Source organism: Brassica napus, chromosome A8 (genome assembly GCF_020379485.1).
Source record: "Brassica napus cultivar Da-Ae chromosome A8, Da-Ae, whole genome shotgun sequence".
Lineage (NCBI taxonomy): Eukaryota > Viridiplantae > Streptophyta > Magnoliopsida > Brassicales > Brassicaceae > Brassica > Brassica napus.
The window spans coordinates 9784057-9854731 of record NC_063441.1 but is presented as its reverse complement, the minus strand read 5'-3'; the positions used below and the strand labels follow the sequence as shown (position 1 = coordinate 9854731).

The following is a 70675-nucleotide window of genomic DNA, read 5'->3' as shown; positions in this document are numbered from 1 at the left end:
TTTTGCTGCAATATCAAGAAACAAAGAACTATTGTCATCCTTGCCACATGTGAAAAAGTCCTGGTGTAATTGATCCCTTCCTCCTTATGATTTCCTAACACCACAAGAAGAGCTTTATAGCCTCAATCGTACCATCAGATCTATATTTTAGCTTAAAAATACACCATCCTTCAGCTCATTACCTGCTCCCTGTTTCGATAAGAACCAGTGGCGGAGGTTATTAGGATAAGTCTTAACTATATTTAGATAATCATGGTTTACTTCTAGTCCTTATCGTTATAGACTGATCCTCTTGTATAAATACTCAGCGTTTGCTATTCTAATAAACGACACAAATGTACTTCTTTAAACGCTTATATGGTATCAGAGCAAAAAGATCCATAAACCCTAATTTTTCTTCTACCCCAAGAAACATGGCGGACACTACGTCTTCTATGTCTTCTACAAATATATCTTCTTCTACTACTACTGGTCCTTCGGGAATATACTACCTACACCCCTCAGACAATCCTGGAGCTTTAATCACATCGGTTTTGCTCAAAGGAGATAATTATACAGAATGGGCTACCGAACTCTCCAACTCGATTCAAGCAAAGCAAAAATTAGGTTCATTCAAGGAATAATTCTGAAACCGTCTGCGGAACCAGATCTCTCTCGTTGGCAAGCTGCAAACTCAATGATAGTTGGACATCCATAGATCCGAAGATTCGTTCTACTGTGACGTTTGTACCAGAAGCTCATAAATTATGGGATAATCTTCAACGTCGTTTTTCCGTTAAGAACGGAGTTCGCATTCATCTACTTCGTGATGAGATCAATACATGCCAACAGGATGGTCAGACGGTGATCGAATATTTTGGCCGTCTCGCAAAACTTTGGGAAGAATTGGACAATCTCAAAACTCCTCGGTTGTGTTCGTGTGAAGTGGCATCAGAAATAGAGAAAGAAAGAGAAGAAATACGCGTTCACAAATTCCTTTTTGGCCTCGACGAATCACGTTTTAGAAACATTCGATCACAGATCATTGACGAGGATCCTCTACCAGATTTAAACAATGTCTACTCCAGAATAGTCCGAGAAGAGCAACACAATAACTCTGCACGGTCTAAGGATCTTGGTTCGAAAAAGCAATCGTTTTTGTCGCCATGGCGCTAAGGCGCCCAAGGCGATGCCCTCAACGCTTAGGGACACCCTTGCCAGGCGAGGTACATAGATCCCTAGCTTTTCTTGCTTTTTCCTCGCTTTTGCAATATCCATAGAGCGCTAAAAGCGGCGTTTAGTTGTGCCTACACAAAAAAAGAAGATTTGCTTAAAAATGTACACTTAACAAAACGGTTTTGTCAGAATATTTAGTATATCTAAAAGTATATACTCTTCCCACGTATTAGGCGTGTAGAGGAGGGTATCCACAACCCCACTAACCTAGGATGCAATCCCACTAACCCTAATGTCTTCTCCTATATAAGAACCATACAAACCTGAAAGTAAAACTCATTAGCTTTTCCTCTCTACAACTTACGGCAGTAGCTTATCATTTACAAGGTTTTATGATCTTTTCTTGTTTATATCATAGTTTCTTGTTTGTTGATCATGTCGACTCTGTTTATATCAGTAGCTTCTTTTAAATGTTAGTTTGTCTCGTGTATTGTTTATAGTCAATAGCTTATTCTCTTTCCATGTTTTTCTATGTTGTAGTTGTGATCATGTCTGACGCTGGAGCTGGATCATCTCATGGAGGGTCTCAAGGAGGAGGAGGGTCTCAGGGAGAAGGACAACAAGTGGATCCGGGAAGGAAGTATGGAACCATTGTTAACAATAACGCCAACCACTGGAAGTGTATCTTCTGCTACAAGGTGTTAACTGCTGGGGTTTCACGATTGAAACAACATCTTGTTGGCGGGTACAAGAATGCAAAGAAGTGTCCAATCTGTCCAGAACATGTTAGGGTTGAGCTGCAGACCTACATGGCCAGAAAAGTTGAAGAAAGAGTAGCTCTATCAATGCAGTACCAACCCGTGGTGAATGAAGATGATGTGGAGGACTTGGATGGTGATGATGAGCCAATGCGAAAGGCTACCAAGAGGAAGCACCGTGGTCCTTTGGACAAGTTTGTGATGTCTACGCCTCCAGACATCTTGAAAGGCAGAAAGGATAGGAAAGGGGTGTTTGGAGCTTGTGACAAGGACTTAAGAGACAAGGTGTGTGGCGCCATAGCAAGGTGGTTCTTCGATGCTGGGCTTCCTTTCAATGCTGTCTCTCATGACAGTTTCAAGGAGATGACAAAGCTTATTGGGGAGTATGGTATGGGGTTAAAGCCTCCTTCTCAGTATGAGCTCCGGTTCCCTTTACTTCAAAGGGAAGTCGCCAATGTTCAAGCACTGCTGGCTCCTAACAGGGAAGAGTGGGCAGTGAAAGGATGCTCAATCATGTCTGATGGGTGGCGTGATTCTGTGGTGCAGAAAGACATCGTCAACTTTCTGGTTAACTCACCAAAAGGTTCTATGTTCATCAGGTCCAAAGAGGTTTCTGAAGTGGTGAAAGATGCTACAGTGCTGTTCAAGCTACTTGATGATATGGTTGAAGAAGTTGGTGAGAAGAACGTGGTTCAGGTTGTAACTGATAACGCCTCAAACTACGTCAAGGCTGGAAAACTTCTTGAAGCAAAACGCCCACATCTCTTTTGGACTCCATGTGCTGCGCATTGTCTTGATTTGATGCTGGAGGAGATTGGAAAGATAGCTGCGGTGAAGACTGCAATGAAGAAGTGCATGTTTATTAATGCGTACATCTACTGCCGTGTTTCTCTTGTGAACATGATGAGGAGGTTCACAGATCAGAGGAACTTGCATCGACCGGCTGTAACGAGATTCGCCACTTCCTTCATCACCATGACCCAGTTTCACCTTCAGCAAGCTAATTTGAAGAAGATGGTGACTTCAGAGGAATGGGAAAAATCAAAATGGCCCAAGGAAGCAGGAGCAAGGAAGCTGAAGCAGTATATCCTTCAAGAAGGGTTCTGGAGAAACATAGCTTATGCTCTGAAGCTAACTTCTCCATTGGTGAAGGTGCTACGGATGGTTGATGGCGAGAAGAAACCACCAATGGGGTACATTTATGCTGCTATGGATAGAGCAAAAGAAACTATTGCTAAGAGTTTCAAGTTGAAGAAGGTGAAGTATGAGAAGGTTTTTGAGATGATTGACAGACGCTGGGACTGTCAGCTACATCAACCACTTCACGCAGCAGGTTATTTCCTCAATCCAGCTGTTCATTATGCTCATCCTGCGGATGTTTGTTGTGAGGAAGTGGAGCGTGGATTGTATAGCTGCATCACAAAGCTGGTCCGAGATCCTATTGTGCAAGACAGGATCATGGTGGAGCTTGAAGTTTTTAAGAATGCAAGTGGGCTCTTTGGTCTTCCCATGGCGATTAGGCAAAGAGAGATTAAGTCACCAGGTAACAACTCTCTGTTTTAAGCTTTGTATCGTTTTATATATGGTTCAAGTGTTTAAGAATGCTAACTTATATTTTTTAATGTTTTAATAGCTGATTGGTGGTCAAGCTACGGAAGCTCAGCTCCTACTCTCAGAGATTTTAATGTCAAGGTCCTTAGCCTAACATGCAGTGCAAGTGGCTGTGAAAGAAACTGGAGTGTGTTTCAACATGTAAGTTTGTTATAATCTCTAAATTTAAATTGAACTTAATGCTATTCATATGTTTGACTAAGTTCTGTTGGAAACAGCTTCATACCAAGAAAAGAAACAGATTATCTCAAAGCCTATTGAATGACATGGTGTTTGTCAAGTACAATCGTGCTTTGCCGCGTAGGATGAAAAGAAATGATGCAAAAGATCCAATTCTTTTGGAGGAAATAGATGATAGCAACGAGTGGTTGATGGCGAAGATGGATGGAAACTCCTCCAATGATGAAGATGATGCTTTCGTCCATGATGATGAGGACCTGACTTGGACTTTGGTGAGTGAAGCAGCCAGAGCTGAAGAACCAAGCTATGGTACTAGAGGAGCGAAGACTCCTCATTCAGCTAAGAACACCAAAGGGAAAGGAATAGCTACTTCTTCAACTCAGAGCAAGCGCTATGGTACATCAGCTCATCATTTGGAATTGGTTGATGAAGATGATGACGTTGAAGAGGAGTTAGGAAAAGAAGATGGTAGCTTCTGGAAGGATTTGGAATTGGAGTATGAGGAGAGTGGTTCTGAATCTGAGTAGAGATTCTACTCGGATTGGTGTTTTTATTTGCTTTTGATTTGGTGTTTTATTTGCTTTTGAAGTTGGTGTTTGCATTTGGTATTTTCAGTGTTTTGCTATTTGAACCTTTCTGTTTTATTATATGAAGTTGGTGTTTTTTATTTCTTACTTGTCTTTCTTAAGTTTTACGTCATATACTAATATATATATATATAAGTGGTTTTGCAGGTTACCTTGTTCTGTTGCAGGTAGACAAAGCGTTTGCTTTGTACCGCCATGGCGCTAGGCGCTAAGCTCCCACCTCCTCGCTTCTTGTCGCCACCCGCAATTTCGAACCAAGCTAAGGATGTAAAAACAGAGGCACTTGGTTTTCATGCTCACACCGATACACCTCCGGTTGACTCTCTTCATTCTGCAACCGTGACAAATCGCTTCCGTGATCCTAACAGAACCTGTACGCATTGTTCCCGGAAAGGACATGACAAATCAGAATGTTTTCTCCTTCATGGGTTCCCGGACTGGTGGTATGAACAGAAAAATACTTCTTCTTCAGGTGGTTCTTCCTCTGGTTCGTCTCAGCGCGGTCGAGGAGGAAGATATTCAAATAACGGCAATTGTGGCCGTGGTCGTTCCAATTCAGCTAGAGTGGTTTCAAACAATACAACTTCCACCAATTCAGCAAATCAACTCAGTGATTCAATCGGCCAGATAACTCAGCTTCTACAACTACTTCACAACTCAAAATCAACTATATCAACAGAGAAACTATCTGGTAAACCAACACTCAAAGATGTCATTATTGACACTGGAGCTTCTCATCATATGACAGGAGATATCTCATTACTTAAGGATGTGGTTGATATTTTGCCTTCCTCGGTCAAGTTTCCAAATGGCCGTGGCTCGCAAGCAAGCAAAAAGGGCACGCTTGTGCTCAGCGAACATTACTTCTTGACTGATGTTTTATATGTTCCTGATTTTAGTTGCACACTCATCTCTGTGTCGCGATTATTGAAGCAAACTGGTTGTATTGGTATCTTTACTGATACTTTATGTGTCTTGCAGGACCGTTTTACGAAGATCCTGATTGGAACGGGTGAAGAACGTGAGGGGGTTTACTACTTTACTGGGGTCACAGCAGCACGAGTTCATCGAACTGAGTTAAAGAATTCTTCAACATCAGAACTATGGCATCGACGGCTAGGACACCCATCTTATAGGGTTTTATCGGCTTTACCTGTTTTAGATAGAATGGTTTTTGATTCAGAACAAGCTGCGTCTTGTGAAATTTGTTTTCGCGCTAAGCAAACACGACAAGTTTTTAATGATAGTTTTAATAAAGCTTATGCGCCTCTTTCTCTAGTACATTGTGATGTTTGGGGACCCTATCGTACTACTTCGTCCTCTGGTGCGAGATATTTTCTTACTATTGTCGATGATTTTTCAAGAGCAGTCTGGACCTATTTGATGCTAGAAAAATCAGAGGTTGCTCAGTTGCTTCGCGAGTTTATTGCCTTGGCCGAACGTCAGTTTGGGAGGCAAGTTAAAACGATCCGATCAGATAATGGATCAGAATTCCTTGTCCTCAAGTCATACTTCAGACAACTTGGTATTGAACATCAGACTTCATGTGTTGATACTCCTCAACAGAACGAACGGGTTGAAAGAATACATCGTCATATTTTAAATGTGGCCAGGGCATGTCTTTTTCAGGAACGCCTACCGGTTTCATTCTGGGGAGAGAGCATCCTTACTGCAGCTCACCTTATCAATCGCACACCTGCTCAAGTCTTGAAAGGGAAAACACCTTACGAAGTTCTATTTGGCAAGAAACCAGATTTTGATAAGCTACGTGTCTTCGGGTGTCTATGCTACTCTCATCGTAAGGCTAGGAATAAGGATAAGTTTGGTGATCGTAGTCGCAAGTGCATATTTGTTGGATATCCTTATGGAAAGAAGGCATGGCGTTTGTATGATCTTACTACTCACGAGTTCTTTGACAGTCAAGACGTTGTTTTTTCTGAACAAAAATTCCCTGGTGTTGAATCTGAGGAATATGTCTCTCCACCACTCAATACGTATGATCTTAGTATTGATGATTGGTTGCTACCACCTATCGACTTAAGGGGGAGCACCACAGCTGTTCCAGTTGAGGAGCTGGCAGCCTCTACTGATCAGTCACCTCTTCTGAATCCATCTTCTACTACACAACCAACGGAGATACTATCTCCAACGACTACAACTCTGCCTGCAGCAGAGCCAGTGTCTCCTTCGAATGCGGTTGCACCATCCTCACCATCTCATGTATCTCCTGTGAACTCGGATATTATACCCTCTGGATCTCCTGGTATTCCAGAAATTATTGGTCGTGGTCAGCGACATCGGACACCTTCTGTTCTGTTGAAAGATTATGTTACTCACTCTGCTTCTTCAACCCCCCCCCCCCCCCCCCCCCCCCCCCACGTTCTGCCATCTTCGAATCAAGGGTCTTCACTAACGGTCTCAGGTATGACTCCATATCCCATTTCAAGTTAAGTATCTGATCATGCTTTCTCAGATAAACATAAAACGCTTATAGAGGTAATGCTTAGGCACCAGCGGTCCTGAGCACAAGCCAAGGAAGCTCAGGCTTCCAGTCTCCAGATTCTGGTATCGTATCACACAGCCAAGTCATCGTTATTGCACCACATACTAGTAGAGATGCTGTCAACATTACATGCTTGACCCTGAATAAGCATGAACTCTCTTAATTATAGAATCTAAAAAGTAACATCTTTTGCTACTCAGAACGTGAATAAACTTACTGAGCTGTGGCTGCAAAAACAGAATATTGAACAAGTAAATATACATCTCCTTTTTATATTAAGATCACCGTGTTAAAGGAGGTGGTTCAGTACTTGTCCCAGTAATCATGTATAGGCAGTGCCGGTCCTAGGGAATCCAAAACCCAGGTTGGGAGAAGAGAATCTTAAAGCCTTCTGATATCGCCACTAGACCAAGAGAAATTATTGTTCAATTGTGGCCGAAATTATCTTTATAATAATGCGGCCGGAAACTACTACTTCCTTGGCTTGATCCATGGGCCGGCTCTGTGTATAGGCTTGTTAGTTTGTAAACAGCATATTAAAATTATGAACTTTTAATTGTCAACAAAATATATTTAACTAGGTACGAACCATATATATAACGTGAGACTGGTACTAGTTGTCCAGATAATTACTTGTATTGCTAGCGATAATCGTCTGAACAAAATCAAAGTCTAGGAAAATATCAATCGATCCAATCTTATTATATAAAGTTTGGTTCTTCAAAGTTGCTAATTAACATGATCGCGACACGTGGCAATTATATATTTTAAGATTGTGACATGTGTTTATTAGAAAGTAACTATAAATATTATTTAACAGTAATTTTCCTTTTTAAAATCCTAATCAAAAGATAATTGCAAATCTTATTATATAAAGTTTTGTTCTTTAAAGTTGCTAATTAACATGATCGCGGCAATTGTCAATTATATATTTTAAGATTGTGACATGTGTTTATTAAAAAGTAACTATAAATATTATTTAAGAGTAATTTTTCTTTTTAAAATCCTAATCAAAAGATAATTCCAAAAACTTATTTGATAATAATTTTACATTTAAAATTGTGACATGTGTTTAATATATAATGATTAAAAAATATATATAACAAGATAATAAAAACGAATTTTGAGAAAAAACTACTTTTAAAAATTATTTAATAGTAAAAGTTTTTTAAAAAATATTCAGTAGTAATGTTTTAGAAATTTTCCTTTTTCAAAATCCTAAAAAAATAGATTTGAAAATAATTTATTTAATATAATTTTCTTTTTCTAAAATTTTAATGGAAATATAATTAACATGATTGTGACACATGTCAGTTATATATTTAAAATTGTGATATGTGTTAAAAAATCTCATAATGAAAAATATATATACTGAAATAATAAAAATGATTTTTCTTAAAAATTAATTATAAATATTATTTAATGGTTTTATTATTATTATCTTATTATATAAAGTTCGGTTCTTCAATGTTGCTAATTAACATGTTTGTGACACATGTCAGTTATATATTTAAAAATGTGATATGTGTTAAACTATCTCATAATCAAAAATATATATACTAAAATAATAAAAACAATTTTTCTTAAAAATAAATTAAAAATATTATTTAATAGTCTTATTATTATTATTAATTTTTATTATAATTTTTAACAAGAAAATTGTAAAAATATTAGTGATATTGAAAAACAAAACGAATTTAGTAACAATTGACTTTCATTTCTTTTTACTTTTCATTCAATTTTTTTTATTTCGGATTGTGTTTAGTTTAAACTTTTAGGTATAGTATTTTTTCAAATCCTAAGTACAAAGTTTATAATAATTCATCTATGCACCATGATTATAAAATACAAACTAGATTTTGATCCGCGCTTAAGAAGCGCGGATATTTTTTTGGTGACCGTAAACTCAAATATTAAATGAATTTATGTTTATTATTAGATATCTAAAATATTTAAAGATATTTTATTATTATTATTTCAGTCGGGTACAATGTTTTCATTGAGTTTTTATATCCGAATCAGACTTGTGGTCGAACCGTAAGATCTAGTAACTCATATATAGTGGAATAGAATATAATAAAATGAGTATAGTAAAAGTATCTGAAAATCAAAAAGACTGTTATTAACCCACTAAGAAAAAATATAATTTGGTTCCTAGGAGTTTCCTCTTTGTTCTATGAAGAAGTGGTTTACTGGTGTTTGGCTGAAGGCATTTTTAGTAAGCTCTCTTATAGAAGTTAGAAAATTATGTGGATGTGAAGTTTATTCTGGTTGTTTAGGATTCAAGCCGTTTTGTCTAGTGTCTTGGGTTTGATTTTCTCTGTATATATTCTTTGTTTCGGGGGACTTTCGTTTTTAAGCATATTTCGTCTTCTGCCGTCTTTGCTAACTAGGAATGTTATAAGTTCCACTTTATCTCTAATATTATCAGATCATAGGAAAAGACATTGGGCAATTAAAATAAAACAAAAACATTTTTCGATAGTTTGGTACTAATTTTGTTTCAAGTAAAATAAAGGGTAATTAGCTAATTTTCTAGAGAGAGAGAGAGAGAGAGAGAGAGAGAGAGAGAGAGAGAGAGAGAGAGAGAGAGAGAGAGAGAGAGAGAGAGAGAGAGAGAGAGAGAGAGAGAGAGAGAGAGAGAGAGAAAGCAATAAAACGGACAGAAAAAAGCATAGTGATCAAATAGCTTTGTTGTCACTATAAATTTCACTCCATTGACAACCTCTCATTTCAAACCAACACACACACCCTCTCTCTCTCTCCCCCTCCACTATCTCGCTTCCTTCACTCTCTGTCTAAAATGGAAAGATCCATGGTTCCAACATGGAGACCCGATCCGATTTACCGGCCACCGGAGACGCCGCTTGAGCCTATGGAGTTCCTCGCTCGCTCCTGGAGCGCCTCAGCTCTCGAAGTATCCAAGGCTTTAACACCTTCTGATCCTCAGAACCTCCTCTCCAAAACCGAAGAAGAACCCATACTCAGAGACGGTGATACGGAGGAGAGCGGACTTGTCTCCGGAAACCCTTTCTCTTTCGCTTCTTCAGAGACTTCTCAAATGGTGATGGATCGTATCTTGTCTCAATCTGTGAGTCTCTTCTCCCTCTTCTTTTATTTTTTATTTTTGTTCTAGATAAGAACAGAGTAATTACGGACAAACCTAAGCAACTTTTACTTTTGCGAGATGTAGACAGAGATAATCTCTTTCAGTTTCTTTTTTGTTCTTGTCCTCAGATTCTTTATTTCTGTCTTTTTATAGAAATATCTCAAATCTAGTTTCAAATTGTTCATGAATTTATCTATTAGTATATTCACGCGCAATAATTATAATAATTAATCAAACAAGAAAAGAGCGGAAAAAAATATGATTAGATATAAACTATCTACACACTCGCTTTCTGGGTCCCTATAAGACATAATCACAAGTTCTTGTATTTTGTCGTCATCTCTTTCTTGATTCTCCTTTTGTCTCATCTTCATCATCTTTTTGCAGCAAGAAGTGTCACCAAGAACATCTGGTCGGCTTTCACATAGTAGTAGTGGTCCTCTCAACGGTTCTTTAACCGACAGTCCTCCTCCAGAATCCGACGACATCAAGGTTTTTATTTTCTCTATAATATACTTACATTTTGGTGAAATGTTGGGTTTATTGTTAAGTAGTAAAGCATTTTCTGAGATTCTGAAACTTTTGTTTTTGTGTTTCTCTCAATGTAAATGTTTCAGTTTTTACTGCCTCACTGACAATTTGGGTACATGAGAGACAGTGAAATAACACACCTTTCTCTTTATCCAACCATACCCAGAGATCATGTTTTTCTCCACTAGGCTTTCCGAGGATTAAAAATATTCAGATACATAGTATATTTGGTAAAAGTACAACAATTTATTGAAATAAACTCCCTAATTAATAATATAAATTGTGTTATAAGTATTTTTTATTTTATAATATAAATTGTTACATATTTTATATGATTTTATAATATTCAAGCATACCCAGAGATCATATTTAACTGGTGGATAATGTATAATAAATTATATTCTGCATTTTAATATTTTAAATAAACCAATTTATTTCATTTTTATTTTATTTTATTTTTTGAAAAAGGAAACCAATTTATTTTGTGAAACAAATATAGGTTGTTAATTTTTATTATTATTTTAGTGACACTTTGGTCGAAAGCAATCTCATTTACTAGATTTGATTTTTGTCTTTTTCTTGTTCATCACGCTTCCATGACAATTCCTTTTTAGTTTTGGCTTCATTGATTTCTTTATCCATTTCCGGCGAATCCCTAATTTGAATTACTATGCAGCAGTTTATTCGAGCAAACAACAGTTCACTGAACAACATAAACTGCCAGTTCCGTTCAACGGCGACTACTCCGGGACCTATAACCGCCACAGCTACACAATCCAAGACTGTAGGACGGTGGCTTAAGGACCGGAGGGAGAAGAAGAAAGAGGAGACTCGAGCACACAACGCTCAGATTCACGCTGCTGTCTCCGTCGCCGGTGTGGCTGCAGCTGTAGCCGCTATCGCAGCAGCCACCGCCGCGTCTTCGAGCGCCGGGAAGGATGAGCAGATGGCTAAAACCGACATGGCTGTTGCTTCAGCCGCGACTCTTGTGGCTGCTCAGTGTGTGGAGGCTGCTGAAGTGATGGGAGCTGAAAGAGAGCATTTGGCCTATGTTGTTAGCTCCGCCGTCAATGTTCGCTCTGCCGGTGATATCATGACACTCACCGCCGGTGCAGCCACAGGTTTAGTAGCTTCAAGAATTTTTATTTTGGGTTTTCGATAAAGTTTTGATTTTGATGAATAAAACATAATAACTGATCTTAGGGTTTAGCTTAAGAGTTAAATTTATGCAGAGATCAAAGTAAATGTTTTGGTAATTTGACTATATTCTGGTGCAGCGTTAAGAGGAGTGGCAACACTAAAGGCAAGGGCCATGAAGGAAGTTTGGAACATTGCATCAGTGATTCCAATGGACAAAGGACTCACAACTTCTGGAGGATGCAGCAACCTTAATAATGGTAGCAATGGAAGCTCAAGTAGTAGTCACAGCGGGGAGCTTATACAAGAAGATAATTTCTTGGGAACTTGTAGCCGAGAATGGCTCGCTAGAGGTTGTGAACTTCTCAAACGTACTCGCAAAGGTAACAAAAATTATCACGTCTTTTTATTTTTGTTTACGTTATAGTTATAGGATCTTTTGTGATCTGATGCTTTTTTGTTACTTTTGCAGGTGATCTCCACTGGAAAATAGTCTCTGTTTACATCAACAAGACGAATCAGGTAAAGGTTTATTCTTATGGTGTCTCGTAACTTGTTCACTTTAGAAATGATCGTTGATCTAATGAAAAGATAAAAAGATTGTCAAATTATTTGTAAATCAGTGGGAATCTTTAGCTTACTTCACATGGATATGAACTTTGTTATATGAAACACACAAAAAGATAATTTCAAATGGCAGGAAAAGAAGAGAAAGCAGAAACAAAACTAAAGCTAATAAAAAAAAGCATTCGTTATGACAATGATGATGATAATGAAGTTATGGGATCCACATTTTGTCTTTTGCTTAAGCATCTTCTTTGAGAATGAATCATCTTATTTAATTCTGATTTTTTTTTCAACAATTCTGATTTTTTTAATTACTAAACTTGTAGGTTATGTTGAAGATGAAGAGCAAGTATGTTGGGAAAACATTTACCAAGAAGAAAAAGAGTAAGAGATATTTACTCTATTACATATAACATCTCTTTTCTTAACACACGATTTTTAAATTGATAGGAGGTTTATCTAACTCCTTCCAAGACATTAAATATGATTCTTCTAATGGGGTTTAAAACAAAGAATGTTTTTTTATTTTTTAGGTTGTACCTTTCATAGTACCAAAGTTGAAAGCTTTAACTTTTTGTCACTATCTACTGGCAATGAGTCAATTTTAATGTGAACCCTGGTAAAAAGAATTCAAAATTTTGATGTGGGTCTGCTTTGGATTTGGGGATTTGAGAAGAAAAAGGAAAAAAAAAAGCAATTGTGTCTAACTAAAGTAACTTATAAGATCAAAGTGGCCCTCAATCTTTGACCTTTTTTTTTGTTCTTTTGAATGTGAACTTGAAGACTCTTTCGATGTAACTATGTTCCAATTTTCTTCAGACATTGTGCTTGAAGTGATCAAGAATGTCCCGGCCTGGCCCGGACGACATTTGCTAGAGGGAGGAGATGATCTGAGATACTTCGGTTTGAAGACGGTTCTGCGAGGTGATGTAGAATTCGAGTGCAAGAGCCAGAGGGAGTATGATATGTGGACACAAGGTGTCTCAAGGCTTCTTGTTATTGCTGCTGAGAGGAGATTTAGGATGTGAATAAAAAAAGGCTGCTCGATATGTGGTGTGAGTGTTTAACTATGGGGTCAACTCAAAACTTTGAGTAACTTTAGGGGTTCCTTTGAGGTAATGTTTTAGGGTAGGTATAAGAATGTAATGGGTTGTTTAAAAAAGAATGTAATGGACCTACAAGTCAAGGATTCAACAAGAGGTGTGGGAGCGCTTGTTTGGATAAACGAAATTTAGGGGTGTATGGTCATTTTGTAGAAGAAAAGTATACATTACAAAGTGTTTTCTTGCACCATGTGCAATAATAAAATGTTTAAATTCAAATTACATTGAAAAATGTTTTTTTTTATTTTTATTTTAAATTTTTTATTTACTTATTAATATTTTAATATAAATTTTGATTTAATTGAACATAAAATTAAAATTAAATTAACAATTTTGTTTATTTTAAATTATATTTAAGAAAAAATATGTATATATTTAAAATTGTATTCTTATTTTTTCCCATTATTGCTGCAAAACAAAAAAGACAAAAATAAATCATAAGAATTAGTTTGGTTGTTTTTTTGACATACAAATTAGTTTGGTTTTGTTTACAACTTATCATGTGTTTTATTAAGCTATCAACAATGGCAATATCTATACTTTTGTTCTTTTTTGGCTAAAAATATTAAATTTATTAATGATGAAGAAAGAGGTTACATAAAGCTCCCTCACAAAAAAAGAAGAAAAAACAGGAGTCATTATACAAGTGTCCTTACTAACAAGGAAACAAAAGCACAAGACTCTACACTCAGTATACAATGCCTCTCCTGACCTAAATCTGGTAAAACTAGGGCTTTACACGCCACTAGGAGCATCAAAATTACGAAAAGAATGTATGTAGTCTAGTAGTTGTGCTGTTCTTCCTTGTGTTTAAAGTACATGGTTCGACTCCGCTGAGGTACAATATTAATTTTTGTTTTAGGCAGCCATTTACACTGGGCCGGGACCGTTAGTATACAATGCAAATGAAATGATTTATTGCCATTTGCTAACGGATCCAAAGCGACATCATTCTTGTGAATCCTTTCATGTGCTTCCACGCTGTGATTAGGGCTGGAAATTTAGTTTAAAAATTTGTGAGTCCCACCCGCTTGACCCGCTGGAGAGTAGGTATGGGTAAAGATTTTTTTTGTATATAGAGTTGATACGGATTAAATGTTTAGGATTAGGAGCGGATGCAGGTCGATTATTTCAGAACTATGGATATCCACGAACCTGGCAAATTTAAATAAAAATATGTTTTTTTGTTAATTTTTCTAATTTTAATTTAAATGTTATATAATAAAAATATTTCTTAATTTATTAATTTAATAATTTAATAATATACAATTCATAATTTAAATATTTTTTAAAGTAGAATATATTAAAATTAATTTTTGTTTAATTATTATTATTCGCAGATAACCATGGATAACCTGCAAACTCAAGCGGAGAAAATACAGATCTACTATATTTTATTCGTGGTTTATGCGAGTCAATCTTTTTTTTTGGAAAACTAAGTGCCAACCTGCTGTGGGATGGTCCAGCGGGTAGATCCGACCCGCTTCCTAGCACAAATAGTGATAGAGTTCAGAATTTGGTTGTTGATATCCTTAGAGAGAAGCAATGGAGTGTTGGCGATGTGATTGTGGATCCGTAGGTTCCTCTGTTTCAAGATACCATATATCATTTCCTGAACAGCGAAAAGTTTTAAAATCTATACGCATATTCTTAAGTCGATAAATTTATTTAGGTTGGATGATCATCGAAATTTACATAGTAAAAAAATTATCAAATGGTGGATGCAAAGACAAATGCATTCAAACTAATATATTTCAAACATCTGGTCAATATATATTTTTTAGTTAAATATATATATCATTTTCAAGAGATTTTTGGAGAAGCAAATAACCCCTTAAAGCAGGGTCAACATAAAATTTTCACATTAATTTTATCTCTGTAAACACGTTATCTTTCTGAATTCTTATATCAGCATTTTATATATTTGTTAAATTATTTATCTAAATACTTTATAAGTGATAAGTATGCATTATTGTAAGCAAAAAAATGCGTTTGTACAATCTTAATTCTATAAATTTTGTTTACTGACAAAAAAATGATAATGGTTTGATGTGATTTGCTATGAAAACATAAATTTGAAATTTTGTTATGATGAAAATCAATCCTTTCCATCATATTATTTTCGTTTATGGCTTAAGAACTTTATTATATTCAGTTAATTGCTAACTTATTTAGATTAATTTTCTTATAGTTTTATTCAATTTATTCTGATTATTTGCAGATTTTTAAAATTAGGTGTCAAAAAGTTTGAACTCGATTTAACTTTATATTTGCTAAGTTTTTTTCTTTTCTTGACCAGGCGTTTTCTCATTCGTTCTAAAAATAACCAAAGTGGAGAAAAAAATCTTTATGTATTGGTTTCAATTTTGCAATTTTGGTGTTGCATTTGATTGTCAATTTAACATTTCTTGGTTTTTGTTTGATTTCTTAAGCTGTATGAAATAAGATTTTAATGACCATAAATTCCTGATAAATTACAAAAAAAAATTCTTTACGAACTTTCAAAATGTTCATCCTAGGATATTAATTATTTATGAAATGTCATTATATATTTTACAAAATCCATGAATATGCCACACACATCTTCACCATATTAATTTAATAACAAAATATAATTATTATAAATATCACCAACTAGCATAACCAAAAACCAAGCTATAAATGCTTTTTAATTTAAAGTTTACATCTTCTCTCATTATTTCACACCAAACTCATTTATCTTAATTTTCTTCTATCATTTCATTAAAAAAATCCCAATTTTTTTGTTTCAAAATAACATTTTCATCGAACTTCCTCAAGTCTGATGATTCTTGTTTATTAACGACTGAGTATCTTTCATTCGTCTTAAATTATAAGTTTTGGGTGCTTAGAGAAGCTAAATACAAACTCTCACTAGATCTACGTAATTATTCAAATGATTTCGAATTTTTTAGATATGTTTCGAGATGAAGGCTTCACATGAAATCTCTTATTCAATGCAAGTGTTAGTTTTGAAATTGACTATTCTGTAGAAATTCCCTTTGAAACAAAAAATTGAGTAAACATAAAGCGAAATTAATTTTGCATTTAACAACTTCATATGAATTTGAATTTTTCATAGCAGACTTCACCTGAAATCTTCTTATTTATCACCGAAGTTCTGAGATTTTACAAGAAGTATGCTTATGTCACTTTCACAATTGACAAATATATAAAAAATTTAACCAGAAATATACTAACAAGCATAATTTCGATGACTTTTACTATTTTCAAAAACCGAGCAGACATAATTCACCCAAAGTTTGCACTTAATTTACCAGAGACTTTAATTATACCCCTAGTTCTGAGAGTAAATTTCAACAAAAGTGTACTTGTATAAAATCAAACATGATCATTTACAAAATTAACCTGATCAGACTTCTGGTCACACTCAGTAGACTTCATGTGACATATATGGAGACTTCATGTGAAGTAATGTTAGCTTTGAAAAAGTCTAATCCTGCATTTTTTTGGTAAATTGCTAAATTAATTTAGTTATAAGAGTAATTCAATTTTATAAAATACAAAATAACTCAATATATTACCAAAACAAATATCAGCTGATGTCTGCTCATTGACAGATTAAAAGTGAAGTTTTCTTTCGTAAATTTGTAATTTCAAAAATAGTGTATATTGTTTTATGCTTTTGATGCACTCATTAGATTTTTTTTTAAAATATATAAATTTATAAAAGATAGATTTATTCATAATATTTATTGTATTATCACCAAAATTATTTTTTTTTTAATTATAATTTATGAAAGATAGATTAATTTATAATATGTATTGTATTTTCACCAAAATTAATTCATATGACACTGCTAGTATAGGGTAATTTTGATACCATCCAATTTTTTCTCGTCTTCATCACTAAAACAAATAAAAAAATATCACACTAGATTTTAACTAGAAACTAGATTTTGACCCAGAATTAGAAACCACTAGTTTATTTTTGAAATTAAATAAATTCTTCTAAATAAATTTTATATAAAATAATGTATAGGTCTGGACACATTTATCCAGGTGAACCAAACCTTACCAAACAATAAAAAATTAAAATTAAACTGAATTTTATAAAAAACCAAGCATATCCTATATATATCTGGAACTGAAGAATATAAACCGAACCGATAACCAAATGAGTACTTGAAAATTTAAAATATAATTATATACCTACCAATATTAACTATATTTAACTTCTAAATAACCAAATATCTTACGATACTATTTATAAACAAAGTTACACACAAAAAAAATTACCCCAATATTTTTATTCAAGTATTAAAAATTGAATTATCCTATATTTTTACCCAAAACACCCAAATTATTCGATATTTAAAGCGCGGGATATTTTAAATTTGTGAAAATTCAATAAAAGCGTATCATTTGCATTGTTAGAATTTGTAAAATAAAGAATCATGCCCTATTTAAACAAGTCAATTTGACTAATTCCGTTTAAATTTCTAACTGGTTTAGACCCATTTGATTTTGTTTTTCTTATAATAAGAGTAATCATTTAATTCATGTTTAAGAATGTAAGATAAAATCTTAATAGTTGATTGCATGTAATTAATTAAATCAATGTTTCATAGTTGAATATTTGACATTAAAGATTTTAACTTCTAATTTACGTAAAAATGTTATACATGTTTAACATGTTAGAGTCATATGTCCTATATTCTTGGGGATTTTGAGTAATTATATAATAGATTATAGAGAGTAATAAATAAGTTCATTTAAATTATGTAAAATATTTATATCGTTAGAGAAAATAAAAATAGAATAAAAATATAATAAATAGTTAATAAGTAGATCCAACAATCTTTTGCAAGTAAAATTTTTAGAATGATTCTCTTTTTATATTATATATAGATAACCCGAAAAGATGCAGCTAGGACTATGATATGCGAGGCCCATAAATTGATGATATATGTCCCTACCAAAGGAGAAACAGCTCCTGGCTCACTGACCCATCTTCTGTACCCAACCCACTCACTCCAACCCCACATCCTGCACAAATCAAACATGTACGTTTCTTCGATCACTGTTTATAATTATACAAATGAACTCTATTATATTGTTTTTTTTTTTTTTTTTTGCTAAAAATGTAAATGTCATTACTAGAATGATGGTTTGGTTACAAATTTTGAACCAGAATCTGCAAATTAAAGCCATTCAGTTCTTAGGAGCTGCAAAAAAAGTAAAAACCCCTAAGAAATTATGATTTAGGTCCATAGCAAACCACTAATGGTGAGCAATGAAGCTAATTTAAAACTAGAACAAGAGACAGCAGAATTGATCCCTTACAAAATGCTTCCTGATCACCTAATACGACCAAGAGAATAGCTACCAGCTGTTCGGACGAACACACACCCGAAGGTGGCTCCAAACGGCTTCAACGGAGGCGCCTGGAAACGGCCCCGGAACACCAGAGGAGGAGGACGCCGAACAAACAGACCCGAAGCTAACGCAGCGAAAAGACAAAGTGTAATCTCGACATTCCAACCAGTGAAGAGTAAGAGCAGAAATCAGGTCAACGCAGGCGGTAATATCACCCTCTCAACCGGCCACGGACCTAGAAGATGTGGTGGAAACATCGAGAGGAAACACAAAGCTTTCGCCGGGGGCAAAAGAAGGGACGTGAGAACGCAGAAGGAGACTGACGAAAGACTCCTCAACAACAGGCAGCATCAATTGTGAGCAGAGCTTCACCTTCAAGCAAAGACACCTTCACAGGGTTGTCCTCAAAACCCTCATTATCAGCATCAACAAACGAGAAGGGAGAGCACAAGAGCTCACAGAAGAACGCCATGGCAGCTGAATCTCGAACTAAGAACAGAGGTCTTCTGTGGCGAGCCTACACACCACTTTTCACTCAGAGACTAAGAGGAGAAGCTCTACACATACCTTGGGCCAGCGGTGGAATAAATCGATTGGAGCAAACCTAGAGCCAGGAGCAGCGACGGTGCGTCACATGAAACTGGTGGTTCACGGGCCTCAGATCTGACCCAGATCTGAGCACAATTGACTCATCCAAGGCTGATTCAAAGCCCCTGAGGTACCCTCGATCGACCTCGCCTCGCCGGAACTCCGGAGAAACCATGAATGCCCATGGTTCCCGATAGATCTAAAGAGAAATCCAGAGCCACCAAGCAAAGAGGAGAGACATGATGAGGAGAGTAACAGGGAGAAGGCTTGGACATGGGAGCAGTGTCAGGGGTGGCGACCGGAGCAGAAGCATCCGGCCACCAAGACGGTTGAGCAGAAGACGCGGCGGCTAGGTTAAGGTTTTGGGGGAGAGACCCTAGAGAGAAATTTTCTCTCTCTCTCTCTCTTGAAGTTTTTTTGTTTTTAACTCTATTATATTGTTCCAACTAGTAGTTTGTCAATATACAGTATTTATTAATTGTGCAATACAGTATTTGATATTTGTAATAAAAATATCGTTGTTGTTTTTGTTAGTTTACGGGTAGACGTTTGGTATTAGATAATTAAATTGGTGGTAAAATTCAAATTTTGTGGTCGTTTTTTGTAGTAATTGCAATGACAGACTTTACACTAACGACAGACCCATTTAATCTATTCATTTAGGGTCCTCCTTTTTATCTATCATATAAAACTTTATATTAGACCATTAATTAGAAACTTAACTAAATATCCTAAATTTGTTCGTATATGGTATTTTCCCAACAGAAACAAATAAAAAATATATATCTAAGCAATGCCATTCCTAAGAAAAGCCAAATATATTTCCATTATACTATTATTTTTTATTTTTTATCATATTTAATCTAGATCAAATTATATATATATATATATATATTTCAGTAATTAATTTTAAAATTAAATAGTATATCCCAATTCTTTTTAAAATTATAAAATTATTATTTTAAAACAAAATAAATAATAATTTAATGTTTGTAACATTTTATGTTTGATTTTTGTAGTAAAAATAAAAACACCAAACTATAATAAAATATATTAATTAAAATATTAATATAATGTTGCATTTTTAAATAAATAAACAAAATAAGTGATTTATATATGAATAGTAAAATTTCATCAAAAACAAATTTTAACAAATATAAAGTTTCCAAAATAATATTATAACTTAAAAATTGATAGTATATATATATATATATATATATATATATCTTAGCTTTTTTATTGTTTAAATATGATTTTAAAATAAACATATATCCGTACGTGCGTGCGGGTTAAAATCTAGTGACAGATTAAATCTTATGTTAGGTGGAAACTTTACCGATAGAACTTCTGATTTTTCAAAGCTTCGGTGAATAAAACAATATTTATACGGATTTAAGGCATGTTATATGGTACCATATTTCTCTATGTGTGGTTATGACACTCCTAATATTTTATAATATTGATTGAATATTATTCTAATTGTTTATTACATAATATTGATATTGTACCTCGGACGGCGAATCTTCGGGCGGATAGAAACAATCGTCATTTGTCGTTCACATGGATGCGGAGTTACCGATTTGGTTTACAGAGTCAACATGAGTCTGTAAATTCTTTGCTGTCAAAAAAGAAAAAAATTACATAATATTGATATTGACTAACCAATTACAGAATCTATTATTTTCTTGTTATTACTCCTAGGTGAATGCTGTGCATGGGTAGAAAATTATAGATGTGTTCATACAAAATATAAAAAAATTAAATAAAAATATATCAGCTAAATTTCATAAACATATAAATACTTTAAAATTTTACTTATTTCGAAAAATAGTCTGTGCTTAATATTTCGCCAGCTAGAATTTTAAGTTGATTTAAGGGCAAGAGGTTTACAAAGGGATACAATCTATGCCATGCAAGAGGTTCAGGTTTGGGTACTCTCCAGAGTTCCATCAATCCCAGACATATTTCCTACATAATCATTGTTCGCAAATAGTGATCATTTATTTTGGAGGGTTTCCGTGGAATTAGAAGATCATCAATTAGCTTGGATTTTATAGTACATATGGAAAGGAAGAAACAACAAAGTGTTTAAAATTTTGGATGTTCATCCTAAAGATACTCTTAAACTGGCGGAAACAGAGTCATTGCTTTGGGCTGAGGCATACACTTCACTTGCACACGGAATCGATCAAAATTGATTACCAGTAGCAACAATAGTACCGTCTAACCAAGGTAGATGGTGTTTTACGGATGGATTATGGAAAAACCATGAAATATTTTTTGGACAAGGGTGGTATAGCTTATTGGAACGTTTTGATGGTTTAATGGGAGCAAGAAATACAAAAGCGAGTCAGTCGCCACTTCATTCGGAGATAGAGACTCTCATTTGGGCAATGGAACCTAAGATAGTTTTCTGTTACTTTTGCAAGAGATTGTTCTCAATCGGTAAAGAATGTTTCAGAACCAGAAGAATGGACAACCTTTGCAAGTTATTTGGAAGACATAAAGAACTTGAAAACAAGTTTCAATAGCTCAGAGATTATTCATATACCACAGTTGCATAATTCAAGGGCGGTCAGCCTTGCATGCAGTGCAAGAAAATAACCTTCGTTTGTCGTCCACATGGATGCGAGCTACCAGTTTGGTTTGCAGAGTCTATATGAGTCTATATATTGCTGACAAAAAAATGAGTTTTAAGTTGATTTTTGTTTGTACGAAGAAAATTAATGAACAAATTTTGAGAATGAGAATCTAGGTGAGAAGGAGGACTTGAAGAAAAAATATGGCATTTGTTTTTTTCTTTTTCATTTTAAACTATAATTATATTAATTTAAACAACCTTATTAGGCAAATCGAACGAGAACCGCCCGGTACACCAGAGAAACAAAAGCTTGCTAGGTTACAAGGAAACATAGATGAAAACAATCCTAAAACAACAGATCTACAGCTGAGGGAAAGAAAGGCTGGATTGTCTGGAGCTTCACGGTGGTGGGGTGTCCAAGCCGACCACTCGATCCGCCACAGTGTACCGTCAATGCGTTGTCACCTCAGAGGCGTCCCTGCAGCTTATAAATCACTGAAATCGCAAGGAGTTAACTCCTGAAACCTAGCCGCCGTATACTGGGAGGAGCTTCACCGTCTCACGGGTCCGAGCCACCACGTGTTCCTACTCAAGCTCTCCACTTAAGAGATCGACCGCGTTGAAAATGGATATCCATGCAAACCGCCATCCCATGAACAGATCCACCGCCAGCAGAAATTTATCTCTGCCTCGAAGCAAGACCCTAGGATCCCAATGTCTAACTTGCAGTTTCCGGCTACGCCTTCACAGTCCTCTAATGGAGAGCAGTTTTCTGTCAGCTGAGGAGCCACCAGAACGTACGAGGTTCCCTTATTGGTCCGTCACACCAGAGAGCGAGACGAAACAACAACGGAGGAAGAAGAGAAACACCTCGAAATGACCACCAACCGGAAGCAAATCCATCATTAAGTTTTGTTGTTGAGGAAAGAGGGTGTGAGGCCGCCTCACGGTCCAATGGAGTACACCGAAGACCGGAGTGGCTCCACCCTAAACACAAGATCTGGAAAGTTGTAGAGAAAAAAGGTAGGGGCATGACTTTACGCTGCCTCTCAAAGGTCAAATGGAAGAAAGGGTTGCACATCTCTTGCAGATTAAACATTATAGGAGGTCCAGGTTTCAATTCCCAGAGAAAGCGATTTATTAAACAATTATGCTGATTACGGAAAACAGAAGAAAGAGTTACAAGAAATCTTCAACATGGTGCAAGTAAATCCGGCCAGACGTGGATCTTCATAGGACGTCTCAAGTGATCCGGTAAGGCATAGATCCTCATACGGCATAAAGTATTGTCGGTTGTCGAATCGTCTATGTAATTTTTCTCATCATTATAATATCATAATAAATCAACATAAAAAAAAGGCCAAAGGTTACTGTATAACTTAAATATGGCATTTGTTTCGTCGTCACACGACATAAAACTATATCTTAAAGACTTAAACATTATTTAGAAAATTTGGGATTGGACTATCACTACAAGAAAACACAAGTTTTACGAGGGCAGTTTTCCTCGCTAATTCGTCGTAAAAGCAGTGTTACGACGAATTAGCGAGGAAACCCGTTTCGTCGTTATATGTTTGTCGTAACGCATATATCCTCGCTAATTCGTCGTAAGTTAGCGAGGAAATAATTTCGTCGTAAAAGCGAAGGAGGATATTTCGTCGTAAAGACCACGTAAAGATTCCTCGTAAGGACGTCGCTAATTTTCCTCGTAAAGACCACGTAAAGATTCCTCGTAAGGACGTCGCTAACATTCCTCGTAATTACCACGAAAATCTTTCCTCGTAAGACACACGTAAATAAATACTCGTAAAATTGACGTAAATACCTTGAAAGCTTTCCACGTAAAGAAAACGTAAAAACCTTGATAGATTTCCAAACGTTTCCTCGTAAAAACCACGTTAAGCTTCCACGTAAAGAAGCCGCAAAATTAGCTACGAATTTACTTCGTTTCATTATTTTATAGAAATATAAAAAATTATAATTATAAATATAATTTAAATTATTTAAATTATTAATGAAATTAAAATTCTAAAAAAATCAAAACCAAAATATTTTATATATAAATAAGTTTTGAATTCACAATACAAGAACCGAAATTAAAAAGAACTTGGGTGGTCGTTAATTAATCGCCTCGTAGAATTCATCACTCCTCGCCTGAACATCCGCCTCGGCATGTGAGTCGTCGGTCGGTGACTGGCCTGGGATAGGATTTTGTTGTCGCATGGTCCTCAACAAAGTCGCCCATTCCGGATTTGTGGCCGCTACAACGTCCAAGAAGCCCTCGAGTCCACCCATACGAGATCGCAGCTGAGTAGAATCTCTACGCAGCTGAGTAGACTCTCTACGCAGCTCTTCGGACTCCCTACGCAGCTGAGCGACTTCATCATCCCGTCGCTGAACATAAGACGATGTCGCTCTCGGAACATCGTTGACGGAACCAATCCCCAACGTCCGTCCCTTTTTTTTAGGGACAACCTTAAAAACAAAAAATAAATTTTGTTAGTAAAAATTTAAAGTTAAATTAAATGAATATTTAAAAAAATTAAAATTTTAGAAAATTTACCTCCTCGTAAAGCTTATCCACTTCAGGTGTGGATAAGGTGACGGGTAATCCATCGGTGGACTGTTGGGTCAGCTGGGTCTGGCGTTCTTCAACCCGAGCAGCCAAATCGTTGTAGATTTGCTCGGACTTGCCATCTATAAATCGGCCCGCCTTGTTCTTGTGGGTCCTCTCGTAAAGTTGCATAAGAGACGGGAATTCTCCCGTCTCTTTGGCCTAAAAAAACATTTAAGAAAGTTGTTAATTAGAATATATATATAAAATATACTAAAAATTTAATATAATTTAATTTTTAATTACCATTTCCAAACGGACACCAGCGTGGGGTTTTTGGCCCGTAGTGTGAAGCATCGGCCCGTTCCCGTGCTCATCGACTGTGTTACGGGAGTTAGAGCAAGACTGGGCGATTCTAATGGAATCAGGAAGACGCCAATATCGGATGAGGCCATCCCAGACATCCGTGGTGAGCTCAGCGGGTTTGCCACGCTCATACCCCTTCACGATCCAGTCACCCTTCCAGTTGGAGACCGTGTCCAACAAGCGAACTTTCGCCTTCGCTTCAAACTTCTTCCTCACCCTCTCAGTGATCCCGAAGGTCCAATTATATTTTTGCTGTTGGAAAAAATAATTTATAATTAGTTTTTCAGAAAAAATATATATATAAATAATTAAAAAATTTAAAGATATATATTTAATTAATAGAACTTACAGCGTAAATTTTGAACCACGTCTTTCTGACGTAGTGGGGCGTCATTTTCCAGTTCGGATGTGCCATGGAGAAGTAACCTTTAATCGTGTCGGTTACGTCCGATGCAAGACATCCGTCAATCCCCCACCTGAAAAATACAAATTTAAAATATAAATTATTTTTTAAAGTTATAAAATAATTTAAAAAGAATAAAAAAATAATGAAACATACCATAAAGTTCCGTCCGGTCGGTCGGGGTCGATGACTGGTAAACCTTCTCTGCCTGGCAGACGGAGAATGTCCTCTACGGTGTACTGCGAGTAAGGAGCACTCGGAGGCACCATCAAATCGGGATGAATCTCGGCCGCGGGCATCGGAGGTGCCGGCATCGTAGGAGGCACAGGAGGAGGAGGCATCTGGGGAGGCACGTGAAGAACCGATGGTGCACTAGAAGAAGGAGATCCAATGACTCTCTGAGTGTACTGAGTCTCGGGGACAGTCTCCTGACCCGAAGAACCGGGAGCTGAAGAAGACGACGGGTCTAAACGACTACCCGGCTCTCCGAACATCTCTCTGTAATGGGCAGTAAGTCTACCTTTTCGAACCTGAGAAAAAAATTAATTTTTTAAATTTTCGTAAACATATACTTCCCAAAATTATCCACCTAATCAACACTAAATAACATAAGATCCGTAAACCTATCTAAATTCCCTATACTAACCACCTAATCTATCCTAAACTAATCAAACTAGAGAGGAATTAGGAGACTTACCATTGCTACGAATTAGGGAGGAAGTGGAGAGGAAGTGGAGAGGAAAGACGGAGCGAGCTCGCTCGGGATATATATAAGATTACTTGTCCTCGTAATTTCCTCGTAAACTTACGAGGAATTACAGAGGCCCGCGTTTTCAGTTACGACGAAATAGCGACGAAATACAAAGGCCCGCGTTTTCGTTAACGACGTTTTTACGACGAAAAGGGTTACGTGGAATTAACGAGTTAACCAGTTACGAGGAATTAGCGAGCCTTTATTTTCTATAAATACCCACAACTTTCCTTCTCAAACCACACACACAATCCCACACACACAAATCACACTCCTCACCAAAATACTTTTCAAATTAGAAATATTTGAAAAAAAAAAGAAGAAAAGAAGATATTAGAATTTATGTGGGTGAGACTTAAGTCTCGCCACATATAATTCTAGTATCTTTCTTTTTTTTCTAGTTTTTATACTATGAGGAAGTAGCAAGTCCCGCTTTTCACCAATTTAGAAAATTTGGAAAAAAAAGAAGAGAAGAAGATATTTGGAACTCATGTGGTCGAGACTTACGTAAGTCTCGCCAAATGTGATTCAAGCATCTTTCTTCTCTTCTTTTTTTAGTATTTTTAATATTTTCGTCGTAATATCGTCGTTAGTTTACGACTCTTTTACGACGATTCTTGCTTACGTGGAATTAGCGTGCCCCGCTTTTTTAATTTCGTCGTAAAATCCTCGTGCCCTTACGAGGTGTTTACGACGAAATCATCCTACGTGGAATTAAAGAGTGCCTCCTTCGTCATTTACTTTACGTGGTATTTACGTCAATTTACCTTACGAGGTCTTTACGACGATTCTGTCCTACGTGGAATAAACGACGATTTCGTCGTACATTCGACGTCAAATTACGAGGAATTAACGAGCAGTACGTTTAAATCCCTAAAATCCGAAACCCCAAACCCCAAAACCCCATATTCCTTATCTTCTACTTCATATATTCCAAACCCCATCTTTATTTCCATTCCAAACCACAATTCCCACATTTACTTATTTATAAAACAAACTCCCACAATTTCTTATTCATAAAACAAACTCCCACATTACCTTATTCATAAAACAAACTCTCACATTACCTTATTCATAAAACAAACTACACAAAATCAAATACATCAATCGGATACATCGACATTCTCGTCATCACTAGAAATATCATCATTTTCATTAAACTCGTCTTCTACAGCTTCGTCTGTGGCATCATCGGTAAGATCTTCGTATTCGTGATTATGCGGATCAATGAGAAGGATGTCATCAACTTCTTGTTCAGGTTCCTCGACTTCATTTATCTGTTCTTCTTGCAATGGTGGTTCTTCTCCACTGATGATTCGTCCTCGAGGTGTAACTTTGATCACTGCTAACCAATTTATACCCGAATCTCTCATCCGAGGGTATGGAAGGAAGCTAACTTGGTCTGCTTGTGAAGCTAAGATGAAAGGCTCGAATTTGTTGTACCGACGTCCACCGTTGACATCAACTACACCAAATTTGTTAGACCGAACACCTCTGTTGACGACGGGGTCGAACCATTCACATTTGAAGATGACGCATTTCAGCTTCAGTATCCCTGGAAATTCGACTTCAATAATCTCCGTCAAGATCCCGTAGAAATCTGTTTCCCCTTTCACACATATTCCATAGTTACTGGTCGCCCGCTGTCTACCATACTCATATGTGTGAAAAGTGTAGCCTCGTGTGAAATACATCTGTGATGTGGTGACCTTTACAAGTGGAGATTGAATTACTTCGTGTAACCACTTAGGATAATCTGCATCGTCGTCATAATCAACCTGCAAAAATAAAGAGAACATTAAAATACAAATCATGTATGAAAAAATAGTTTGAGTTATAATACCTGATTCCGCAACCACTTAATGAAGTGCTGATCTTTCCTTTTGTCTACGTCACTTGTGGATATACCAGGAAATGTTTCTTCGACTTGAGAAACAAATAGGCTGTAAAATTAATCACATTTCATAGGAATGAATCTCTTGCAATTATATAATTAATTATATGTGTTTTGAAGTGTCCATATATGTTACCTTTCAAAATAACGCATCAATGGATCCTCGCAATTGAGTAGAATATAGGTGTGTGCACTATGAGCGTCTTGTTCACTCGACCACCAAACCTCTTTAGACTTCCCACCGAGTCGTCCAATCTGGCTAAAGATGTCTGGAACACCAGCAACTGCATATGTTGGCGCAACTCCACCATCATCATATCTTCTTGGAGCTCTTCTACGGGTACGTACTTTTGACGCAAAGTAGTACGATGTGAAGTGAGAAACTTCTTCCGTCAAACTTCCAGCAATTATAGAACCTTCAACTTTGGCGAGGTTCTTTGCTTTTCCCTTCAAATATTTCATGGCTCGCTCATACTGATACATCCATCCGTAATGTACAGGTCCACGAAGCAATGCTTCATATGGGAGGTGGACAGCTAGATGCTCCATGACGTCAAAAAATCCAGGAGGAAATATCTTCTCCAAGTTGCACAATAAGATGGGAATGTTCTCCTGAAGCTGTTCTACAACTTCTTCTTTAAGAGTGCGTGTGCTCAGATCCCTGAAAAATGCTCCAATGCCTTTTATATTCCAAAAACAATTAAACACATTGTTAGTCGTATATTATTTTGCAAACTAGACCGTTATAAAATTATTGTGATATAAAACACTACGAACCTGCAAGTGCTTCATGTACGTTTGTTGGAAGTAGCTCCGCAAATGCAAAGGGCAGTAGTCGTTGCATAAAGACATGACAATCATGACTCTTCATCCCAGAGAACTTTTGACCCTTTTCAACACATCTAGAGAGATTTGAAACATACCCATCGGGAAACTTCACTTCTGATGCCACCCAGTTGAACAACACCGACTTTTTTTCTGAAGACAGTCTGAATATCGGAACGGGAACTTGTCCATTGCTTTTAATATGTAACTCGCTTCTTGAGCAAATATCCGGCAAGTCCAACCTCGATTTTATGTTGTCTTTTGTCTTCCCTGGGACATTCAATATTGTATTCATGATGTTCTCAAAGAAATTCTTCTCTATATGCATCACATCGAGGTTGTGGCGCAGAAGAAGATCCTTCCAATATGGCAACTCCCAAAATATACTCTTCTTGTGCCAGTTGTGATGAACACCGTAAGAATCAGGCATATTACGAGGGACATGCCAATTACCACCCCAACGAACTGTTTCGTTAGCTCCGTAGTAGTCGATTTGTGCTTCAATTTGTTCTCCAGTTAGATATGGTGGAGAAGTGTCTCTCACAACCCTTTTGTGCCTAAACAAATTCTTGTTTCTTCGGTAAGGATGGCCAATGGGAAGAAATCGACGATGACAATCAAACCAACTTGTCTTCCTACCATTCTTCAGTTGAAACGCATCTGTCGTTCCATTACAATATGGACAAGCTAATCTCCCATGTGTAGTCCATCCAGACAACATCCCATATGCAGGAAAGTCACTTATGGTCCACAAAAGCATAGCTCGCATCGTAAAATTCGTCTTCGTTGAACAGTCATACGTCCTCACCCCTGTTGACCACAAATCCTTCAACTCTTTTATCAGTGGTTGTAGGAAAACATCCAGGGACCTTTTTGGATGGTTCGGACCAGGTATCAATATCGTCAAGAATAGCAACTCCCGTTGCATGCACATCTCCGGTGGCAGGTTGTATGGCGTAAGAAAGACTGGCCACAATGAATATTGTCTCCCTGACATTCCGAACGGACTAAATCCATCTGTGCATAATCCGAGATACACATTCCGGCTATTGCTAGCAAAATCCGGATGTACTTTGTTGAAATGTTTCCAGGCTCTTGCATCTGATGGATGAGTCATCTCACCATCCGTCTGAGTATGCTCGGCATGCCATCTCATCTTTGCAGCAGTCTGCTCTGATTGATACAATCTTTTCAATCTGTCTGTAATTGGTAGGTACCACATCCTTTGGTACGGTACCCTATTACGTCCCCGTCCTTGCGGCTTGAATCGTGGCTTCTTGCAGAATCGACATACTTCTAGCTTCTCATCATCTCCCCAATAGATCATGCAGTTGTCGATGCAGACATCTATCATCTCCGAAGGCAACCCAAGACTATAAACTAATTTCTGAATCTCATAATAAGAATCAGCAGACACATTGTCTTCCGGCAAATACTCTTTAAACAAGTCCGCCCATTCGTTCATGCAACTTTCAGGTAGATTGTGATCAGTTTTAATATTCATCATTCTAGCAGCCAACGACAATTTAGAGAGACCTTCTCTACAACCACTGTAAAGTGGTTGATTCGCCGCGTTTAACATTCCGTAAAACTTTTTTGCATCTATATTAGGTTCTTCATCTTCATCATGAGCTACGAATGCATCAGCTACCATATCATGAACCCTATCATAATCTACCATCTCCTCCTGATGGTAACTATGTTCATTATGCAAATGATGATTAACCGGTTCTTCCTGAAAATTGCTATTACTACTACTAGCTTCATTCTGATCATAATTATAACCTTCCCCATGTTGAAACCAGATATAGTAATTTGGCGTGAAACCTCTATTTATTAAATGCTTCCAAACATTTTCACGGTTTGCCAATTTCGAATTGTTGCATTTCCGACAAGGACAGAACATCTTACCACTTTCTTGGGCGAGCGGTGTTGAATCTGCTTGGTGCATAAATGTCTCCAGCCCCGCAAGGTATTCTTTCGTCACTCTCCCGTTAGCATCTCTATGCATATACATCCAATTCCGCAACTCGTAAATAGTCCCAGAGCCAGCCATTTTTTTTTCTTTCACGTTTTTTGTTGTTGGTGTGTTTAAAATGATGTTCCAACATCCATATTTATAGAAAATTTCGAATCTGGTAGTTGTAATTTTACTATGAAATTACGACGAAAATTAATTGTATGGCCAAAAAAAAACGTGAGCCACCTACCAAGTTGGTGGATTCAAAATTTCCTCGTTAAGTACACGTAAAATATTTCGTCGTAAAGCACTCGCGAAATTTACGTGGCTTTTACGAGGAAAAACTATTTCCTCGTAAAAGCCACGTCAATTTACATCGTCTTTACGACGAATTTTTTTTGTCGTTACCTTACGACGAAATAACGATGCTTTTCTTTCTCAACGTAATTTCCTCGCAAAATCAACGTTTTTTTACGAGGATTATTTTTCCTCGTTAAACTTCCTCGGTAAAGATACGTTTTCTTGTAGTGTATTCACCGGTATCATCTTTCATGGGATTATTTGAGTATCTGTATTTGACCCTCAGCACAAGTACTCACAATAATAAAAAATCATCTATAATCCAATGTGGATACATTTGTTGGATAACGAGTCTTCCTATTTCCACTCTTTTTTTTTCCCTTTATTTCTTGTCTTCCTCACTTGTTTCTTCCACTGTTCACAGTTCTAAAATCTCATATTTTCATGTTGAGTATTTTATCGACAACGTTTTTCTTCCTTTCGTCATCATCTCTTTTTTTTTTCCCAAATTGAAATTTCATTCATAGTTAAAATACCAAATTCATACAAACTCATTGGCCCAAACAAACCGGACCTTAAGCCCACAACCAGACACCCTAGATCAGGAAACCCTAAAACCCGCAGCACACCCACCGACAGCGGCGCTGCCCAAACCCCAACTCACCACCGCACTAGCTTCACGACGCAAGGGATCTTACCTCGGAAAGCATCAGCTCCAGCGCGATCTCGTCCGTATCCCAAACCGACTGATCCAAACACCCTTAAACACGATCTGCGCAGTCACAAGAGAACCGTCTACCATTGACCCAACACCCCCGACATTCACGAGTCGTTTCAGGTGAGAGATCAAGAGGCGGAAGCGCTTTGAAGCTTTGATTAACAGACTACACAGAAGAAGAAGAGCCAGAAAAAAACCAACAAAAACTAAAGCGAAAATAAAAGACCAAAGCCGAGAAGAACGATACTAACTAAGCTACCGCCTTCCGGGAACAGGAGCCGGCGATGACGGTGCTAAAAGAGCCACCGTCTCCCAGAAACAAAGGCCGGCGGTCGTAGAGCTGAACGAGCCTCTACTCCCCGGAAACTACACCTGAAATCACGAGCCGTCTGCCGCTACGAGTAACCGTTCTTCACCCCTCACCACGGAACCAGAGAAAGCAGCATCACCGCCGCATGGAGCACCGGACGAGCCGAACCCTTCATGGCGCAATACCCCAGCCCAGATCCGTCAGCATATCGGGGGAATCGGTAGATCGAAGCCCACAGCGGAGATCCTTGATTAAACCGAAAAAAGATGAACCACCGACGCCGGCACGCGCGCGGACGCGCCACCGGACGTCGGGGCCACCGGCGCTTTTTCTCTCTCGCTTTTTCTCTCTCTCCTTTCGTCATCATCTCATTGTTGTTATTACGTACGAATCCATATAGGCCAACGGGGAAGAATGCATAGTTTTTAAAATATTAAATAGTTTCGCAATAAACTGCAATATCACATGCTGGTGTATTAGAAGATTATATATAATATATTCAAAACATTGCGACGAACACACGACTCATGCAATGTAGTACTCTCCCCGTTTTAAAAAGATAGATATTTTTTTTTTTTTAAAACTTATTTCACAAAAATAGATATTTTGTGTTTTCTATAAAAAAAATTGTAAATTTTAAGAAAATTAATTGATTTTATTTAATTGCTATTAGTTAACAGATATTGAAATTTGAAAATTGCAGAAAATGATATATTTATTATACTGATTTAATGTGTTTTCTTAATATGTGTGAAAATGCTAGAAAATCTATTTTTGTGAAACGAAATGAGTATAATAATAGTATAACTAGGTGATAATCCACATTCTGCGCAGAAATAAATATACAAAATAATAAAATGTGCAGTTTAAAATGAATTTTATGTTTAATTTGTTTTTTTTTCTACGTATGAAAGCATGTTTCAATTTTCATAAAGTACAGACATGCAAAAAATATTAAATAATATTTTTGTTGTTTTTATTTTAGTAATTTGATGATGGTAGTTGTTTAAAATTTAAGTTTTTTTTCCGTTTACCTCATCATAATTGATTTTACGTATAAAAACGTAATATAATTTTACATTTAAATAGACAATTTTATAGATTCTTAAAACTACCTTAAGCTCAAAATGAATTCAAATGAACTGAACTAAACACATAACCTTCTTTTCCAGATCTTCAGTGGAGAGAATCAGAATCATTTTCTCTCGACAAAGCGAAGAAAAAGGTAAAATATGATTATGCAACCACATTTTGCTCAAATTATTCTTTAAATTATATATACAAATATGTATACAATTTGCTGGAATCTTTCTAGCTTCTTTTTTTTCCATGATCTTCATTTCTATAAAATAATTACGTTTTCAATACATTAGATAACCAAACATCAAAAGAAAAAGTTTAATGAATTTTTTTTTCATATTCAAATTTGATGATATATAATAAAATATTAAGTGATCTTATTTAATGTCAATATTTAATAATTATAGTAAGGTCAGTCAAATTAGAAAAAGGTTCGAAGAGCACTTTTAGCTTGATACATAAGCATGTTGTCCAAGGTTATCATTTAACTAATGCTCCAGGGTTAATATATAGGAGATATGATTATTTATTTAATTATTTTACCGGGAGTGATCCCCTTATATATTAAAAAAAAATCACTTTAATGAGGTCTGGTGACGTGTCGCTCATAGGTGAAGTTTTAAAGGTGCGTGATCCTCTTCAGTACGTCTGAGAGCCAAAGGTAATCTCAAAGCTTTTTAAAAACTTTGAAACTCATTGACGTTGTCCTATCAATTATATAATTTGTTATCTTTTGGGGATTGTTTACATCTTTAAATATTTTTGTTAGAATTACCTCTTTTCTGACTCAAGCTTTAGAGTATGAAACCGTAAATCATCTATGATGTTACAATGAAGCCAATAATAATAAATCTCAGGGAATTCTAATCTCTCTTTTATATTTCATGGCTGATTTTATTTTTTTGGTTATGCGTGAAATATTTGTTTTTTCTCAATTATATTTTTCTGATGTTTTAAGATTAGTGTTAAATGTGATCGTTTTCTAAACGTTATAATGTACTCTTTGTTCATATGAATATAGTATAAATATCAATATGTAACATCGAATCTTTCATATTAATCATATACATATAACATAAGTATTATATAGTTGTAAATGTGTAATTATCAATTTAATATTAATGTTAATGTCCGTACATGCATGCGGGCGGTCCACCTAGTTATAAATAATTGAATACATGGATGACATATTTTTCATAAAAACGTAACAAATCGCTTTAAATGCGTATCTTGTGAACTGCATAAGGAGATTTGCATGTTTTATGTATTGTCACTTTAACTAGATAAGAGATGTCAAAAAGAAATTAGATAAGAAAATACTGTACGAAGTGGATTGTGGACTAGGCCGGGAACGGATCAGATATCCATGTTTTTGAAGGTATTTGTGATTTGATTCGTATGTTACGGATATCAAATTTTTCGATTTTCTTTGCTCTGGAAAAATACAGATATCCGGAAAATCGGATATCCGAAAAATATGTAGATATTTGCGGATATTTGTGAATACTTACGGATATATCTTTTCGTTTATTTAATACAAATAATTTAGAAAAAGTCGAGAAAAATGTTGTTTAAAATATTTTTACATGATATATAAAATAAAAATTTAAAAAAGCAGTGAAATTATATGTTTGTAAATTTTAAAATTAATTATAAGAAAAATAAACTTAAGAAGAAGTTATAGATATCATAAATTTCACTTTTATTTTTTTATCTTAGTACTTTTATAAGTAATTATGTGAATAAAATTTATTAAATCATATGTTAAAATAACAAGTATATAAACTCATACATTTAATATATATATATATATATATGTATTTATATAGTTGTGGGAACGGAACGGATATCCGGTTGTTAAAATTTTATATTTGTGATTTGTTTCGTATTTAACGGACATTAACTTTTAATATTTGCTTTGCTCCAAAATTTTACGGATATCCGGACGTTTTGGATTGAATCAAAACAAATAGTGAATTGAATCAAATTTAACGGATGAAATTCTCAGCCCTATTGTGGACAAATGTAGAAAAATGTTTACGATTTTATATGATTAGAAAAAGGATAAGGCAGGGTTTGATAATGAGAAGGAATGTCAGGCCAGATCAAGGAGATGTTAATACTTAATAAGTGTGGGGAGTCCACGTTGGTCAGACTCGGACACTTTTGCCATGTGGTTTATGTCAAATTGTACCCTCCCCATCGGTTACGTTTTCTGTTGACAAAAAAATCTATGTTATAATTAATACTCTTTTGTCACCAATAATTCCAAGAGATTAATCATATAATCAGAATGAGAAATGTGAATTTCGACCAAGTATTTTTTTTTTAACTGGCTTTCATATTTAAAACAAAGAAACAGAGTTTACAGAGGAAGAACAAAGCAACAAACTAAACAGAAACAGAACAAGGGAATTTAAAGAGAAAGTAGGGAGAGGATCACAATGTCGTTGAAGACCATGGAAGTGAAAGGAAAAAGCACAGCAGTAGAGATGCTGCACTTTTTAAAACGTAGACCAGAACGCCACCAAACTAAAGCCAAGATCAGATCCACAGTTTCGCATAGCTGAAGACTTATCCTTTGCCTGTTTGATGACATCTTGAGATAACATCCAATGAGATTTCGTAAGACCGTTATGGTATCGAGCATTGCGCTCTTGCCATATAACATATATAGAACCGTGCCAGAGTTGAAGCACCGCAGCAAGTTGAATCCGGTTAAAAGAAGCAGAAACAAACCACTCAAAAACAGAATCCCACTGCAGTGGAGGGTTAGTGAAACCAAGCACCCCAATAACAGCTTTCCAAACAAGAGAGGAATAGGGGCATACAAAAAACAAATGATCCCTAGATTCAGGGGCGCTTCCACAAAGCAAACAACAATTCTCCAAATCAAGTCCCCAAGACATCATACGATCCATAGTCGGATTACGATTGAGGGTGAACAACCAAGAGGTAATCCTATACTTTGGTATAATTGCCTGATTCCATATGAATCTCGCCCAAGAAACAGAAGGCTTAGCCATCCTAATAGACTTCCAAACATCCTTAGTAGAGAATTTAGTACAAATTATGTCTTCAACTTTCCAAATAGCAGCATCTGATCCAGGAGAAGGAGAGAATGAAGTGAGATAGACATGAAGATTCAGTTGTCTCTTAGACCTGGCCGGTCTTAAGATCCAAGCAGAACCTTGAGTAATAGAGGAAACCAGAGAATTCAGTGGAATTCCCAAATCCATAGGTCCCGAAGGTCCCAAATAGTCAATCAAGATACCATAAGGTGTCCAAGGATCAAACCAGAAGTAAGTCTCACCTCCTTCCCGCACTGAGATGCTGAGAAAAGACAAAGTTATGTGACGAAGCTTTAACAGCCTTCGGAAAGTCCAAGAGATGGAATAATTCCGCGAATTAAGAGACCAAAATGAACCTGCAGAGAGGTATTTGTCTCGAACCCATGCCACCCAAATTGAACCAGCACGAAAGTAGAGCATCCAAATCAACTTGATGCCAAAAACAGTGTTCCAAGAGGAGAGTCCTCTGATTCCAAGACCCCTTTCACATTTCGGATAGCACAATGAATCCCATGCGACTTTGTATTAATGTAAGGCAACTGTAAATATGATGGAATTAACATGCACTAATATTATATGATATGATTTTAAATCTGAAAATATCACAGTGTTTGATGCAGAATATTGCGTTTATTTCTATGTGTTTCACTCGTGCTACTATATAAAAAATAAAAAATAAAAAGAAACTTGTTACATTTATTTTAATTCCACAGACAAAGCAAATAATCAAGGGAATGATAGTTGAAAAGAAAAAAAAAAAGAATAGGAGTATAGTTAGGAGGGGATGATACGGGTTAAGAGAAGAATCAGACGTGGCATTGTAGGGAGCTTCTCCCAAATATCAAAAGCCCATAGGACTCTCGTCTTAGACTTCCCTAAATTTTTACCCTCCAATAATTACAAAAACGCCACTCCTCTCTCTCTCTCCCGCCGGAGCTCCTCGGAATCTGAGATGGACGCAGTGTCTTCGGCGAAGTCCATACTGGAGAAGCCTCTGAAGCTCCTCACGGAAGATGACATTTCTCAGCTCACCCGCGAGGACTGCCGCAAGTTCCTCAAGGACAAAGGTTCGATTACTTCTCCCCCTCCCCACACACTCTCTTGCTGCAGCGGCTGACACGTGTCCTAACAGGAATGCGGAGGCCTTCGTGGAACAAATCTCAGGCGATCCAGCAAGTTTTATCCCTCAAAGCTCTCTTTGAGCCCGGCGACGACTCCGGCGCCGGCATCCTCCGCAAGATCCTCGTTTCTCCCAATCCCACTCGCGTTGAGACCCTAATTTCTCTTTCCTCCCCTTCGATTCTGCTCCTTCTTTAACTTGCTGCGTATGTCCTCACAGGTCACAGCAACGTCTGCTGAGCCAGCCAGCGAGGTCGGAGCACGGATTCCTTTGCAGGAAGATGACAGAAGGGATTCTCCAAGATCGGCTGAGTTCTCCGGCTCCGAGAAAGACAGCTACAACACTCTCTCTCCCAGGTTTGTCTTTCTCATACCTTGAGAGATTGTTGTTTAGCAAGTAGAAACTTTGATGGTTGATTGGTCAGTGAGCGTTTAGGCTTTATCTTATCTCTACAATTGTTATTTCCAGATCTTCTTGGTTCTTTCTGTTCTGTTTTTTGGTGAAATGACTTTGCTACTTAGTTAGTTAGTGGGGGAAAGAACAGTTTCTTACTCCATTGGTCAGATTTTTTGGCGTCTGATTTGTGAAAATCAGCAATGGTTTCTGCTTACGAACATGAGTTTTTAGGGTAGTCCATGTATTGAAAGCAAAATGTGATGTTTTAAACACGCTTGTGTGTAATAATATATGTAGCAGAAGCCCGGCAGAAACAAGTGCGCTGGTTGGGCAAATGACGATATTCTATAGTGGGAAAGTGAGTGTGTATAATGGTGTACCACCTGAAAAGGTAAATGAAATAACTTTCATTTTGGCCTGCCTCACCTTCATGGTATCATGCATCTCCTTCCCTATATTGGTTTTGCAGGCGCGGTCTATCATGCACTTTGCAGCCAACCCGATTGATTTGCCTGAATATGGTGTTTCTGCTTCTGCTAGGATGACATCCAGGCCCATGAGCAGTAAAGGTAAGCGCTTTTTACAAAAGGATCTCATTTGCTTTTTCCAGTTGATAGATAAATAGTTAGATGCTTCAAACTGATTCTGTTTCTGACGTATCTTATCAAAATGGAAAAAGTGAATGGACCTGCATCTTCAGCTTTTCTAACAGATTGGACTACATGTTGCTTCTTTTAGTTGTGCCAGGTTCTTAACGAGTTTGAACTAATCGATAATTAAATGGAAATTGTGATTTCTTTTTTTACAGAGAAGATGGTTGAACCTTCCCACTATGGCCTTGAAAAGGCAAATGCTTCTCGTGATTCTGGTACCAACAGTGTTGTTCAAACATTATAAACTTGAATTGCTTGTTCTGCAGACACTCTTAAATTTTGTTTTGTTAATGTTAATGGTCGTGCTTGTGTGTGTTTGTTAAGATGCGGAGGGCCAGGCTAACAGAAAAGTGTCGTTGCAAAGATATCTTGACAAGCGGAAGGATAGGTACTTTAGAAAGAAACAATTCTCAAAATTCTTACACACTTGTTCTATCCAAATTGCTGAATACTAATGTGTGTTTTTCTTTGTGAGCAGGAGATTGTTTAAGAACAAAAAGGCACCAGGAGTTGCATCATCTAGCTTGGAGATGTATCTGAATCGTAGTCAGCCAGTGACGAACGCATATTCACAAAGCCTTAGCGGTGGTGGCACAGGAGGAGAACAGCACGAGTCACCTGAAAATCAGAGGAGAAGTCCCAATCTATCAGTTGATCTGAACAGTGATTTAAATAGCGAAGGTAAGAAGATTATGAATGAAAATCACATTGGAAACTTGAAAAGCTTTTGCTAAAATAATTAAATGTTTCCAATGTGTTTCCTTAAAAACTCTCTGTGCTTGTGTTTCTAGATAACTAACAAGATGACCAAAAACTGGGGATGGTATTAGGGGTCAAAAGGCTCATCAATACACGAAAAACAGTTCAAAAGCAGACAAGGAATGTTCCCTAGTTCAGAAACATGGCACAAGAAGGTTGAGCTGGAGGAGTCTTAGTTGATCAATTTCTGTTTTTTTTTTTTTGTCTTGTTTTTGTATTAATCTTTTATTAGGTATGTAGTGCTGAGTTAGGTTAGTGACGGAAATGTTCTTTGGTTCATCAGTTGGAGAGAGTATGAGAACGGCGGGGATTTTTCCAGGTTCAAATTATGTAAATGATGTCTTTTTATGACACTTCAAACAAATGAGAGAGAGAGAGAGAGACCTTTTGTTGATTCTCTAACTTTTGAGTTTCCATCGCTACTCTCTGTCCTCCGCTACACTGAAACGCTAGAGGCAAATCCAACGCTTCTAGAACATTTTGAATAAATCTCAGTGAACAATAAGCCTTTGGTAAGTCGCATTTCAAACATCCTTTTGATGTCTTCGCAGTAAAACTGGAAAAATCCAAACAAATATTACACCCAAAGTATAAATAAAATAAAATAAATGAATCTTTTCAACAATCAACACTTCGTTCAGGTGAATGTGAACACAGAAATGGGCCAAAAAAGAATCTTAGTACTAATGGGCCTTTACAGCCCATTAAGATAAAAACCTCCAAAACGAGGTCACCTGAGTTCTCTCTCTCTCTTTTGCTCGCATCGCATCGTTAATTCTCGGAAGCTCTCTCTTGTCGATTCTCGTTTCTTTCCCCACCTTCGGAACTCTAAAGCAAAGGTATGTCTTCTTGAATCTGCTGATTTCTCAGAGATTTTCAGTCAAGCGTCTTGGACAATGTTTTGCTAAAGAATCTATGGATGTTACTGAACCGTCGCATGTAGACAAATCTTTTTGTGGGTCTTTTGTAATTTTGCTAACCGTTAAACGAAGCTTTGATGACTCTCTCATGAGCACTCACTTGTCTGCGAACTGTTCGTTAAAATGCCTGACAGAAAAGTTTCCAGTGAAAACCTCACAGTTTACCCACTTAGATTCTCTTATATGTTCCTGTTTCCGGTTTTCTTTTTGAGAACTGTCGAAAGGAGGAAACTTTGGTGGTGCATGCATACATTTGAATCCTAAAAACAGAAACTTTGATGTTCAGCTGAGATTACTATGAAAGGAAAGGTTTTAGATATCTTCTTGTTGTTTCTTTCGTAGAAGAAAACCTATACCATATTGATTACTTCCTTTTTTTTAATTTCTCTCTGTGTTCTGAATCTGAGTGCTGAGAAGAATGTTTTGTTTTTGGTTTTTGAAGGGGCTGAAACATGTTTCTCAAAGTCGAGTTGCCATGGAACGTGATGATCCCAGCGGAAAACATGGATGCAAAAGGTCTCATGCTGAAGAGGACCATTCTGATTCAGTTGCTAGAGGCCTTTGCTTCGAAGAGAGCAACCAAGGAGCTCGGCTACTATTTAACAGTCACGTCTCTGGACAAGATCGGAGAAGGCAAAATCAGGGAGCACACCGGTGAGGTCATGTTCCCTGTCGTTTTCAGCGGGATGACTTTCAAGATCTTCAAAGGAGAGATACTTGAGGGTGTGGTGCACAAGGTGCTGAGGCACGGTGTCTTCATGAGGTGTGGTCCTGTCGAGAACGTCTACCTCTCTCACGTCAAGATGCCTGATTACAAGTACCTCCCGGGAGAGAACCCCATCTTCATGAACGAGAAGATGTCTAGGATTCAGGTTGACACTTTGGTTAGGTTTGTGGTGATTGGGACCAAGTGGATGGAGGTAGAGAAGGAGTTTCAGGCGTTGGCTAGCCTTGAAGGGGACTATCTTGGACCCATCTCTGAAGAGTGAATCTGTCTGGTCTCTTCATGTGATGGTGGTTTTGTGCAATCTCTTATGTTCGGTAAGTACTCTTTTAAGTTGCGCAGACAATTAATGACCTAGAATTTCGAATGTTGATATTCTCCACCTTTAGGAGAGGAATGTTTGGACTAATTTAGGTATTTGATGTTGGCTACAATCCATTTCTTGAGTTACTAATCGATTGGCGTCACTAGTAAATTCCAACATTAGTACCAGTTTATCAAGTATTCTCTTGTATGTGACACTGAAAATGATCAACTAAAAGCCTTTTAGTAATACGTTTCAACTTGTACCAGTCTACTTTTTACTGCAAGAAACGCAAAACCATCGTTATTAGTTATTACTACGTATGATATCTACATAAAACGTCATTCTGGATACATCTCATAGAGTCTTGATTTTAGTAGATACAATAAAAATGATATCCATATATTTCAATACAAAGCCTAAGTAGATACAATAAAAAAAATATCTTTCACAAATATTAAGTTATTAACTAGAGATTTGGTTGAGTTCAGGGCCAAATTTCAGAATTTAAAGCCTGGACCTCATTTTAAATGGTCAATATTATACATCATCGTACATCTACCTTAGAAACTACATGTTTTTAGAATGCGTGTATGGAAGAGTTGTGTCCTTTTATTTCAATAGATTAGATCGGATGAGAAATATACTAATATAATACTATATGTCTTCTATACTATTAGAATTTGATGTTGGTCTAATCTTATCATTTATTGATTTTCTTGTTTACAGTTTTTTTCTTTTTCCTAAATTTATACTGAAGTTCGTCATTTTGTTTGAAGCTTAACACCTAGTCTAAATATAAATAAAACGTCTTAAAAAACTCAGAAAGAAATAGTAAAAGAAGAACCAATTTGTTGTAATCATTACATGATTAAACAGCCGAACTCACTCTAATTCCTAACCAATAATTGCATATTAACTAACTAAAATGCTGTCTATACTTTCATCCTACGGCTAACATTTTTTAGATATCAATATTGCAGAAAGGATTGGTTTGAGGAATTCCAGCATAAAAAGACATCTTGTGTTTTAAATTTCAAATAAAAAGAGTAATGCCTTCAAAAGTTGAAAACTAATTATGGGCTTTATTCTAGCTCAAACATTTAATTTAAATCCAAAATAAAAGCTTTTAAAGGAAAACGACAACGAAAATGATTAGGGATGAGTCCCATTAGCTCAATAAAGACTTTTTCTTATAAATTTGATGTATAACTACTAATTTATACAAATAATTTCCTCACTTAAAGGGACGAACAATTTTTTTGTTTTTTAACGGGATGAACATACCCACCAATATTCCCTTCTATTTTCTTTTGACTCTGTTAGCGTCTCACTGCTCATTAAACATTCACTATAGAAATGTCTTACATCATCGTACGTCTATCTTAGAAACTACATGTTTTTTTTCTTTGAACTAATTCGATAAACTACATGTTTTTACAATGCGTTTATGGGAAGAGTGTGTCCTTTTTTATAGTGAGTCGGATAAAAAACATAAACATCTCCGTTTGCTGTGTCCTTACTGCACGTACACTATCGAGCATAATGTCTTACTGGACTACACTAGCTTAGTTTTTCACAAATTTTGTTTTTCAAATATTTTTGTAAGTATTCCTCATTGTCGATGAAGTAAATTTAACAAAAATTAAAATAAATAAGAGTCGAGCAAAACCCCTACCTAAAAAGTAATCCGAAAAGAATATAAATTTAGTAAAACATTTACATGTAGCTAACCAAAAGTTTGAGCGGCTCTATATGAAATATTAACATGTCATATGGTCTCATAATGTTGTAAAGGGTCCCAAGCCCTAATAAAGTGACGCCAACTAATAAGCATTTGATTTAACTTAAACAAATAGTTAACAGAATACCAAATACTGCTTTAACTACGCAAGACATACAGTTCCTTGAACCTTCTCCTTCAGTTGAAAGCCCATCTTATTGTTCTTTGTTTCAATTTCTCAGATCGTTACAGAGAATTTGGTTCATTGAAAACTGAACACTGGGGATGATATGGGAAACAACAACGCAACCGCCAATTTAACAGGTAAAAACATCAAAGGCATCTCCGTTTTTTTTTCTAATTATCATATTTTTCACTGAATATTTGTCTATGTAACTGCAGAAGAAGAAAGCTCAAAGCTAGAAACCAATGGAATGTCTCCGTTGGAGAATGTTCCCGTGGAGACCACGCAAGGTCAGGTGTTTCTTGTAGGTGAAGGCAAAGATGGAGATAAACAGAGGGAGAGCTTCTCTGATGGTGTTACAGGTTTTTATTCATAACATTTTCACTTATATCATCTATATATAAGATCATTTTGACCAAAAAAAGATATATATATATATATATATATTGACCATTTTTGAGTCATTATTTTTGTTGGAAATATAGGTAAAGAGACTCCTGAAACAGAACCACAAAGCAAGGAATTAGATAATGATCCACAAGTGACCAAGGTTGAAGAAGATATGAGTCACAATGGCTTGGTAATGGAAACCGATGAGCAGCTACATGAAAATACATCAGTTGCAGAAGGTTGATCTGACTTTTATATCTATTATCTCTTCTCTTTTATCCTTGAATAAACCTTTATGCCTTTCTTTGTATTTTCTTAATTCATGTCTCTGCTCATGACCAGGTGTTGAAACTGTGTGTGAACCGACAAAAGTGGAAGAGTTCAATGAAACTGCTGGAACTGAAGAAAAGGTGGTCATGAATGAGTCTCTAGAAGAAACTGCTCCTGCAGGGAACGTTGTAAGGCTTGATCTAGAGATCTGTATGGAACAAAGAACAGGGTTTCCTGAAATCGAGCCCCAGGAGATTCTGAATCTTGACAGTCGCGTTCTTGATGGTGAAGTTATAAATGAAGGAAAAGCCGACAAGGAGATCTTTAAACCTGGTTCACAAGGATCAAACGCGATGGGTTTTGAAGATTATAAGGAAGAGAGGGACATGGAGATAGCAAGAGGAGCAAGTCTGAAGCGCATGTCTCGATGCAGATCGCTCCCAGTGAGCAACAATAGTACAGTTAAGGGAGACTCGCCGGTTCAAGGATTGGTTTCAGAGGTTGCGTACCCTTCAAGAAACAAAGCGGGTTTCTATAAAGCCAAAAAGTCTGGCATACTGCCTGTTTCTTGCCAAACAAGCAACAAAGTGCAAGAAACTACTGAAACAATAAATGAAAGCAGCAAAGAAGCTAAACTTGAGATGCGATCTCCCAGCTTTAGTAATGATCTAAGAATCGAGGAAAAGAGCGATGAGCCGACAGAAGAAACTCCTTTACTCTCTCAAGACAAGACTGAGACATACAAGGCAACACTTGATGTGGAAGAGGAAACTGTAATGCTGAAGAGAAGCGAGACTGAGAAAATAAGAGGCTTTGAGTTGTCTCTAGGGTTGTCGATGAACCTCAGTGGGAGATGTGACGCAGATGATAGCTTCAAAGAAACCGAGAGCTCAGAAGATAACTTGCTGGAGGAAAAACCTAACATGTCTGAGAATCTGCTTGTTTCTTGTGTAGGAAGCAAAAAGGCAGAAGATACTAATGATGTGATAAGTGAAAGCAACAAAGGAGATGTACTTGAGATGCGGTCACCGAGCTCTGGAAATGACCTAAGAACCAAAGAAAGAAGCGGTAAATCTACAGAGGAAACTTCTTTACTCTCGCAGGATAAGACTGAGGCATACAACTCAACACTCGATGTGGAAGAGAAAACTGTGATGCTGAAGAGAAGTGAGACTGAGAAAATAAGAGGCTTTGAGTTGTCTCTAGGGCTGTCCATGAATCTCAGTGGGAGATGTGACGGAGATGTTAGCTTCAAAGAAATCAATAGCTCAGAAGATAACTTGGGGGACAAGGAAGCTAACACGTCTGAGACTCTCTTTGTTTCTTGTGCAGGAAGCAGCAGCAGCAAAGCGCAAGAAGCTTCGTTACTTTGTCAAGACAAGACAGAGACATATGAGGCAACAATTGATGTGGAAAAGAAAACTGTGATGCTGAAGAGAAGTGAGTCTGAGAAAACAAGAGGCTTTGAGTTGTCCATGAAACCTGGTGAGAGGTCCGAGGCCGATGATAGCCTGAAAGAAAACAAAGACTCAGGAGACAACTTGCTGGACAAGAAAGCTTCTTGGGGTTCTATGAGAGGCAGAGTCAGAAAAAGGAGCAAATCTTCGCTATTTGGAACATGCCTCTGCTGCAACATTGCAATGAATTGAACAGATTTGCATTATCGGTCTTGTGATTTGAAGGTTTTTTCTAAAATTATTATGGGATATTGGGAGGAAACCAAATGATTGTGTGGATTGGGTTTTCTGTATACTTGAGATGGTTTTCTGTTTGAGGGTTCGAAAATTATATTGTTTTATGATATTTCCTTCCAATATGAAATTTGGGTTTGTTTTATGTTATTTCCTTACCGTATAATTAGTTAAGATTAATCATGGTCCTATATTTGTCTGAACTTTGTGAAACACTGAGAGAAGGAAAAAGAAATTCAAATTGTGTTTCAAAAGTGTAATAAACAAAGCTACAGAGATTAAACTGCACCTCTAAGCTTCGACAATAGACAAAACAAAACTGAAGCTGAAAGCTTCAAAGAATTTCAGAAAATTTGCATTTGTTGAGATGTAGTGAAGACAAAGGAGCAAAAACTAACAAGACAATTAAGGATAATTTGGTTTGTAAGTCTCCAAAATAATAGTAAATTAGCCAATGTTGATCATCATCTTGACAAATTCATCATAGTTGACTTGGCCATCACCATCCAAATCTGCCTCCTTTATCATTTGTTCAACTTCTTCATCTGTTAGCTTTTCCCCTAGATTTATCATTACATGACTCAACTGCAATAACAAAGCTTTTGAAATTAGTAAATAAATTTGTACATGTCAATCAAACCTGTTAATTAGATCTTGTAGAGACTCATACTCTTTCAAAACATTATAATTATAAGCAAACCCAATCATTTTTTCAGAAAAGAAGCAACATGTTTTGGCCTCAGTCTGACCCTTCCGTTTAAAGAGACCTATTGTCTGAAGACCAGCCCACAGTAGATTTGTTATATACCTAATTGATGATGTCTCTTAATAATAACAATGCAGAAGCTAGAATATTAATACTCAGAATATATCTGCAAGAACTCGAGCTTTATTAAATATGATTTAGTCTTCTTGAGAGATCGACGTGTTTGAGAAAATAAACTCGAATTGAACTTATTTGTTAGGCATGAGTCATTTCAAATACACGATTAGAAAGCCTCTGGCTATGGTTATAATGCTATCTAAAAAGGTTATTAATAAATTGTATATATATGCATGCCAAAATGTGCATATATGACTTTCTACGCACTAATGCAACTTCTGAGGATGTGAAGAAAGGTATATATATTTAGTTAAACTAGGTGAAACATGTGCCCACCTGTCCAGAAAACCAAATATCAAACGCATTTTACTCCTAACTTGTTTTCCGCTAATTGTTTTTTTTTGTCACTCCTCGTTCTTCTCCAAAGATTCACAATGCCAGCTAGCTCTAAGCCTTCACGACGGAAAAATGTCTAGAATATTTTATAAGATAAGTATGTGATCTCTTTAAATTGGAAGATTGCCTGGCGCTGTTGTCTGATTTTTGTCATTAATTCAAAATATTTCAATGAGTGTTTAGCTGGCTTTATCATCTCTCTAGTTAATGCAGAATTAATTGATCAAGTGGGTCAATGAACAAAATATAACTCATAGTTATGATGATTAGCCTGGATTTGACGATTTAGCGATATAAAGCATGTACCACTTAAGCAGAGGAAACATTTATGAAACTGGTTCATGAACCCTAATTAAATTTGACAAAAAAACCCAATAAGGATTTAGCAAACAGAAAATATAAAAAATTTGTGGCTCTAAAACATTTATAAAAATATCAACAGAGTTAAGACCGTACATGCTATTATTGAAGAACGTTGTACAAAACGTAATCCAGTGCATGGAACTAATTTGTTTATATAGTTTTATTAATAAGTCAAGGTTATATCTTACTATATACGCACTTATATAGAGACATAAACAACTCAAATTAAAGGGCCCCAAATTAAAACAAAAAAAAACGAGATTGAAAAAATCACGGACCTCACTGGCAGAGATATAACCATTTTGGTCTTTGTCAAAGACTTTGAATACTTCTTTCAGCTCTTCTTCTGCATCATTTTCCTATACCATCAAATCACGACACCAAATTAACAAACATTACCTGTTATAAAATATAATTATTGTCTTTATTTAGAGTATAATCAAATGGTTCTTTACAAATGAGATTTGTTAATAGAGAAAAAGTAAAAGTCTTATTTATTAAAAAACATTAAATTTCTTGACCAAAGCAAAAAATATATAATTAAAAGCTAAAAAGGTAATTAAATATTTGCTATAATAAAAAAAAACAATTTGTCAAAAAAAAATATTTCTAACTACACTCAAGAAATATAAAACAGAGGCATAATGAATGAGACAGCTCCATTTTGACAACAGTCATAAATGATATGAGCAAAAACAATTTAGTTGATGTAATTGATTGTGAAATAGTACATATTTTGTATCAAACTAACTAAGCATGAATGTAATAACATATGGAGAGACCCCGGCACGAGAGAGGAACCTGAAGTTTGTTGGTCATGAGGTTAAGAAACTCAGCAAATTCAATGGTGGCATTACTATCGGAGTCGATCTCAGTGATGATATCGTGAAGTTCTTGTTCTGTTGGATTCTGATCCAACCAACGGATCACTGTTAAAAGTTCTTCTACCGTTATACGACCTGTTACTGGATTCCAAAAGAACAATATATACGTCACCCACACATATACTTAATTATATATATATATAATCATTTAGGGAAGAAAGAGAGAACCGTCGCCGTCTTTGTCCAAGAGACAAAAGACCTCTTTGATCTCGATGATCTGATCTTTTGTCAGTGCTGTGTCTTCCATTGTTTTCTGGGGTCGTGAGAGAAAAGAGAAGAGAGAAAGCCAAAGGTTTAAAGTTGTTGATGAATCTCTGATTTATGGTCTATATGTAGAGTCGTGACAAGAACTTTCTACTTTGGACTCATGGTACTTTTTCAATCTATAAGCCCTTCTTTAATTATTTAAAGTTAAAAGGGAAGTTTTTAATTCTTGAGCTGAAAATTTTAATTCTGGTCACATGACCCAATAGCATAAAATAATTGTTGCTGTTCTCGAGTTACTTTTAGGTCGTACATAATCGTCATTACTCATTAGTAAAGACTTATTGTATCTAAAACTCAACCGTTTAACTGTCTAAATGTCCGTCTAACGGCTAAAACCACTTGGATGTTTTGTTAATGGATCTAAGTGATTAGATTCACTAAGCTCATAAAACTCTCCAAGCTTCAACTCTCATTGGCTGGTCTAAGTTTACTCTATTAGACATTTGTTTCGTTTTAAGTTAAAAATATACATTACCAAAGACACATTGAAACCCCCTTAGTCCAGTGGTTTGAATAAGAGTTCATTAATGCTTCTACACCATAAAATTTAAAGTTCAAACTCCAGAAAATACAAATTATGCAGATTATGGAGAAAATGAATTACAAGAGGTATTCAACATGGTGCGGAGCGTATCATCAAACATGGATCTCATAGGGCATCTCGGAGTGAAGCAGTCAGACGTGTATATTCTCATATGGTGGTAAAATTGACAGCTGTAGAATCGTCTATGTAATATTTCTCAGCGTTGTAATAGCATTATCAGACGTTGAAAAGAAAAGACACATTACAAAGGAGAACGTACAACCAAGATCAATTGGGTAGATGCATATAGGGTATAAATTATACTGAGGCTTCAAACGAACATAAAATAGAGAAAAGAAAGAGAGCAGCCCAAATTTGTGTCATCTGACCATGGAAAGAGTATAATTGTATTTATTAGTAAAATTGAATGAAATACTAACTTTAATCTCTAAATTTTAAAAAGTTAAAATATATAAATCTATAGTTCTTATACTATTAAATTTATAGTAAATGTTTATAATTTCTTAAATTTCAGGATCAGCCATCTTCAAAAAATTACCAAAATAATCGAAAGAGTTTTTTTTTTTGTTCAACACAAAGAAGATTTTTTTGTTCAACATACAAAGAGGGCTTAAGAACAAAAAAAGACTAAACTAGATTAAAATACCATGGTTCTAAATATTGGTCTAGGCTAAGATGATTTTCCGAAAATTCGGCTTTTTACGACTCAAAGTGGTTTAAACCGTTCTAATCGGTTAAAATCAGTTTAAATCGAGATAAAATAGTTTAGATCAATTAAATTAATCAATAATGTTTGTACAAATTCACAAAATTTTCTAATTTTTTTAATATATAATTTTGATAATTCATCAAAATAATTTTATAATTAAATCTAAAAATAAAACATCTTATGTAAATGTAATGTATTTATATTAAATTATTAATTATTTAATTTAATCCAACTTTTTTTGTCAACAGCTCTTACCCACCTAGTCGCTAGTCTTTTACAAAGCATATACTTTGTTCTTAAATATAAGATGTCTAGGTAGAAACACACATAGTAATAAAACTATTTTTTGTCTAGAAAGTATGATTACAACTATAAACTAATAATATTCAACCAATTACAAAATATACTATTAAAATATGATTGGATATAAAGTTTTTAATAAAGTAAAAGTTACTTAGAATAATGAAAATATTTTATATATTAAAACATCAAAATTCTATAAAATATTCTATTTTTAGGAACATACGGAGTAGTTATCAATTAACAATTATTTGAACATAGTACTGAAAATGTTGTATATGCGGACATATATACAATGCGTTGTGGTGTCGACAGCTGTAATGGTTCGATAAATGGGAGACAAAAAGCATTGAAAGTCTTAGACCAAGCCATGCCGTTTTGTATGAAAATTTATTTTCGTCATGGGACATGATTCTAGTTCTCAAAATTAGCAAACCCTTTATTTTATAATATAAATTGTTTTCGTATTTTATATGATTTTATAATATTCAAGCATACCTAGAGATCATATTTAACTGGTGGATAGTGTATAATAAATTATATTCTGCATTTTAATAATTTTTTTAATTAAATTATAGTTAATTTATATATTTAATAATAATTTTTGAATAAATAATTATTATTATTTTTAGCAGAAAATAATTATTTTTGAATAAATAATAATTATTATTTTTAGCAGAAAATAATTATTTTTGAATAAATAATTATTATTATTTTTTGAATAAATAATTATTTAGCAGAAAAAGTTCTCAGAAGTTTTGTTAAAAAGTAAATTTATTATTATTTTTAGCGTCGAGTAATCTATAATATAATAGGAGAGTTGAGTCTTTCCTGAAGTGACACCTCAGCGTTTTAGTGGGTCCCACTTTTAAAAAGTTTGAAAAAATGTCAAGCATGTGGTTTGAACCTTGGTTATTGAACTATAAACACCAACATTTATACCACTAAACTAAAGAATACTTTGTACAATGATGGCCGCAACTAATATATATTTATGAAAGTTGGAAACCTTTGCTTCTTCGGTTTTCTATGTGGGCCATGCCTACAAGTGTATTATGAGTTTTATTTTTAAATAAGGTTCATCACGTTAATCTTCTATTTATCACATTTATTTAGTATAATTGTTTTTAATTGATTTCATGATTCTTTGTTAAATAATATTATTTGCCAATTTCGTGATTCATGGGTTTTTTCCGGCTGACATGCTAATCATTACATGCCATCTTTAAAAATCGGTTCCATTGTGAAAGTCGATCGTTTTGAGGTTGCTAGGTGCTCAAGCATGTACAAGATAATTGATCATCCATTCCTCATTCGTTTCATCTCACCAACTATTATTGATGAAGTCATCACGGGTGCTCCTGAGATCAATCTCCAATCATTATTAGACTGTTGACAATTTCTAAGTGATTGCGAACACAAACCTACAACTCCCATATATATTATCATATTGCATCTGGGTTTATAATATGTTTCGTTATCATAACTAATATTTAAACTCGCAGATGTGGTTGGGACAATCCGTTATGTCCAAGGCTCTGACCTTAGCAAAGAAACAATTTGAGTCGTTATCCGTCTCCTCATTGATCCGTAAGAAACAATCAACAAACAATTATCTTTATATTATTATTAATATTATGCTAACATCAATAATCAAAAATATTTCCTACCCAAATTATGTGGTCGTCTACTTATATCTCTTACTTATCAAACTAATTTTACACAAACTTTTATTTTACAGCTTAAAGAAACCATAACAACCCAAACAATCAAAACACCAAAAACTAGAATTCCAAAAAAGAAGAATCATTAATAATCACCTCTCTTTTTTGTCTAATCTTAAAAATAAACTTCAAAATAAATATATCAAACTAATCACCTCAACTAATACTCAACGACACATAAATCGAGTCAGCTAAACAAATACAAACTTCACGGCCAGCTATTTAACAATTTACAAACTTACTTTCGCAACGAAGAAGACGAAGACGACAACCAAGATCAGTGAAATTACCTGAACAAAAAAGCAGAGTAAGTTATGAACTCTGATAAATACATCTAATAATGATTTTTGTTTACATATTACCCATCAAATAAAAGATAAACAAACACAACCACAACAGGAGATACAAGAGATAATCCCGACAGACACAAAGGCGGCAACAACATCTCCACCTGCTCACTCCTCTTGTCTTATAAAAATAGCTTACATGCCCAATGTCAACATGTCAATGCTATTGTTTTTTTATGAGAATTACATAAATTCGTTTAAAACTCATTAAAGCTTAAATACTCATAACTATCAATCATTTTATAGTTATTTCTACAAGTCTTCATGTATTTGTTTTAAATGTCCGGTAAGAGCAACAAGTTTAAAAATAAAATAAAAACATATAACAAATATAATAAAGATAATAAAAATTATTACTTAATACACACAACTTACACAGCTAAACTGGAGAAAAAATATCCAGAAACAAAAGATACTTTCAACAACTTTAATATAATTTATGTACTCTCAACAGTATAATAAACAAATTAAAAAGACAAACAAACAATAAGTCTTACTGACACAGCAAACAACAACACGAACTATATAAATCACATTATTAACATAGTTTAGTACGTCATAAGTGAAGAACAATGCATACACAGTTCATCATCACAACTCTAATCCTATAACAATAAAAAAAACCTTGAAAAATAACTCAAAACGCAAAATTCACAACTACAATAACCCTAGCAAATATTGAAATGAAACAATAATTTTGTCCACAACTCCGCGCTTGCGCGGGGGCAATGCCCCTAGTACAATAAATGATATACTCATTTTCTGGAAAATGAATACTAAAGTTGTTTTAAAAAGTTATTTAAAAAATAAGAAAAATTGCAGTCAATAATCATAGAATGGAATAAAAGTAAATATACGAAAAACTACTGTTTCGTTACTTTTTTTTTTATCGAAAAAGCATATATCAAAAATAAAAGATTAAGTGGGCCGAGACCCAAGTTCAGTCTATATGAGAAGCCCGCTTACAGAAAAATATAATCTGAGAGAGCTTTTGGCAAGCCCATCAGCTTCTCCATTCTCAGAATGGGGATAAACACAAAAGAAAAGAAAGCAAACGAAAGAGAGATACTGTTGATATCAGTTAAGACGCCGTAGATCTCTTTGATCGATTGTTTGCGAGTGATAGCTCTAAAGAGTGTTTGGTTATCGGAGCGGATCTGAAGATCAGAGATATCCAGAGATGCTGCCGTGAGAAGGGCTAATCAAACCGCCATCGTTTTAGCCATGAGCGGTGAAGTGACGAAATCTTGGTTCCTTGGAGGCTCTGTAAACCTCACTGTTTTGTTATTATTCTCTTAAATTATTGATATTGTTACCCTTATTTTGACGTTTTAGCCATGAGCTGTATGTATGTGGCTAATAGATTTAATCGGATACTATTTCCTTATTTATTTATTTTTCCTGTATTCTATTGTTTTTTGCATTTTTCTCAATGAATTCTTTCGCGGCTTCATCTCATTTTCTATTGTTGTAATATTGCAAAATTTTGTTTTTGCAATTTTGATGAATTATTTTCTCTTATTACTGGTATCCTCTTTTAGATCTTGTTTTTCACTTTTAAAGTTATAAGATTCAGATTCTTTTTCCAATTCAAATCAAATTTGAAGAGACGGGTGCGCATATCGAGGATGGTGCGGCGGTGACATCAAGGATGGTGCACCGGTGACATCGAAGAATTGAAGATCTTTTAAATGAAAAGACTTTTTGTAGTGGTAAATGTAAAACTACAACAATTGACCACATTTATGCCAAATCTAGCGATGACAATAGTGGATCTAGCTGAGTATCTCCAATAGAATGGCTTAACGGAGGTGGGATATGCTCTGATAAACTGTAAAACCGGTTATTGTTTAGAGATTTTTACCTCTAGAGACACTTTCTCACATATCAATTACATTACAAGACACTTATCACTTTAGACACACTTTTCCTTGTAGAAATGACTCTTATGACCCCTATACTAAAGAAAATAGAACATTTTGATTTATTCCCATCACACCAATCTTTCTCCTCTTTTTATTGCACTTTATTATTTTTCTTATCACACTTTATGTTTTCATTTACTTTTATCTCAAATTCTAAAATATATTAAATAAAAATAATTATCATAATAAATTATATATAAAATTCTCTATCTTTTAAGATCCATTTTCATATATATATATATATATATATATATTATATACATTAATGTGTAACTAAAATTAAATGTGGACGTGGACGCCAAAACGTGGATAATAGAATTATAGATTAGATGTGGACATCAACAAATCAGAGTTGTCTTATCCATTGGAGCTCGATCACAACTGTCTTATCGGAGATCAAGAGCTAGTTGTGTTGGATTGGATGTTGTCATCGAGGAAGTCTCCAGCAGATCGGTGTACATCAGATCGAAAGATAAAACCATTAGAGAGTTGGAACCATAACTCGATTGTGGTGGTGACGACGGCGGTCCTCTGAAACTCGTGCTCACCACTCCAATCTGCCACAGTTCTTCTTCTTCACTGTGCCGAGCTTGGGATTTCAAGCTTTGTTATTCTTTGTTCAAACTCATCAAGACGATGTGATCTCACATCTCTTATATATAAGTTAAAGAACATTGGTGATTAGCAGATGAAAAATCATCCACGAAATTTTGTTCACATTATATAAAAATAGTGTCCACATGAACACATATCCATATTTATATATCCACATTTGTGAGTCCACAATTCCAATGACCCGCGGTTCTTTGTTCACATTTTCACTAATTCACATTTTTGATTTTTTAATTTTCTTATTTGTCTACATAATTTGCGTACATGTCAAATTTTTTTTTAAGATTTCAAATTTGTAATAGTAGAAGTAAACCGTCGTACATATTCTTTGTATTTATTTGATTCATATATTCACAAGTTACTCGTCATCCACAATTCGTCACAACTTGTCATCCATAATTCGTCATCCACAACTCGCCATTTTTCGTAAGGATAAATTTGTCAAAATTACACCAAGGCCCCACCAGAAAGTGCTTCACAAGTGGAAAGTGACTTTTAATGTAAAGGAAAGACAAAAAGTGTCTTTATTTGTAATCAACTCTATTGTTTAAGTTATTTGGATAACCATTTCATATACTATAAAGTAGTATCAGTTATATAATAAATATTCCATCTATTCCTAAAAGATTCATGTTTTAAAATTTTAACATTTTTTAATAAAACACTAGGTTAAGACCTGCGTTTTGCGTGGGATGAACATTATATATATAAATTTGAAGTGAAACTCTATATTTAAAATTTCACTTCTCAAAACTTCAAATTTGAAGTTTCATATTTTTAATTGCATTTTGGTTCCTACAATTACACATCAAATTTATAATTTTCAAATATTTTCTCGTTTATTGTATTATTCCTAAAAAAAATTCATATTTCATAAAAACTTCAAATTTTTAATTATAAATTTAAGTTTTACACATAAAATTAAACACAACTTTAAAATAAGATTTAAAATATTTTAAAACTAGATTTAGAAAACAACAATACAAAAGAAACTTAACCACAAAAAACTTTTCAAAAGTTACATGAAGACATAACTTTTTTTTTTTTTTTTGTCATCAACTTATACATGAAGACATAACTATTACCCAAATTTAAATATTACCTGATTTCAAAAATTTGTTCAGATCTAATGTATTTACAAGTTTAAAATCACCTGATTTCAACAATTTTTCGTTTGTGATCTACAAATTAAAAATAAAGAGAGTCAACTTTTACTTCGAAATATACTAGTTGATCGTATATGTATTACGAAAATAGTTTTATGGAAAAATTTGGTATTTTTCTTGAAGTTTAATATTATTTATGTTATTTCTATTTAAAATTTCTATTTTAATATAACATTTTATTAGTTAATACTGTTATAATATTTTTATATATGTGCTTAATTATCTACAAAAGTTTTATGAATTTAAATTAATTATGATAAATATTAGGACCATAAGATAAAATATAAATAGTTTTGAAGTTAAGTTTGAAGTTTTGTTTTTGGAGAATAACACTTTTAAAATTCAAATATAGAGACTTGGATACTTCAAAATAGAGTGTCTTTTTGGAGATGCTCTTAGATATATGTTTTACTCCACGATTGGTATCAATAGATAATTTCAGTTAGAATCGGTTATTAATTCAATTAACCAGATTTTCACTTGTTTGTTTATTGTGTATGCATTCTATCGATATATGACATTGTTATCTTGAGCGAAGTAATGATGTTATAATCTGAATAATCAATATATTATCCGGTTATAATACACATTCATTAATATTTTTTCTAGCTATTCTAATAACAAAGACGAGTCGAGGATATACATAACACAAGGTTAATTTTCTAATATCCGGTTAAGACTCACGCGTACTTATTATTTCATTTCTTATAATATTCAACTCCCGATTATAATATACAATCATAATATAGGTAAGAAAATTACTTCTTGTTATTACTGTTATAATTTGGATAATCTATCTAGGGATTATAATACACATTCATTATATTAATGTAGCTATTTTAGTAACACAAGACCAAACAAAGATATATTTTGGCTTATTGAAGTACAAACAAATTACATAGTTAGCACATCTAAAAGTTGACATCATCATTTTCATACACCGTAAATCTTTTCATTTGATGGTTAGTTACCTAATTACCAACACATATATATATATATATATATATATGTGTGTGTAAGAGCTAAATGGCTTTAAAAGTAAAGCTATTGGTATCGTTTTATCATTTGAAAGCCACAATCTGTTTTTAGTTGCAAAAACTATCGTTTCAAAATGTTATTATTTAAAATTTATAGTTTTTTAAAATTTAAATGTTTTCAACGTCGGATATAAAAAATCGTAATCTATAAGAATAACTACTGCCAAAAGATCATAATCAGAACATCTATTGCTATGAAAGATTTTACAAGAGACTTGCATTGAATCTGGTATTCCAACAAAAAGGAAAATGCATGTATGTTGCATTGTTAGTTATGCTAAAATTGACCCTATCGTCTGCATTATAAGCTCATAAGCTTAATAAAATATTAATCACAATGAGAGGTAGCAAACCAGCAGGGGAGCAACAAAAATCTAAAACGATACGAATAACACTGATTCATCTTTTCATGACCTGAATTTTCAGTATCGAATTTTATAATTAAACAAAAAATATGCCCGGAGACGTCAATTGTTTTTTGTATGTATGATCGAATACTAATGACGCGACTGTCACATAACGTTTTCTGGTTGGCATATGTGCAAAATCATCCCAAACGGTTTAAATAATTTGTTTTTAGCTCTAGACGTGACATCCACATGTTTCTTTGCATCCCTTAAAACTATCCAATCAACCTTAATAAATATATTTGCTCTGCAGCCGTAAAATGAAACCTAATAAGCTTGTTTCATTGGAGCCAACTCAAGAGGATATGACACAAACTGAAATGCCAGCGGTCGATATTGCAATTCCTGAAGATCAGAAGTTGGTCTCTTGAGTCCAATGCAATCAGAGTAAACCAAATCTCATGATATGACGAGTGGAATAGATACATTGTAATAAAAAACAATAATTATTGAAATACATAAAAATGGAAAAGGTTATGTGATTCATTTTCTGACATTTCCTCTTTTTACTTTGGAGCTTTATCAGTAACTTTCTGAGCAATCCAACCAAGCCCATCATGCAATCCCTCACCAGTAACTGCACAGCTTGCTTGAATGTGCCAATCATGGTTCTTGATACTATGAAGGTTAAGCGCGTCCGTGATTTCAGCGGGGCTCATAGCGTCTTTCAGGTCCTGTTTGTTTGCAAACACGAGTATCACCGAGTTCTGAAGATCCTCATGCCCCAGTAATCTGAACAGCTCATCTTTCATGAGAGAGATTCTGGCTCTGTCTGTGCTATCTATAACCACGATCACAGCATTGGTTCCTCTATAGTACGTTGCCCACGATGTTCTCAGCCTATCTTGCCCACCAAGATCCCACACCTAACAGAGCGTCCAATTCAAACACATAGAGACAGTGGAAGTTATGTAAGAATCCAAACTATGTCCGAACAAGAACCTCTGAAAGCTTTGGGGGGTACCTCGAAGCGGATGTTCTTGTAAACGAGCTCTTCGACATTACTTCCGACGGTAGGATGAGTAGTGACAACTTCACCCAAGTGAAGCTTGTAAAGCGTCGTCGTTTTACCGGCGTTGTCCAAACCGACAACGACAATCTTGTACTCTTTCGCAGGGAACATCATGAACCAAAACCTAGATGCGAAAGCTCCCATGTCTCTCTGGTTTCATGTAATAACAAATAATAAAAAGATAACTGAATCTTTCTTTTCCTTTAATTCACGGCAAGAGTTGAGATTGATTTATTTGGAGAAAACACTAAAGATCCAGTTTTGATTTTGACCCAGGTTATGTTTTTTATCAATAGATTCCTGAATTGGATTTGTGTATTAAAGATCCAAAATTGTTCTCTACTTCGGGGGATGATGGAAATGAAAAGTGGATTGAGAATCGGAGATCAAACCTTGGATTTAGCAGCTTGGCGGAGGCAAATCGAAAAAATGAAATTCGAGTCACCGGGGGAAAGCTCAAACTTTACTTCCGGAGGTTGCTTTCTTATCGATCTATTAAAAAAAAGTATGCAAGAATGAAAATAGAGCCTGTGTAAGTTTCAACCTCCATATAATTCAACACCAATCTATATATTAAAAAATACACTACAAAATTATAATTGAAATTTTTGTCCTTTAAATTTTACTAGATTTAAAACAATATTTACAGCTTACAAGACTCAAAATATTTACAGCTTAAAAGACTCAAACCCCGATCTATTACTATTATTTGATAGAAGTTTTATGCAAAAAAAAAAAAAGACAACACTGTTATGCAAATAAAATCATCTTCAACTCTATTTTATTTTTAACTCTAAAATAAAATTTGAAGAAAAATGTCCAAATTCTATTTTATTTTTCCACTCTATAATAAAATAAAAAATAGTTTTACTATGTCAATAAAATAATTTATTTATTTTTATTCATCATTTTTTATTTTAAAACAGAGTATTACTGAAATAGAACATGATTCTATTTTATAAAATGATCCATTGAATATGGTCTAATGTAAAAAAAATTTCGTAATTGATACCTAAAAATTTAGCCACGTATTTTAGAATATCTCCGACCATGATTTTAGGATAAGTTCTAAATATATTAAGAAAAATAAAAAGAAATAAAATTAGGAGAAAAAATGAAAAAAAAAATTATATCAAAATTTATTAGAATTTCATTATATCTCCAAATAACACTTGTAACGTATATATTGGTTGGATTTTTATTTTACAATTAACTTTTAATTAGGGGTGTTCAATCCGGATATCGGTTCGGTTTCGGTTCGGTTTTTTTCGGTTTTCGGTATTTCGGTTAGTAAAATATAACTACCATTCTAAATCCATATTTACTTTGGTTTGGTTCGGTTTATATACCGTCGGTTTTCGGTTTATTCGGTTTTATACCAAAAAACATAATTATTTTGTTTGAGATCATATTATATGAATTTTAGAGTCATATTGTCAATACAGTCATTTATTAAAAATATATTACATATTCAAATAAATGAACAAAAATGTAAAAATGCCTCTACCATCAAATAAAATAATCAAATCTATAACTAAAATCAAAACTTGAAATTTTGAAAATAAAAATATGAAACAAAATAGAAACATGAAAGAAAAGTTTTTCCACTCTTCCATATTTAGTGTTCATTAAAGTTATACTTTTTCAATTGAAAATTTTCCATTAATTATTGTCCATCAAATTTATAATCTTCATATTAATTTAGTGAAGACTAAAATAAATCAAAAAGATCAAAAAAGACTTAGAAAATAAGATGTTTGAATTGCGATGTATTGTTATTTAGTTATAGTTCAAACGTTTTACAAATTAAGGTTTTTTATTACTATAAAATTATGGTAATAGTTATTAACACAAATTTAACTTATGTAACAAATAGATTTTCATGTATTGTTATAAAATAGATACATATTTACATGTTTCTACTTTTAATCGATTTTTTCGGTTTATTCGGTTTAATCGGTTATATACCAAACCATATCCAAATTCTACGATTTTTATAAAATTATATCCATTCGGTTTATATGGTATATACCAAAACCAAACCATATTGTCTAGTTCGGTTCGGTTCGGTTCGGTTCGGTACGGTTCGATTTTACCATATTGAACAGCCCTACTTTTAATTGTCTAACTATAATTTACTAAAATATTAATACTTATTTTTTTTAAACTTGGAAATTCTTATTGTTGGAAGTGCTTTTACTTGTATAATAAAATCCTTAAACCGCATTTGTTTTGTCTTATATATATGTCGTATGTCATAACTTTCGGTCCATATCCTTCCGTTTCTTTTTTTCCTCTCTTCGAAATATGCATTCAACCCAAGTAGACGTTTGGTCTTTGATAACTGTCCAGATTTTTGACAAAATATAGTCGGAGATTCACATTCTCCACATTTGACTTCTTGTGAAAATCTTTGTTACCAGTCTAGCTTCCTTTTCTTCTTGAACTTGAATATCACATCTTCCTTCAATGATAGTTATTGATCGTGTTAGCCTTTTCACCAGTTCCACCAAAATACTCTGGTAAGAAGCTCAGCTCATGTGTCTTGATATGACTCCTTTGCATATTATTCTTTGTAATTCCCAACTTTCATTGTTAAAACCTGAGGTTCGCGATTCCTCATTTATGGACCTTTAAAGATTCACACATCCCTTTTCACACCTACTCTAATGACTACTTAAAGTGAGTGTCTTTTCGATGTGTTACTTCTGCTCAACTATAGTTGCAGATTCCTCAACTACTCTAGCTGCGCAGACACAAGAGAAATACCTAAACTAAATTTGTCATGACGATTTTCTTTACCTGATAGTTTATCCCTTGCTTTCTTCTTTTTCATGCGCCATGATCCAGTCAACATAAAACTTTCTCGCTATCCTATGAATTTTTAGGCAAGAACTTTGAGGCTCACTCGCCCCTGCTCTAACTTCTTCCCATGTATTCCCTCTGTTAGTTAGTCCTTCGGATTTTTTGTAGTATGTATCTTTTATAGAAAAACATCTTCATCTTCATTTTCAATAACATCTCTGATGAAGTACAACCTTGTATTGATGTGCTTAGTTCTCTAACAAAATTATCATTTTTGTTAAGTGTATATCAATCACTCTACGAGTTTTTTTTTTTTTTGTGTGTAAAATCACTCTACGAGTTTTGAGAACCACACTTACATTCTCATGTGTTATACCCAAATCACTAATCTACCTTTTAACCACAAAGCCTCCTTGTAAGCTTCTATCAGAACCATGCATTCTGATTCAGTAGTAGATAGTACTACTATGTGTTGAAGTCTCGATCTCCAACTGATAGTGTTTCCTCAAATTTGAAATACATACAACAAAAAATCTCAGTAAATTATTAATATTAATATTATAATATTTTATTAATTTATAGAATTATTAATTTATATAATTTTTTGTAGATTTATATTTTTTGAATTGCATTTTCATATAAAACTAAGAAGAAAAATTAAATTTTGAAGGTATATGTTGGTTAAATTTTACAAATACAAATTTCATTTTGTTTTTATTCGATTATTTAGTGTATATCTGTACTTTAAATGTAGATGCATGTTTAGGTGTCAAATAAAAAAAATTAATATCAAATGTTAAAGTGTTTAGAACAATTAAAGATGGACGTCATTATGGATAAGAAAACAAATAATATGATATTTGTTTTACATTTATATAAATTTTATATGCATCCCCTATATATTAAATGAGAAGCATTTTTTAACACTTTCCTTAATTCTCTCTTGGTTATTTTGACATGGATGCATGAGAAGGCTTTATTCTCAATTTTGCATACGTGTCGCGCTGTGAGGGCTTCTCACAAAAGCGTTGACTTTAATACCATAATTTATTTCCTTTTTTGATTCTTTTTCGGTTTATATTAAATGGCTTTTTCATATCTATAGACTCATGGCTTTTTCATGTCTACGGACTCATAGCTTTTTCACCTTCATCATGCTAAATATAATATAGAGACGAGAAATGTTGCTGCTCGAAGAGTACTTGAGCTTCCATCTTCCTCGATCAGTTTCGTGTAGAGACACAACTCGGTTCTGTTGCGAGTTATCACCTTCACCTTCATCTTATAGTACTGTTGCGAGTTATCACAACTCGGTTCTGTTGTGAGTTATCACAACTCGGTTCTCTTGCGAGTTATTACAACTCAGTTCTGTTGTGAGTTATCACGTTTTGAAGTTGGTTAACAAAACGATTTTTGCGTAATGAACATTATCCTTGGATGATTCATCTATTGTGTTAGCTTCTTAGATCTATTGGTTTGTTTTCTCTTTAACAGGTTCTCTTTAACATGGAGACTAGCTACTCATGCGATGCTCGAGAAGATCCAGATGAGTCAATAGAATCAATAGAAGACATTATCCCTCATAGAGAAAATAGTTGTTCAGAAACTCCCTGAGAAAGACGAGGAACTCGAGATGATATAAAAAAAAGAGAAGCTTTACTTGAGGTGCGTATCGAACAAATAGCAATGGAAGCTGAGCTAGGGCAACAACGTGCAAAGTGCAGTGAGTACATGATCGCTGCTCTCAACTAAATTCCGGAGGGAACTCACGCTCGACCAAGAGATAGCATCGAACGAAGTGGAGCCAGGAAAGTGGATGACATGCTTGGTTCAATGGGGGAAACAGTACAACGACGACGATGATGTGCAGTTTTATGGAGTGAGAGAGGAATGTATTTTGTTGTTGTCATGTAAGCATATGTGTTTGTGTAAGGAGTGTGAGAGGAAGCTTAGCTATTGTCTTTTGTGTCAATCTTCAAAGTTTCTAGGGATGGATCGTGATTTATACACGACGTGTGCATGCATTGGCAGGGACAGTGGAGACAGGGAAGTGGATGACACGGCTTCTTGGGTATCTTAATAATCAACTCTATATAGTATAAGTTAGTTATAAGATTGTGCTAAAATTAGTTATATCATATAATTTTAGGCCGTTACGTTATTTTATATTGTATATGTTTTATATGTTACTTTTTACTTTTTTCCATGCATATAATCGGAACATAATTCTAACTATTATATATAATAATGTACGTATAATAAAGATAAGACTAGACCCTGATCCGCGCGCCAGCGCAAAGATGAATTTTTGATTATTTATTTTATTAAATGATATATTTTAAATATTTGATCATATTATATTCACTAAATAAATATTTTTTTGCATCTTAAACTATCTATTTTTTTTTACGAGTGTGAGGTATCATATAAGCAAATTGAGTATATAGAGTTAATTAGAAAATTGTAAGAACATAACCACTCATGCGATTAGTTTATTTTATTAAAATTGTAGAAATTTTTTGATTATTTATTTTATTAAATGACGAATCTGCTATGTTAAGATCTGGCGAATCAGTTTGATTCATTCCTTTCACAAGGGAAGTTAGAAGATTCTTATCATTTTCTCACTCAACCACTCATGCGATTCATACCGAATAATCATACATCCATATAAAACCAACTGATGTTATGTATTCAAAAACTATATTTTTGGTATGAATGAATGGTAACACAAAGCAATATGAAGAAATTTTAATTCTTTTACTCCACACTTAAGAGAATAAACTGAAACCAGACCGGATTACAAATTCAACATTCCTACATTAATCCCTTAGTATAATATAAAACATTAAATTTAACCATCTATCTCACTCCGCGCAAAGCGCGGGTTACTACCTAGTTAGTTATTAATTTATGTTATCTGGAACATATATTTGCACAAGATTTTTAAAATATTATTATCTTATTATGTTATCGAATTATGTTATATTTTACATATCCAACCTAGAATTATCATGTTACAGATCATATTCTTTTGAGATCAGTAGCTAGTATGCATATGGAAATCCTTCTTCCATAAACTTTGAGTTTCTAGTGAATGCCAGACTTAATCTTAAAGTTCTTTTTAGTTATATTAGTATCCACTTTACCACTTTCCAGTGCAGCCTTCCTAAACAATTCATAAATATACTAATCACACCCATCATGTGTGCTAAATAAGGCCTCTAACCTACCATGACATACTTGAGTGATCCTACTGCATTGGCATTATTGCATATAAGAAAATTTACTCATCAAACTTATATATGCTAGAGGCCTTATTTATGAATTGTGCATTATTGACATATTTGAACCCAAAAACGTACTTATCGTGTTTGCTTTGCTCATGTGGAACGTCATAGGTACGTACGTACTTTCTCAATGTACTTTTTGTGATATTTTAGAACCCATTTTTCTATGTCCCTAATAATATCAGTTCTAAGGATCTTAGTTGCAGCTCCTAGATCCTTCATTTCAAATTCAGCCATGAAGCCTTGCATGCTTTAGCTTCTTGATCCCCCATTAAATTATTCGACACTAATAGCATTTTTTTTGGTGTAACACTAACAGCATATTATCGACGTACATCAATAGATATACTGATTCATGTATATTTAAGTATGAAAAACAAACGGACAAATCATAAAATTTCCTTATGTATCTTTGTTCCTTTTTCATTGTATGGGAGACTGTTTTAGTCTGTACATGAACTTCTTCAACCTGCACACCAGATCCTCCTTACTTTTCACATGCGAACACAGACTGTTATAACATCCAACTGCTCTATATCATAGGAATCAAAGAAGTGAGGTGTGAATCTGACTCCTCACAGCTTATCAAAGCCATCACTGAAGGAAACACAGTCATAAAGATCTATGGATCGTATCTGTAATTTTTCTTTTGGGCTGAATGTGTTGACCCATATCTTTTAATTGGATTTCGCTTCAAATTAACTTTGTAGCAGACAGCTTGGCAAAACATGGCTTATAAGGTGATAGTGCTGTAACTGGCTAACGCTGTTATGGCAACCACCTAACCTCTGTTTTGAGTATTAATGGAAGTTTGTGTTTCAAAAAGAAAAAAAATCTTGTGTAGAGCGAAACAAGACATTACATACGTTGCAATAGCTTGTAGCACGGATTTAAGCAAAAATTATTTTCCCTCTTTCATAAATGTTCGAATTCAGATATACTATTACAAAATAAGACGTATTCGTTGTATTTTTTTGCTGATGTTTAGGAAGAACTCGACTAATATTACTAATATACAAAAAAAAAACTGGGTAAAAGACATGAGGAAGAAAAGGAAAAATGGTGACCAGAGCTAAAGCTTGTAAGCCTTCTATTATAATCTAGAGTCGAATATCCAAAATATGTGTATCCAAGTTGTAATCCAAAAAACCAAAGTAATATCATTACTTAGATGCTGGAGGACTTTTTCTTGAATTAATTAAGACTTTTAACCGTAGTTCTAGGTACTCAACCAGTTACTGGTTACCGAAACGTCAAATTATGTTGGAAGTTTATGAATGACTGATTGTGAAACATGATTTAGTTCAGATGAGTCTAACTAGATTCTACTAAATATAGCCAATGCTGACAAAGATTTCGTGAAAAGAATTATGGAACCTAGTGAAAATTTTATTAATGATACAACAAATCTTTAGTGTTTTGTAACTATTTATAAATCATAATTATATATTAGTTTCAGAAGACAACATTAGTTCACTGTTTGTATAAAGCCTCATGAACCTTAGGCACAACATGCTCAGTACTAATATAAAGTTATAAACTAAGCCACCTGACCTTTGGCACAAGATTATTTATTCACTGAAAAAACTTCAGCTAAGATAAAAACAAACAAAAGTGTTACAAAAAAAAGTGTTACAAAAAAAAGTGTTACAAAAAAAATAAAAATAAAAAATGATAAAAACATGTAGCTTTAATCTATATATCTGCTACATTGATTCCTTAATCTAAAGAACTACAACATGTAGCTTTAATCATCTAAGATCTGAATTGGTAAAACTTATTCAACCGTGTTCTCTGAAAGTCGTATTATGTTGGTTGCCATTTAAATTATTATATTGTTGCCATGTTAAATTGTAGCTTTCATTATCTAGAAGTTTGAAATGGTAAGATGTTGATTACACCGGCATCCTTGAAGTTGTATTATGTTGGGAGTTATTTAAAACACTAGGGGTATAGCTTCCCGCGCAAACGCGGAGTCGGGCACGTTAGATGTATTGTGTAGTTTTATGTATGATTTTTTTTTAACTTTTGTTTTTCCGTGTTGTATATAATCTATATTATAATAGTTAATAGATCGATTAGGTTGATATGAAAATAACAGGTGATTTCTTATGTGTTGATATTTCACATCTTATGTGTGGACGTCTAAAAGAGTTTCCGATTTATCTTCATGAATTTGACATCTAGCAATATTTTCACCATAAATATGTCGGACATAGAACCATATATCCGCTGAGATTCAACATCTAATACGCTGACTAATTTCCATCCTCATTAGCTATCCGGTAAATCCGCAAGCTGTGCAAGTATAAGAAAATAATTATCTACCACGGTTTAGAAACTCCAAACAATAGTGAAACCTTTTATTAGACATAGAGCAAGAAAATATACATAACCCTATAAATATGATCTAGGCGAGATCTTTTAACAGAAATAAAAAATTAATCTCCATGAGCTCATCTCAGGTCTATGCGAACCCTTTTATTCCGTCCAAGAAGTTGTGTTTTTCATTTGTTGTTCCTGTAGTTGTCGGCTGTGTAAACGATTTTGTTCACCTCCTCCTTGAAACTACCAATGTGTTTTAATTCGGATTTGAAGTCTGGAAAATTAGTGAATCCCTCCATGGCATACATGTCTTAGTGGACAACTTCAGAAAGTAGAACAAACAACAAAGAATAGTTATATTAATCAAGTTTTCTGTAGGACTATGAAATTCTATCAATTAAAAGAGTTGCAATGATACGCGACACTGAGGTGAGAGTTAAGCGACGAAGTGGAAGAACTCTAGGTCCTAGCTTAGAGACGGTGAAAAGGAATAGACGATTAGGAGGCTTCTTTGGGCCTATCTGACGTCAGCCTTACCTTTTAAGGCTTATGTAGAAATTGAGTCCGATATGCCGTGAGTTAATTAAAATGACCCAACAACCATTAATTCATTAAACAACCCTTTTCGAAAACTCATCGCCGAGGACCGTAAAATCACCAGAAAACGTTACTCGGGCACCAACGGTGACGATTTAGACTGATTCGGTTCGAAAATCAATATTCTTAAAAATAAATTAATTTTTACTCGTTTCATCCTATAATCGAGTAGTATATATACAGATTTATGATGTTTTCAAGAAAAATGGCAAAACAAAGAAATTAATGTATAACTCGTGAAAAATTATGAGCCGTCGGAATCAATATTGCAGAAAATCTAAAAGTCTAAAGAGGAAGACGAGTTGTAAAAATCATAATTGCATTTAGTTAAATTTAATCATAAAAACATACAAAACACCCATGGTTTCTATTCGAACCCGGGTTGTTAGTCTTTTTAAAGATGTGTAAACCGCTGCACTAAGTGATATTTATTGTAAATTTTTACGAATAGATAATATATTAAAACGAAAGCATAAAGATAAATCTCATCAAAATAAATGAACTGCTGAGGTGGACACCCTTAAGAGAGAGCAAAAACTCCATCATTATAATATAGATTCTGTTCTACCATGTTTATGTTAGTAATATCTTAAAATGCACAAAATAAACAAAATTATATGGCTAATTGAAAAGACCATGTACTTAAAGTTTAAAATGCCAAGTGATGGCAATGATAGAGTTATTATAACAACTCAGTTATACAAGCGACCGCAAAGGTCTATTTGATAATAAGATTGTTCATAATTATACGTGACGATTTTAATATTCTTTCAAATTGCATGCGTTGTAGAGCTGACTTGAAAAATGTCAAATGTGAGCTTGGTGATTTTTTGTTGTTTTGGTTTTATTGTTTCATTAAGCAACAAGGGACCATACCACCATCTCCACAATGAGTTCTTTTAATTTTATTGTTTGTTAACTTTTAAAAATGTTATACTTATAATTTAATATTTTTATTTTATAATTTTCTTAAACCAGCGCATTTATTTGATAAAACCATCCTTGCTTAGGAATGGAAACTTGAAACCTTACCGGAACTGCTGGTTCCTCGCGACATTCCACTCATCCGCAGCCTTAGACCCTCGCGCACACCCCGACTCAGCAGCTTCTATTGGAACCTCACCAAATCAGGAGCTTCAAATCAGGATATGACCTAGCTATGGAAACAATAGAAGTATTTGAACCGGATCAAATCATATAACCTAGCACCACTGGCCTGAAAGCCAAAGTATGGTCGATGAAGACAACCAAAAAGATCAAACATTATTTTGGCAAGCGATATCCAATTATGTTCCGGTTTGTAGTTCGCTCTCTGACCACCATTGCGGCACTGACAGTACCTGCCCACGCTGTGGCGTAGAAGAAGAAACACGTAAACATATGCTCTTTGAATTAATGTCCTCTCTCGTCCAAGCTTGGTCACTATTGAACATTTCTCATTCTCAGGGGTTATTCTCGTGCACTTAGATATATAGCAACCTTGATCACCTTCTATGGCGCACAACAGAATTAGGAGTTCTGGGTTCTCTCGTTGCCTTTGTGCCTTGGATCATATGGTACATCTAGAAAGTTTGAAACGAAAAAAAATTCAACGAAAAGGAAATTTCCCTTTTGGAAACTATCCAGATTGCATCCTCTGAGGCAGAAAGTTGGCGTCAGGCCCAGATAGTAGATTAAAGATGATGATGAAGATACCTCATCTATCCCTCAACCCCCACCCCCCCCCCCCCCCCCCCCCCCCCCCCCCCTCGGGCTCGATGCTCGTGCGGTATAAACGACATTTACTTCGGTGGAGGGCTCTGGTCTTGATGTCCGAGGATGAGACAGCGATTTATGGTTCTAGTAACCGAGTCTTAACTCCTCTACATGCAGAGTTCCAAGCACTGCTGTGGACCATGAAATTCCCTATACGGCTGGACTATTTTTGATGACCTCCGAGACTGACTGCCTACAACTAGTTAATCTCTTAGAACTTAGAAGAAAAGAAAAAGAAGACGACCGGCCATTCTTGTTGGCTGAAGTTGATAAGTTTCATCTCATTTGCTCTATGTTTACTTATTGGTCCATATCTTTTATTCATCGTTCTCTAAAATTTCGAACCAATAGCATTGCAAAATAATCTCATTCTCATGGTTTACCATCCTCTGGTTTACCATCCTCCCATGTAAACACTCATCTTCCAAGTTGGATGACTCTTGAAGCCAACCTCTTGAAAACTTCTTAATAATATATGGAGCTTTTGATTTAAAAAAAAAAAAAAACCTAGATGCTGGAAATTTTTTTCTTGAAATATTTAAGACATTTAACTGTGGTTATAGGTACTCAACCAGTTACCGAAACATCATATATTTACCTAATAAAATATTGGAAGTTTCTGAATGACTGATTGTGCAACAATATTTAGTTCAGATGAGTCTGATTAGTTAATTTCTACTAAATATAGCCAATGCTGATTAAGTTTTCTGGAAAAGAATTATGGAACCTAGTGAAAAAGTTATTAATGATACAAAAAATCTTTATTGTTTTCAAACTATTTATATAAATTTATAAATCATAATTATATATTAGTTTCAGAAGACAGCATTAGTTTACTGTTTGTTTAAAGCCTCGTGAACCTTAGGCACAACATGTTCAATACTAATATAAAGTTCTAAACTAATTAGCCACCTGACCTTTGGCACAAGATTATTTATTCACTGAAAATACTTAAAAGATAAAAACAAGCAAACAACATCATACATCATACTGATTTTTGTAATCATTATTCTGAAGAAAGAACGTAACATAAAGCAATTCCAAGTACGACATTTCTTATTTTATTAGAACCTATTTTGTAAATCCCTGATGACATTAGCATCCATCTGGAATGCCCTTGCAAGAACATTCGGGTCTATAGCTGGGTTAGACCCAAACACTGTGTTAGCAATCGTGATAACACCTGCGTTTTGGCTGCTCAACGCAGCGATTGCAACCGCTGGAGTTCGTCCTAGGTTGAACTGGAAATGGATGAGTCCTTCTGGAAACACAAATACATCACCAACATTGAGCGTTTTGGCGAAAAGACGGTTTCCATCTTGGTTTGAAGAGACAAACCCTACAAGCAAGGTTCCTTGTTGGACAATCAAGATCTCAGTGGCACGTGGGTGAGTGTGAGGTGGGTTCTGACCGTTGGGTGCATAGTCTATACGAACAAGTGAGATTCCAAGGGTGTTCAATCCACCAAGGTTGTTAACATTGACAGTTGTCACATTGGACCCAACAGCGTTATTTACATTTCCAGGTCTGTTGAGTACTGAGGAAAAGAAGTCATCTGCGTTAACGATCCTTGGATCCTTGCAGAACTTTCCATTCACAAACACTGAAAATGGTTTAAAAATATAAGTAATGCAAAAATTAGCATAAAAATATATTCAAGAATTTAAGAAATCATGCATACCTCCACTTGCTGGTGAATTGACGCCAACGCAGAAATCTTGAAGGGGGCTTGGATCTGAAGCAATGGCTAATGGAAGTGTCAAAGCCAAGAGAGATAGAACTGCAATACAAGAGAGACTCTTCATTGCCAAGTGTATGTGTATATAGTATATTCTGAAGAAAATAAGGATTAATTATTGTTAATCTCTTTGTTTTTTTTTTTGGTTCCAATGAAGATGTGAGAAACTTGTGAGAAAAGAAGTTCAATTTATAGAAGATTTTGGGTGTTGAACACGTCAATACGTATATATCTGCTACATTGATTCCTTAATCTAAAGAACTCCAACATGTAGCTTTAGTCATCTAAGATCTGAATTGGTAAAACTTATTCAACCGTGTTCTCTGAAAGTCGTATTACGTTGGTTGCCGTTTAAATTATTATATTGTTACCATGTTAAATTGTAGCTTTCATTATCTCGAAGTTTGAAATGGTAAAATGTTGATTACACCGGCATCCCTGAAGTTGCATTATGTTGGGAGTTATTTGTTGCTACCATGTTTATGTTAGTAATATCTTAATTAAATGCACAAAAT

At 34.8% G+C, this 70675-nt stretch overlaps 9 protein-coding genes across 11 annotated transcripts; 5 read left to right on the top strand and 4 right to left on the bottom strand.

Moving 5' to 3' along the window:
* Window positions 1–1675: 1675 nt before the first annotated feature.
* Window positions 1676–4426, top strand: LOC106358772. Its single transcript, XM_022689823.2, has 3 exons — window positions 1676–3456; window positions 3547–3665; window positions 3743–4426. Exons 1-3 carry the CDS (start codon window positions 1677–1679, stop codon window positions 4229–4231), a joined length of 2388 nt encoding a protein of 795 aa, XP_022545544.2. The 5' UTR covers window position 1676; the 3' UTR covers window positions 4232–4426.
* Window positions 4427–9461: 5035 nt separating this feature from the next.
* LOC106360611 (VAN3-binding protein) lies at window positions 9462–13463 on the top strand. Of its 2 annotated transcripts, none has more exons than XM_022689822.2 (7): window positions 9462–9885; window positions 10291–10395; window positions 11114–11555; window positions 11712–11954; window positions 12044–12093; window positions 12465–12522; window positions 12958–13463. In XM_022689822.2, exons 1-7 carry the CDS (start codon window positions 9598–9600, stop codon window positions 13164–13166), a joined length of 1395 nt encoding a protein of 464 aa, XP_022545543.1. In that variant the 5' UTR covers window positions 9462–9597; the 3' UTR covers window positions 13167–13463. The 2 variants fall into 2 exon arrangements, with proteins under 2 accessions (XP_022545543.1, XP_013655687.1); XM_013800233.3 differs by having other exon boundaries at window positions 11111–11555.
* A 21970-nt stretch (window positions 13464–35433) lies between these two features.
* Window positions 35434–36385, bottom strand: LOC106358770. Its single transcript, XM_048737451.1, has 2 exons — window positions 36357–36385; window positions 35434–36262 (listed from the first exon to the last, which is right to left on the bottom strand). The coding sequence occupies exons 1-2, from the start codon at window positions 36383–36385 to the stop codon at window positions 35434–35436; spliced, it is 858 nt and encodes a 285-aa protein (XP_048593408.1).
* A 384-nt stretch (window positions 36386–36769) lies between these two features.
* Window positions 36770–41127, top strand: LOC106360609 (protein TIFY 4B). Its single transcript, XM_013800231.3, has 10 exons — window positions 36770–37067; window positions 37133–37266; window positions 37340–37476; window positions 37817–37907; window positions 37986–38085; window positions 38325–38384; window positions 38494–38557; window positions 38648–38850; window positions 38961–39767; window positions 40291–41127. The coding sequence occupies exons 1-9, from the start codon at window positions 36785–36787 to the stop codon at window positions 38966–38968; spliced, it is 1080 nt and encodes a 359-aa protein (XP_013655685.2). The 5' UTR covers window positions 36770–36784; the 3' UTR covers window positions 38969–39767; window positions 40291–41127.
* LOC106360610 (DNA-directed RNA polymerase V subunit 7) lies at window positions 40301–41127 on the top strand. Of its 2 annotated transcripts, XR_007315696.1 has the most exons (2): window positions 40301–40977; window positions 41048–41127. XR_007315696.1 is itself a non-coding variant. In XM_048738625.1 (1 exon), exon 1 carries the CDS (start codon window positions 40301–40303, stop codon window positions 40835–40837), a length of 537 nt encoding a protein of 178 aa, XP_048594582.1. In that variant the 3' UTR covers window positions 40838–41127. The 2 variants fall into 2 exon arrangements, 1 of the variants encoding a protein (XP_048594582.1); XM_048738625.1 differs by having other exon boundaries at window positions 40301–41127.
* A 1762-nt stretch (window positions 41128–42889) lies between these two features.
* On the top strand, window positions 42890–45092 carry LOC106360608. Its single transcript, XM_048737449.1, has 4 exons — window positions 42890–42923; window positions 43002–43145; window positions 43269–43412; window positions 43516–45092. Exons 1-4 carry the CDS (start codon window positions 42890–42892, stop codon window positions 45090–45092), a joined length of 1899 nt encoding a protein of 632 aa, XP_048593406.1.
* Window positions 45093–45362: 270 nt separating this feature from the next.
* Window positions 45363–48645, bottom strand: LOC106359568 (calmodulin-like protein 8). The gene is made up of 4 exons (XM_013799244.3): window positions 47769–48645; window positions 47518–47681; window positions 46995–47075; window positions 45363–45719 (listed from the first exon to the last, which is right to left on the bottom strand). Exons 1-4 carry the CDS (start codon window positions 47845–47847, stop codon window positions 45582–45584), a joined length of 462 nt encoding a protein of 153 aa, XP_013654698.1. The 5' UTR covers window positions 47848–48645; the 3' UTR covers window positions 45363–45581.
* An 8375-nt stretch (window positions 48646–57020) lies between these two features.
* On the bottom strand, window positions 57021–58201 carry LOC106360607 (ADP-ribosylation factor-like protein 5). Its single transcript, XM_013800228.3, has 3 exons — window positions 58043–58201; window positions 57603–57800; window positions 57021–57504 (listed from the first exon to the last, which is right to left on the bottom strand). Exons 2-3 carry the CDS (start codon window positions 57792–57794, stop codon window positions 57145–57147), a joined length of 552 nt encoding a protein of 183 aa, XP_013655682.1. The 5' UTR covers window positions 57795–57800; window positions 58043–58201; the 3' UTR covers window positions 57021–57144.
* An 11154-nt stretch (window positions 58202–69355) lies between these two features.
* LOC106359567 (germin-like protein subfamily 1 member 8) lies at window positions 69356–70428 on the bottom strand. The gene is made up of 2 exons (XM_013799243.3): window positions 70104–70428; window positions 69356–70025 (listed from the first exon to the last, which is right to left on the bottom strand). Exons 1-2 carry the CDS (start codon window positions 70225–70227, stop codon window positions 69487–69489), a joined length of 663 nt encoding a protein of 220 aa, XP_013654697.1. The 5' UTR covers window positions 70228–70428; the 3' UTR covers window positions 69356–69486.
* Between the last annotated feature and the right edge of the window lie 247 nt (window positions 70429–70675).

Coding starts and splice junctions, on each gene's coding strand:
- LOC106358772 (XM_022689823.2), top strand. CDS start 1,677: ATGTTTTTCTATGTTGTAGTTGTGATCATGTCTGACGCTGGAGCTGGA. Junction 3,457..3,546: donor AAGAGAGATTAAGTCACCAG/GTAACAACTCTC, acceptor ATGTTTTAATAG/CTGATTGGTGGTCAAGCTAC. Junction 3,666..3,742: donor ACTGGAGTGTGTTTCAACAT/GTAAGTTTGTTA, acceptor TGTTGGAAACAG/CTTCATACCAAGAAAAGAAA.
- LOC106360611 (XM_013800233.3), top strand. CDS start 9,598: ATGGAAAGATCCATGGTTCCAACATGGAGACCCGATCCGATTTACCGG. Junction 11,556..11,711: donor CACCGCCGGTGCAGCCACAG/GTTTAGTAGCTT, acceptor ATTCTGGTGCAG/CGTTAAGAGGAGTGGCAACA. Junction 12,094..12,464: donor ACATCAACAAGACGAATCAG/GTAAAGGTTTAT, acceptor CTAAACTTGTAG/GTTATGTTGAAGATGAAGAG.
- LOC106358770 (XM_048737451.1), bottom strand. CDS start 36,385: ATGGGTTCGAGACAAATACCTCTCTGCAG. Junction 36,263..36,356: donor AGACAAATACCTCTCTGCAG/GTTCATTTTGGT, acceptor GTCTTTTCTCAG/CATCTCAGTGCGGGAAGGAG.
- LOC106360609 (XM_013800231.3), top strand. CDS start 36,785: ATGATACGGGTTAAGAGAAGAATCAGACGTGGCATTGTAGGGAGCTTC. Junction 37,908..37,985: donor ATGGTGTACCACCTGAAAAG/GTAAATGAAATA, acceptor TTGGTTTTGCAG/GCGCGGTCTATCATGCACTT. Junction 38,086..38,324: donor CAGGCCCATGAGCAGTAAAG/GTAAGCGCTTTT, acceptor CTTTTTTTACAG/AGAAGATGGTTGAACCTTCC.
- LOC106360610 (XM_048738625.1), top strand. CDS start 40,301: ATGTTTCTCAAAGTCGAGTTGCCATGGAACGTGATGATCCCAGCGGAA.
- LOC106360608 (XM_048737449.1), top strand. CDS start 42,890: ATGGGAAACAACAACGCAACCGCCAATTTAACAG. Junction 42,924..43,001: donor CGCAACCGCCAATTTAACAG/GTAAAAACATCA, acceptor ATGTAACTGCAG/AAGAAGAAAGCTCAAAGCTA. Junction 43,413..43,515: donor AAATACATCAGTTGCAGAAG/GTTGATCTGACT, acceptor GCTCATGACCAG/GTGTTGAAACTGTGTGTGAA.
- LOC106359568 (XM_013799244.3), bottom strand. CDS start 47,847: ATGGAAGACACAGCACTGACAAAAGATCAGATCATCGAGATCAAAGAG. Junction 47,682..47,768: donor CTTGGACAAAGACGGCGACG/GTTCTCTCTTTC, acceptor TTTGGAATCCAG/TAACAGGTCGTATAACGGTA. Junction 47,076..47,517: donor TCATGACCAACAAACTTCAG/GTTCCTCTCTCG, acceptor TTGATGGTATAG/GAAAATGATGCAGAAGAAGA.
- LOC106360607 (XM_013800228.3), bottom strand. CDS start 57,794: ATGGGAGCTTTCGCATCTAGGTTTTGGTTCATGATGTTCCCTGCGAAA. Junction 57,505..57,602: donor ACAAGAACATCCGCTTCGAG/GTACCCCCCAAA, acceptor ACGCTCTGTTAG/GTGTGGGATCTTGGTGGGCA.
- LOC106359567 (XM_013799243.3), bottom strand. CDS start 70,227: ATGAAGAGTCTCTCTTGTATTGCAGTTCTATCTCTCTTGGCTTTGACA. Junction 70,026..70,103: donor CAATTCACCAGCAAGTGGAG/GTATGCATGATT, acceptor AACCATTTTCAG/TGTTTGTGAATGGAAAGTTC.